Raw genomic sequence first — 63,978 nt, 5'->3', positions numbered from 1 at the left:
CGCGGCGACGGCGGCGTAGGTCAGCGCTTCCGGCTCGGGTTGCGGCGATTCGGGAAGTCCTAGCGATTGCTGGATTCCTCCCTCACGATATCGGCGATGGAAGCAACTTGAGGCTGCGACGACGGTAGCAACTTCTGCAGCTCTTCGCGTACTATCGCCCTGATGGTGTCTCGTAGGTCGTCGGAAAGTCCTTGGACTTCGACGTAGTGTGGCGTCGAACGGCGATTGTATTGCCGGTTGCGCATGTCCAGTGCTTTCTCGATCGTCGTAGCCTCCGAGAGAAAGTCTTGGACTGTTGTTGGTGGATTCCGTACCAGTCCGGCGAATAGCTCCTGCTTAACTCCCCGCATGAGCAAGCGAACTTTCTTGTCTTCGGGCATAGCTGGATCGGCGTGCCGGAACAATCGAGTCATTTCTTCAGTGTACATACTGATGCTCTCATTCGGGAGCTGTACACGGTTTTCCAGCAAGGCTGCAGCTCTTTCTTTACGGACGACGCTCGTGAAGGTGTCCAGGAAGGCGGCTCGGAAGAGGTCCCAGGTTGTTAGTGAACGTTCCCTATTCTCGAACCAGGTTCTGGCGCCGTCTTCAAGAGAGAAGTAAACATGGCGCAGCTTTTCGTCGCAGTCCCACTTGTTGAACGTAGCGACCCGGTCGTATGCCTCCAGCCAGCTTTCGGCGTCTTCACATGGCGAACCGCGGAAAGTCGCGGCTCCCTGGATTGTTGCATCACGACCGCAGATGTTGGCACAGGGGCTGTCATGGTAGCTGCTGCCGAGGTCATGACTTTTGTCCTCTTGGTCTTCTCAGGTAGGGGTTCGTACTCCGGTGGCAGGTTCAGTAGCCTGCGACTAGCTCGCTGGTCGGGGTAGGCGTCGACGTCTTCTAGACGGTGTGGGCTTGGCTCACGGCTGGACGGGGGGGTCCGGTACAAGGACATAAAAGCACCTCCACCAGATGTCACGTAGTAGTGACGATGAAGCAAACAGTCGTGAAACTGGGAATGACGAAACTGATTCTTTATTGGGCGAACCTGTGCCCACAAAAGCAAGTTACACTTGAAGCACAACGATAGCGGCGAACACAGTCGGCGATCGTCGGAATCTGATCAGCGGCGAAACGCGTCGGCTTTTATACCTGAGTCATCGAAGGTTCCAGATTAATCCCTGATGCCCACGTGTCTTCCAGAAAGTTCTAGACAATTCGCATCGGTCACACAATCAGATAACATAAGCGTCTGTGAAAACAGGCAACGGAAAGAAGCATCGATAACGTTCTAGAAACCTCCGACACAGGCGCGTCCTGCGCCGAGCGATAACGTTTAACATTTGTTAGCCGGTGGAAAGCGGCCACCGGTGAAAGATAAAGATGTATACGTGTCAATACTGTGCGTCACTACATTGCTTCAATGCTACTCACAATAATGTCAACTTCCATCCGAATTTGTTTGACAGGGCATTTATCATCAGACGCAGTCATCAGTACTTTAACGAAGACTTATGGCCTTATTTTACAAACGTGTATTTTCTCGGCACGGGCTAGCTCATCTCAATATTTCGTCCTTTTTAGTCTCACGCTTCTCCCAAACGTATCGCTGTCGTTAGCAGGGGAAGCGCTGTGATAACATAATTTTTTTGGGTCCTCTATTTCCATCAACGGCCAGAGTCATTCACGAAGCTTAGTCAACGCCAGCTCGATGCCGCCATGAAGAATGTGAAGATGAGCTACTTGTACGAGCAGGGCGGTAGCTTATGGTTGATAGACAAGACAATGGGATCCCCGTTATCAGGTTTAGAGCACGTCATGCCGCCCACCGACATGAAGTAGCCCGTGTGCATTCATAAATGGAGAGAGGTGAAGAACCGATAACGTCGACGAAAGCGGTTGTCTTTCTTGGAATATTCGGACTTATGACGTGAAAAAAAATGGTCTTGCACGACGCGTATCCCGTAACGTTCGGCCTTTTGCAGCTTCCAAGTCCTAAGCGGCCCTCTTTTACAAGAGTGCGTTCACGACGCATTGTGAACAAACTGCTGTATCCGTGATGTCACTCATAATAGCCGAATAATGTGAGCTGTATTCTTCCGCACACACGATGGCATTCCATAAAGATATGTTTAGGGACCGGCCGACATTGCCTTTTTGAATTGTGACTGAGTGGTTTTGATTTCCTCTATTAAGTCGTCATTCTGCCCTGGTATTAAACGCCAAGAAGAGCCTTGCCATCACACGTCTGACGCAAATACTACTTTAGACGATACACTACGCATTAGTAGATCGGTGTTGTTGTCAGTGCGGCTGCAGTGCAACCACTGAATATTATTGACAAGCCGTAAAATCGCCGTCACACGGTTGTTGAGAAAAGGATGCGGATTACGTGCCTGGTTTGGGGTCCAATGTAAAGCGACAAGAAAGTCAGCCCAGTAAATGATTCGCGGCAGCCTCCAGTAGAGGCACTGTCCTCTCGTTATCAGCCATCTGTGTTTCAATGACGCCGGCGATATGTTTCAACCGGGGATGGCACAGTCGTTACCGGTTTGACACGGCTTCTACTGATGAGCATACCTGTGGCGCACGCACCCAACGTTCTTAGACTTGCACGTACCTGTCGGCAGAACAGGGCCGCAAGTAATATGCACGCACCATAAACCCTAGTACTGGCATCTGTAAATTGCGCAGCTCATCACAAGTGAGCTGCGACCATGTAGCAACATGCATCAGGAAACGCATGCATGCTTCCAAATGTCTTTGAAAATAGGCTTGCCTCTTGGAGCGCACAGTGCACAAGCACATCGCACAACGCAGCTACAAGGCATCTGAGTTGTGCGCAGTCAAAGCAATGGTGCACTCCCGAAACGCGTACTCCTAGGGCACTCCCGAAACCCCGATACTCGTGCTCCTAGGTTTATTACCGAAATCTTAATGAAATTGTTTTTTCGTGCTTCACTCTCGACGGCAACATTGGCTTGAACAAACGGCTGCTTGAGCAAGTCTGAGTGAGATGCCCCCTTATGCAGCTCACGGATCGAATCCCGGCCGCGGCGGCCGCATTTCGATGGAGGCGAAATGCAAAAACGCCCGTGTGCTTGCGTTGTAGTGCACGTTAAAGAACCCCAGGTGGTCGAAATTATTCCGGAGCCCTCCACTACGGCGTGCCTCATAATCAGAACTGGTTTTGGCACGTAAAACCCCATAAAGAAGAAGAAGCTCACGCCTCTCAGATAACCCGCCGCAGTGGCTCAGTGGCTAAGGCGTTCCGCTGCTCAGCACGACATTGCGGGATCGAATCCCGGCCGCAGCGGCCGCATTTCGATGGAGGCGTATTGCAAAAAACGCCAGTATGCTTGCGTTGTAGTGCACATTAAAGAACCCCAGATGGTCAAAATTAATCCGGAGCCCGCCACTACGGCATGCGTCATTATCAGAACTGGTTCTGGCACATAAAACCCCGGAATTCAATTCAATTCCTTTGAGATAATGCCACGCAGTGGCGCACCGACGGGGGGTGATTCGGGGGTTGTAACCCCCCCCCCCCCCTGAGGCCGACTTAACCCCCCCTTTTGTTCAACCCCTTTTCTTTCCTTACGCATTTGAGTGCTGCAACTAAGATGTAAGACGCGAAATCGTCTGCACACTCGCAAAAAGCGAATTTTTTGACAATTTCCCTTGAAGAAATCGAAATTAGTGCTGTTTAGATAGTATTGGCAAACTGTCAACCCCCCCCCCCCTGGCAGAGATCCTGGGTGCGCTACTGATGCCACGTGCTTCCTTGCACGCCGTCATGGCTGATCCTCAGTTCTTACCCCAAAGATAAGGTCGTCTGATTAGAACCCATTTTTCAGTAGCGCCTATATAAGTGGAAATCTCCCCAACAGGAGGCTAAATAATGGCGAAGACTGGCGGTGAGCAGAAAGGGACTTGAGACAGCTCGAAATAGAACACTGGTTATCCGCCAAGCGGCAATAGGTGAACCAGGATCCCTCTCTATTAGCACTTGTTGAACCCATAAAGATAATACAGTAGGTCGCAGTCTCCTGGACGGATGAACATTTCAAGATGGGCATTCTTGACGTCTGCAGGGACTACAATGGGGCGGCAACGGAACGATAGCAAAAAAGACGCAATTTCGCCCGAAAGGCGAAGCATTAATTGCGATAACAAATTAGTAACGAGCTGTACGGAGTAAGCATAGTAGTTTTATCAGCGTATGAACTTGGATATGTAGCGGCACCAGCAACTCGCAGAACTGTTGTCGACGCCGCCGGCGTTTTGCCCGCATTCGCACCGAACGCGCGCGGCATTGGTGACTGTTGCCGGTGCCTCTGGCGGCGGCTCGGAGAGAGAGAAACACTTTATTTTCATGTTGGGTGGGGTGGTGAAAAGGCCCTCAGTCCAGAGCCTCGCTTGCGGCATTCTTCAGTGCAGCACCGATAAACGCCGCAAGGTACCGTTGGTCGTCGGTGCTGGTGGCTTCTGTCAGCCACCCGGCATGGGGTTTAAGGGAAAGATTTGTAGGGGCAGGCAGGGGAGGTGGGGGTGGTCCACAGGACCAGAGGATATGGGATGTGTTCGGGTGTTCGCCACAGTGTCGGCACGGTGGGGGATCCTCAGGTAATAGCCCGCGGAGGAGGTGCATTCGAGCTGGCGTAGGGAGTGTTTCACTCTGGGCCTGACGGATGAGTACACCCTGATCACGGGTGAGCTCTTTGCTAAGCTTAGGAAACTTTCGCCTTGCATCTTGATAAGGCCGCAGAAGCACAGGAGCCCACCTTGTCGTCTGGGCTGGTTGCGGAATGTCGGGCGCCTGGTTCAGAGTCTCGCAGGCTAGCTGATTAGCTCTTTCATTTCCCGGCATCCCGTCGTGACCAGGTATCCAGATGATTTCTAAAGGCTCCTGTAGGTGCTCTTGCATAAGTGTGGAAATGTGCGATGTGCCGGGACATCGTTGTGCAACAGTTTTCTGCAAGCCGCCATGGAGTCGGTAAATATGATTCGTGGGTAGGCTGAGTTGCTAGGGGGCATATGTTTGATCGCGATTGCGATGGCCGTCAGCTCCGCTAAGGTCGTATCTGTCTCTGGAAGTACCGCTGTCTGTATAGTTTGGAGGTTATTATTCACGACTGCTATAGCGGAGCCATGTTCCCCAACGCTAGCATCAGCGTAGAAGTAGATGCCGTCAGTGTATCTTGCCGTATACTTCTTGAAGTAGGCAACTCTCTGGCGTCTCCTCTCCTTGTCTCGTTCGGGATTCATGTAGCGAGGCAGTGGAGCTATGGTAAGGAGTTCAAGTTGTTTTGGTGGTATTGGGCGCGTGTCCACAGTAGGCGAAGCTCGTGGATGGTGACCGATGCTATGGAGGATGTGCCTGCCTTGACTTGTGTGCTGCAAACGGAGTTCTTGGCGACGGCGATGAATACTGATTAGTTCCGCCACCGTGTTATGGGACCCATGTCAAGGAGGAGCTTAGTGCTGGAACTAAACGGTATGCCGATGGCCAGCTTTGTCGCCTTTCGGATGAGAGCATCAAGCCGATTGATATCTTGTTGGCGGAGATTGGTATAGGGCAGATGGTACCGCAGGCGCGACATAATTAGTGCGTTTCGTAGTTGCAGCATATCAGGCTCCTTCACTCCATTGGTTCGGTTGGAGACCCTGCACATCATGTGCAGCACCTGCTCTCCCTGCCTGAGCAAGTGCTGCACCATCGCTCGGAGGTTTTCGACGAGATCAGAACGCGACACTCGTCGAGCAGTGTCGGAAGTCTTTACGAACTTCTCGCCCGGCAACGTTTTTTGGGGCGAAGCTCCTTAGGGTGGGGTCTGTCCCTCCTCTGTAGTATGTAGTAGTAGTAGTAGTAGTATTAGGTACCCACGTCTACTTTTATGGAAAAAAAAATCCGAAAGTTGTGCACGTAGCGCGGAATCGAACCAGGGATCCCTCGCTTCCGAACGCGCGGCGCTAACCACTACGCCACGAAGCGCACATGGACATACGCACCACGATGACAATAAATACCCAACATTAACGAAAGACTGCGCGTTTCTAACGCGTTTGTGCTAGCGCGTTACGGCCCGTGTAAGAAGCTGGTGTAAGACGCTGTGGCCTCTCCGCCTTACCCCCGTATTCATAAACGCTCCTCGACTTGAACTTGACTTGCCACCGCCTTGGGCAGTGCGTTCGAAACGCGTTGAAGGCGGTGGCAAGTCAAGTTCAAGTCGAGGAGCGTTTATGAATACGGGGGTTATACTCTCTCAGCAGTCATGTGATGGCGTCGGCAAACGCGGTGCACGTTCCGGCATGTGTAAACGGCTGCGTAAGACGCTGTGGCCTCTGCCCCTTACTAGAGAGTACTGCACGTTTCTAACGCGTTTGTGCTAGCGTCCCCTAAAGGGGGATATGGTGCAATTATAATGAAGGGCGCTGTTATAAAATAGGAATGACGTCACATATGGCGCGTGTCATTGGTGGAAGTCAATCGTTCGATTGATTGCGGCGAAACTGGGCGAATTACACAGAAGATTCACGGTTTACCGATGAGTCCCTCCGGAGCTTCGCCCACTCATCATCATTCACCCCGTGGATATGCGGTGTTTTTATTGCGATAGCAATTATATGGACACTCAAAAGCATATTTCTGCCGTCGGCGTCGCCGTCGCCGTGAGGTTCCGTATGACGTCATTTGGAGATGAAATCGTCGCCGCGCGCCGAACGCTGTATGTGCGAGTGAAAGGGCGCGAGGGGCGCGTCTTTCACGGGGAGTGAACGCACGGCGGAGAACAAACGCGCGTTCTGCGCCGTGCTCGCGGGCTGCAGAAGTAGGCGTCTCTTTTCTCCTTTACAATCACCATATATGTAGAGCAAACGCGCCTTCTTCTGACGCGCGAGAGGCCATGGGGGAGGGGGAGGGAAGGGAGGCGACGTTTAGCTGCGGCACCAAGTGCCTATTTATATCAGAGGCTCCGGCAACAGTCACCAACGTCGCACGCATTTTGAGCGAACACGGGCAAAACGCCGATGGCGTCGACAACAGTTCTGCGTGTTGCCGATGCTGCTGCACGTCCAAGTTTATACAGCTGATAAAGCTAATATCATTACTCCGTATAGCTCTCTACAAGTTTGCTATCGCAATTGATGCTTCGCCTTTCAGGTGAAACTGCGACAACTTTTTTATATAAATACGCATTTGGTGCCCCGGCTAGACGTCGCGCCCCCCCCCCCCCCCCCCCCCGGTTCCCCCAAGGCCTTTTGTGCGACGGAAGAAGGCGCGTTTGCTGTATATATATGGTGATTGTAAAGGAGGAAAGAGACGCTTAATTCTGCAACCCTTCAGAGAATTGCTGCATGTGCTTCCATAAAAGCTTTCCGCCACTTACTGTACATCTTACAATGCATGACGACAGGAAGCAGTGCGCCATCGATGTGTCAGAGTGCTACACGCATCGGACCGCCTTAAGTATCTTGCACCGTACTTACATGCACTACATAGCACCTGTACAACAGGAGAAGAAGCGTATTCGAGAAACAGCGGAAGACGCACTCATGCGCGTGACCTGACAGTACTTAGGCCTCGTTGTCGAGATGGCGTGAGGACATGTTGCTTGCTGTAAATCGCCATTATCAGAGTGAAGTGACGAAAATGTTTTCGCCTCTTCAGAGACACTGTTGAAAATTGAAAAAAAAATTCAAAGAAAAAGTCAACGTTAACCGCAGCATAAAAAAAGGCTCCGACTTGAAATTGAAACTTAGACATCATCATGGCAATAACAAACATTACCGCAACGCCAGTGCTGAGGCCTTCCAAATAGCCTTTCCAGGTGTTCACCATTGCCTCGATAGTGTTAAGGAATTTTCCGCTATATTTTAGTTGATTGCGGCATCTCCAGGTGTCTCAAGGGGCAGGGGGGGGGGGGGGGGACATGGCTGGTGCACTTTGCGTGCCTTCTACTCTATCCTCTCGTCCTCTAAGAGTATTGAACGCCTAGAGCCGCTTCTAAATGCCTATTTCGTTAGAATAGCAAGCCCTTCGCCACACTAGCTCTGATTGCCGTCAAACTGATCCATTTTGTTTGTGCTGCTTCCTAGCTATGACGTGTGATCGTGGGTAGGTATGCGTGCATAAGTATCTCTGTACTTATTTTAACCACTGTACCCTGAACGTAGTGTGAAGCTTCGCCGAAGGCTTTTGCCGAAGATCGTTCTCCTTGTGGATCCTCAATTCCGCCGTATCTTTAAGGCGACAAACCAGGTTCCCGCGTACGTACCATGTAGCTTTAGATATTTCATTTCAGTAACGACTAGAATATATCCTTGTCCAGCTGGCTGACGTCAGTTTTCTTGCGTTTGAGAAAGTTGGTGTGCCTGTTCAGCCTTCACAGTTCCATGCACATTCGAAAAAGAAGTACTGCATTATGACACTAACGCGCACCGACAGTGAACGCTTCGGTGGTCTCAGCACTACGACGCCTCGATGCCAGCATTCGAAAGGGACGCTGGCATCAAGAAGCACTACCAACGCCACCTAGGTGGCGTTCACCGTACTCAGCACAGCGGAGCGTGGCCTCCGCAATTAGCTCTGAAAATGTTACTGAAGTTGATCGCGGAGGCTGCAATTACGACGCGCTGTACGCGCTGATTTGACTCGGTGACGATTCAGTTACGTGCTTTGTCTTGCGCGTTGTATTAGTGTGTCAGTTACGTGCTTCGTCTTTCGCGTTGTGCTAGCGTGTGCAGCGTAGTGCAGCTTCCATATGCACGACGGTTGCTCATGGTCATCGACGTTGGTAGTCGTGATGGAGGAGACGTGCCACCAGGCGTCAGCGTGGGTGCATCAACGCCTAAGGGCGCTTTAGCCACAAAACACCAATAGACATTATATATCAATGTGCAATAAACATTACACTACTTCTGTGAAGACACGTTTCACTTTCGTGTTCTATACCGATTCCTATATAAGAGGGATCAACCACATTTTTTTTCAACCAGTACGTTCATCACTATAGCGAACCTACCGACGGTTTTTATGCACCCAGCATGACATCATCACTTTGCAAGTGAGGAGAGCGTTTATTCCTAGCGTTGAAGATCTATAAAATATATAGACTTTTTTGTTATTTTGCACGCATTTTTATGATACAAAAGCACACAGAAGAGCATGGCATGGAAACCAACACAAATATACATAATCTTGCACAATTATTCATCACCACCTTAATTATAAAACTTCGCAGAACAGCATGAGAGGCTCCAACAACCCCACCACAGTTGTATTTTCATCCTAACTCCACAAAGTACATGACATCTTTAGAAGTTTTGTTCTAAATACTAGAACAACTATTTAGGCCTACGCGTGGTAACTTAAAACTGACGGGATATAGGACACCTGAAATTTACGAATTTTATTTACACGTTCTATTCGAGCCCCTACTTGGCGGCCATCAAATTTTCTTTCGGGCGATGTAAAGTATCTGCCTGCTTCACGGAGTGCACGAATCACGCTATTAATTTTGCGAACACTGCTGAAATAAAACCATTGTAATCCTTATGTTCCATGCTGTATGAGTAAAGGCTCGATCAAACGGATCACAGCTTCAATATGTGCAAAATATATTCTGTGATGTGCAGGATTGCTTGTTTTTATCTCATTTCTGCAATCAGCATTCTTCGATTGGTCAAAAAATTTGGCGTTTTCCCCACTTCGCCTTCCTGTCCCGTGACGTCACAAAAACCTCGAAAACTCCCACCATCTGATGTGACGGGACCACACTGATTATGCATGATTAGTTCGAACAAAAGAAAAAAAAACGCGTAACCTTGCACTCGGCCGCGTAACGCTTGAAACAGCGATGCTGGGCGATCGTAGCCCAGCATTTTCCGGAAGTGCGCGAACTTTCATCTTAATACTCATGATGATGATAATTTCTTTTCGCGCGTCTCGCATTTACGACCGTCACTCCACGTTGCATAGTGCAGCTTGCAACACCGACAACGCGTTCCAGGAGACGCGCTCCATGAATGTGTCTCTCTCTCGCTCTCATAGCGCGCAAAACCTCTTCGCCTCGCAGACCTGGAGCGCAATAATATCGTTCGCATAAATGCATTCTCTGCAAGCGTGGCTGTATAGCCTAGTGGTTACGACTTTGGTTTGGGATCGGGGGTGCGCGCATTGAAATCCCGCCTCGGCATGAAAGTTTCTTTTCTTTCTAGGTAGTTTCTTGCTACGCACCACAAATTACGGCTGGCTTAAACAGTTTCGCTGTTAAAATAGTCATTTCGAGTTTCACACTTTTTTTTCGCCATCAGCCCTCCGCTATTCGTCAAACGTTTTCAGGCAGCGCCCACTTCACCTTTCTGTCCCACGACGTCACAATACCTTGAAACCTCACCACGTCGAAGTGACATTTTCGCATAAAAGATGGATTCATATGCCTAACAAACCTCTCTTTTTTTTCGGAATAAACACAGGCTGCCCTGTTCCGAAAGGAATAAAATATGGCTGCCCACCGTTCCCTTTGGCACTGGCTACTAGGCGCTGTCGGCGAGAACTAATGTCTGTGCATGGAATAAATATTTTTGCTAAGCAGTGTAACGCTGACGAGCCCCAGTCGGCATGTATACGACATCACTATATGCCTTCCCTCCATCGCTAAGGATGTGTTTTAGCCGTAGAATGAACCGAAACCCTCTCCGTTGGTGTGCGCTCCTGACCTCTTGTCCGCCCATTAGATAAGAAAAACATGCAAATGCAGGCAATGCTATTTAATTTCCAAGCTTTCGAAAGTGGTCCTCCATAAACGAGGAGAGCGTTTGATTGGGTTTCAATCAACGCTGCCCATCGCCGCCCGATGCTTGCGTCGGCGGTTACGGAAATTTGACGTCAGAAAATTGCACTTAAGTCACAATACAATAGCTTCACTTTATGCGGCCCGTGCACTTCGAAATCAGCTACGAATCAGACCCTTGCTAGAAAACGACTTCAGTCAAAAAAAAAGGCATCGGAAGTGCTTGAGACAACACGGGAAAACAGCTTTGCCTGCGAGGAAATAGACATGCGTTAAAACGACACTGAGAGACAAATCATGATACGGTTTCTATAAGAGAAACTTTGTGAATATATGACAATTTCAAAACTTGCGTCTGTTCGCGTACATGTCAAAAAGAATTTTGTGGTTACTATTTCAAAGGACGCACATGAGCCAGTCGGTGTAGATGAGGATTCCGGTATTTTGAAGCGGGATGTCGAAGACAAAGATAAGGTACGTCAAGACCAGCGGCAAGCCTGACGAACCCATGCTTATACTGGTCAGTCCGCTCGATAGCCTGCCGCAAACAAGAAAATTGCAGTATTAAGTAAAGGTTAGCAAGCTGCATAAAAAGAAGAAGAAAACATTAAAAGTTCACTTAAATTTCATTTTTAAACGTGACAGGCAAACCGAAATTCGTTCCCAAATGACATTCTCAAACGAGAATTTTGAGCTAACAATTGATCAGATATTGCCCTCCAAACATCATTTGCAGAACGCCATACATTGGATATCCGGATCCTCTGAGTTCCCTGATGTCATGCCTACTTCGGATATCGCACCTTAGTTTATCTTTACCACATCAATCAATCGATCAATCAATCAACCAATTTAGTATTACAGAATAATGAAATTACAGGGTATATGTAGTACACAAGGGGTCCAAAAATATAAACTTTAAGGAGGACCTCCTGGTATACATCTATAAAAATGTAGAACATACGATTATCAACTAAGGTAATACCAGCGAGAAGATCAACGCAACAGAAATCAACGTAACAGAAGTAAATAAATATGACATCGTATAACCTAAGGCATACAATTAAGGAAAAATGCAAATCAAGGTATTAGAAGTCATTATTCAAAGATCTGGAAAGTTGAAGATTACACAGAAATGCACAAGAATAATTCTGTTTTGAAATACCTATGTAAATACAAAAATAACAGTAATAGAATAGAAATAGTATGGTTATATAACATCAATAGTGCGCAATCCAACACAGCAACAAAATTAATTTATAAACAAGTAAAAATCTAGGAACCTAAACTGAGACCAATGAAACATAGCTACACAGTATTTTATATACGCGTATACATGTATTTATTAAGGTAGTGTATGTTCTTAGTGAAAACTGTTTTATAAGCCGCTGGAAACAGTGTAGTGAAAAGCTACGATTTAATATTTCATCGCAGAGAATTCCAAAATGAAATTGCAGAAAAGAAGGTGGTCCTTTTACCAGAGTTAGTGCTTACTTTTTGAATAAAGAAGTTATAACTTTCCAAAAAGAAGCATGTGTTTTGTATTGTAAAGTTGCGTCGGGGTAAGTAGCTCAGTGGGAATGTCACTGTTTCTACTTCTAAACAATAAAAGACCTAGTTTGATTGAAAGGTGCAAGGTAATGGTAGAATTTGCACAGTGCGAAAAACGGGTGCTGCTGATGTGGTGTACGAACTATGGGACCGAACTATGAACGAACTATTCAGACCGCCTGATTCCTAAGGGGAACGAGGTATGTCCGGTGCGTCGGGTACGTGTTGCCCCACGATGAAACACAGTACGTGATTGTTAATAAAAGCATAGTCAACTTATTTTAGAATGGGGAATGGTAAATTGAACAAATGATAGTTCCTTTGTTAGATAGACGAAAGTAGTGGTCAAATTGCGCCGACAGTGGCGCCACTTCTATCACGTGCTATCTAGTGTGCTTAACTGGCACTGCGCCACCGTAACAGCAGCCTGAGTCTTGGCGCTGTCATGGATAAAAAAGAAAACCAAAGTGTCAAACAATTGAGAATTAATTATGGTAATGGGTGCAAGTATATATGGTTATGATAGTGACGATAATGACAGCAGAATACAATAATTACTCAATATAATGACAATGACTCAAAGAAACAGTTTAACACTCAAAACCCACTCAAATCGGCAAGGACGTCGGCTCTAAGTGAAAGAAACACTAAAGGATGATGGTAAATGTCATAGTCATGAGCATGAGTCAGCAAAAATGCAAACACTCAGCAAAAAATTATTATCACTTAAAGAACACTGGAATGGGTGCGGACGTGGCCACTAAGTGAAGGAAACACTAAAGGCTGATAGTAGAAATCAGTCATGAGCATGAGTCAGCGAAATAAGATTACACTCAAAAACCACTGAAATGGGTTCGGTCATAAATGGTAGGCCATGCAATGAATGAATGTCATGACATGCATGACATGTAGGTCATGAAACAGCCGCCTACGTCTTAGTGTTCTCATGGCCGTTTTGTTAACTGGGTTAACAAAACGGCCATGAGCACTGCTTCGCATAACACTGCTTCGCATAACACTGCTTCGCATAACATCGATTCCCACAGGGCATGGGATCTGCCGGCTTTCTTAAATAAAAACAAGAAATTAGCGTAGCTTGCACTAGTCTTGCAAGGCTAAAGAAACAGCGGAGCTGATTGGCACCTAGCACTACCATGTCATCCCCAGAGTTTTCGGGAATGTATTTATTATTGATCAATTATCGATTACCTATTGATTGGTTATCGACTGGCTATCGCAAGGTATTTGCTACGTATTTGCGTTAGGCTAAGCACTGCCAAGTCATCCCCAGTGTTTCCCGGAATTTATTGATTACTGGTGTATTATCGATTAGCTATTGATTTGCTATCGATAAACTATCGCAAGGTATTGACAAGGTATTTGGGCTAGGCTTAAACACCTTAGCTAGTTCACAGAGGTATGTGCCATTGCGCTGGGACCGTTTCTGCGCAACCGCCATGATCGGCCCACATTTCCTGTTCGCTCTGCACGGACTAATGGTCGGCTTAAACAGCTACGCTGTTAAAATGTAGAAATGAGACGTGGCTCTTCTCTTTGGACTCATCGACATAGCAATCATGAAAACCTCATTGTTGAGAGCAAAATAGTTTGACGTTAAGGCCGCTCATGGTGACGTATTTTTCCAAGCGTGCGTTTGGCGTAACACTGCCAGGAGACGCGAGTGCGCGTCTCCACGTAGCTCCGGCATCGAGCAACGTTGGCGAACGTGTGGAAATAACGCAGATGTCGCATTAGTTTGCTGTCGGCGCCGCTTTTGTCGTTCGTGGGATCTGCGTGATGTTGGGTACTCTGCATTTAAGCGACTGAAATGTTACTCACACCGACTAACGAGAATATTGAAATCAGAAACTGTGGGGTAGAAATAGCGTGATATTTCAGTACTGAGGACACGATCCTGCGTGTGCCGGTCGTTAATGTGATCCCCTATATGCTATGTAATTACCCAAGAGCAAGGAATCGTCACTAAATATTTGGTCTCTGAGCTCCTTCAAGAGCAGCAATAAAGATATTTATTACTTGGCAATTACTGGATTACATGAATTGCTCATGCATTGGAAGCAAGTAAATATTTCAAATTTATCGGTTTAATATATTCACTACTTACCAAGTTACCGGTCGAAGTCACATATTTTCTTACAATTCTACTTAGAAGAATATAAATCACACTGGCAGGAACAGGTAGAGGTAAAATAATGAAATGCTTTTATTTTTGCGACTGGTTAGTGAAATAATCATCATAGAATGCTCCTGGTTCAAATGCGCTAACAAAAGAGTCTAATGAAGCGAATATAATTTATTCCTTCTAATCTCTTCTATTCAATCGAATAATTGATCAACCGATTGAATAAAACCTAACTGATTGCCGTTCCAAGCCTAGAAATGTTAAATGTAAGAAAACTGACGCGCACATTGGTTACTGATGACTATGTTTACGCTAAAGCATGCTCTGAGAAGCATAATGTCGTAAACTAACACGTAGGCAATTCTGAAAAGAAATCGTCTTCCTTACTACACACGACCTGGCCGCCTAAACCCTAACGACTACATCTTTGCTATCATGAAAGTTACCTTGTTCTCCCAATTTTCCGGTTACGTATCATGTTTCTAGCCTCTTCAACGGCCTTTCTAATAAACAGACTTGAAAAACTCAGCAACAGGACGGTTTCGAGCCTAGCGCTCCGAGCAGTAAAACCCTTTTCTGTATTCGCTCGGCCATTATCGTGGGCTCGGGGGATTAATTCTCTGCGTTAGCATGCACCGCCGGAGAGGGACTTCGCGTGCGCGCTGCGAGAGGTCTCAGCGTGTCGAGAGGAAAGCCCCGGAGAGCAACTCAGCTACGGTGGCTAGATAGGTAGGTGTGCCGTCCGCTGGGCACGAAGTCTACTAGTTCAGCGCTTCTCCGCATCATGACGACAAAATTGGCGCTGCGGTCGGGGGTTTGTAGCAGGCGGCGCGCGTCGTCGGCTGCTGCGGCCACATTACATTGCAACTGCGGCATAGTTACCATCGTATTTAAACTAAAACCACATTCACAGTGGCATCGTCGACAGTTACAAATTTCTGAACGCAGAAGAGCTCTGTCACTTGCGAAGGTAACGAACTTGCCTTTTCGCTCACCTGTTTGTTTCCCCGTTTGAGGTTAAAGAATATAAGAGCTATTAATTAGCGCTGTTTAGTTGGTAAACACGTTAAACTTGAGTCTACGACGAGAAGCACAAATTCTGCATGGACGAAATAGTCCTTCATCAGTTCTTCTAAAGCGAGAAAGGCGAAGTTTGCTTTGCAGAATAGATGTATACAGTAGTATGTAGGGGCTGTACGCGAACTTGCAGGGCGTATTCTTATACCACGGAATGCGCAAGAGAAATGATTTGGCTTGAAGGGATGTAAAACACAATGGCTTAAATATTGATATTCGTTCAACTAAAATCCTCTGGTTCAATTTTCTTTACTGTATTGAGGTTATTATGAATTTGTAAAATATATTAGAAATTTGTTCGTGATGATGAAAAAAAGTTCTTACGTTGAGTGATTATGTATGATGAGAGCAGTAGCTTGTATAGCATGAAAAATCATAGTTTGGACTCGTGAAGATCGTATATATTGCTACGGCATGAGCCGGGCAAGGAGAAGAGGAGGAAGACGTTAGCTGGCGCAGCCTCAGGACGCCATCTTTACTTCAGCATCAACCTCGTCCTTTAAATAAAGCCGGTTCAACATTAACCGTAACAGTTTTGTGGTGGAGGTGCTGGGTATTTCGACCAAGACGACGGAGCTGCTGCAGCAAGTGCCACGCCGAAGCCGACGCCTCGCTCGACTGCCTCCGACACCGCTTGAGATCCCGATGTCCCACAGCGGCGACCAACAGCCTTCTCTGGCGGCTCCAGTGCGAACAACCGGCACCTGGATGCATCAGATGGAACCCCGCCCTTTCTCAGGAAAACTCGGAGAGGACGTGGAGGAATGGCTCACCCACTACAAGCGTGTGAGCAAGTACAACGGCTGGAACTCCACGGCTCAGCTCGACAATGTCGGTCTGTTCCTCACAGACACAGCGCTAGTGTGGTTCGAGAACCATGAAGATTCTTTCACAACGTGGGACAGCTTCGTGATTGACCTCACAGAATGCTTCGGAGATTCCACGACGAAAAGGAAGTGGGCGGAGCAGACATTGCTTCAGCGCGCTCAAGTCCCAGGTGAGACCTGTACGACGGACATAGAGGCGATCCTGAAGCTTTGCAAAACGGTCAATCCTAGAATGTCCGAAGAGGACAAAGTTGGACATCTTCTCAAAGGCATAGCCGAGGACGTTTATAATTATTTAATCGGAAAGGAGAGTCTCGCCTCGGTCGCCGACCTCATCAAGCATTGCCGCACATTTGAGGCCTTGAAGCTGCGCCGTATCACGCCAAAGTTCGGCAGGTTAGCGAATGTCACAACGGTGGCAAGCGTTGACGATAACGACAAGTACAATTTTCAATTTGACCTTGTGGCAACTATAAGGCAAATTGTCCGCGAAGAACTTGAACGACACCCCACAGGGGCGAATGTCGAACAGCTTCGTTGCGCTTGCAACCAACCTCAAGAGCATGCATCTGCTGTGTCGGCATTGTCTGCCATGCCAGGCGTTGCAGACTGTCGAGTCGATCAGCTGCGACAGCATCGACGTTCCTCTCCCGACGACATGACGCACGATCAGCGCACTCGTCGAGCTACCACCACGAATCGGCATTCGGCAGATCGCGTTTATTATTCGCAACGTCCCAGGGTTGACCCCCGAGGCTTACAACGTCGGTCGAGCATCGCCTGTGTGTTACAGCTGTGGCGCCTCAGGACACATTGCTCGTTTTTGTCGCCGGCGCCGACAGACCACAACCTATGGCCCACCACCAGCTTGGCCTAATTTTGAACAAGTCAGTTATGACGACCGCTGGCCGACAGACCCTGATACTGCAAACACCACAGGCGCGCCACCCCGGAATACCTTCCGTCAATATAATAGACGTAGTGGCTCGCCAGCTTCAGACCGCAGCCTGACGCCCCCAACCAGTCGCCAACGCCGTTCACCGTCACCACGTCGACGTGCTACGTCACCACCGCCGTCGGGAAACTAGCCGGCGCGGCCGATGGAGGTAAGGTCGCCGGACAGTCTGCGTCTCTGCGAAATCCTCCTCTGCCTATTATGATGGTGAAGAACAAAGTGCGTGTGTTAATTGATAGTATACCTGCAACAGCATTAGTGGATACTGGTGCTACCGTTTCCGTCATGAGTGTGACTTTCAAAGAGAGGCTGGGTCGGAAAGTTATGTTCCCGTGGAGTGATGGTGTGACGTTTCGTGGTGTCAGTGGAGAGTGCCTTATTCCCCTTGGTATTTGTGTTGCAAGTGTTGTATTCGGAGGAGAAGATCTTCAAACCGAATTTCTCGTGCTACCGCGGTGCACTCATGATGTTATTCTCGGGATTGACTTTCTTCAGGATTGTGGTGCTTTCGTTAACTGTGGCACAGGCGAAATTACCTTGAATAGCGCGCTTCTCGCCACCCTTGCCGACACATCTTTACCCGAGAAAAACTATTGTGTTGTTTCGAACGATTTGCTGCTACCCCCTTGGTCGCTGTCACGTGTCCCTGTCAATGTCGCTGCTGCCGACCTTTCATCGTTTGACGCGCAAGTTCAGCCACTTACGTCGAGCTGCGTAAAGAAAGATGTACTTGTGCCACGCTCTGTCGTGAGAGTAGTGAATGGCGCCTCAAATTTGTGGGCTTTCAATTGTTCTTGCGTCCCTGCTGTTCTCCCGCGTGATATGAAGCTCGCTGAATTTGACGAGATTACGTACAGCTCCATTACAGTTCTAAGCGAGGAGGAGCAGTCTCATACTAGCGATCTCCGAAGCACTTCTGAAGAACAGATCCTACGGATGATCAACAAGGCGCTTCCCTCACATGAGCGCCACGCTCTCGCACAAGTTTTGTGGGCACATCTTTCTGTGTTCGATTTCACACAAGGCGACAAGCAGTCTTCACTCCCGCGTTCTCGTGCCCGCCACAGAATTGACACCGGATCTGCGCACCCCATTCGGCAAAAGCCTTACCGCGTTTCTTCCGCAGAGAGGACAGTTATCGCTGAACAGGTGAAAGACATGCTACAGAAAAGTGTGGTTAAAGAGTCCTCTAGTCCGTGGGCAGCACCAGTAATCTTAGTAAAGAAGAAGGATGGATCGTGGCGGTTCTGCGTTGATTACAGGAAACTGAACGCGGTCACCAAAAAGGACGTGTATCCGCTTCCTAGAATTGATGATGTCATTGATTGTTTACATTCCGCTGCCTACTTTTCATCACTGGATTTACGATCAGGGTATTGGCAGATACCCATGCACCCAGACGATAAGGAGAAAACGGCCTTCGTGACACCAGACGGTCTCTATGAATTTAACGTTATGCCGTTCGGCCTTTGCAACGCGCCAGCAACATTCGAACGATTTATGGACACTATCCTCCGAGGACTTAAATGGGAAATTTGTTTGTGCTACCTCGATGATGTGGTGATTTTTGGCAGCACTTTGAGTGAGCATAACAGCCGTCTCAGACTTGTTCTGGATTGTGTCGAAAAAGCTGGCTTGATCCTGAATTCCAAGAAATGTCGTTTCGGGGAAACTGAGACGTTAGTACTTGGGCATCTGGTCGACAAGAACGGCGTGAGGCCAGATCCACGGAAAATTGAGGCTGTCAGCTCCTTCGAAGCACCGAAGTCAGTGCGGGAGTTGAGGAGTTTCTTGGGCCTGTGTTCATATTTTCGTCGCTTCGTCCCAAGATTCGCCGACGTGGTGTACCCCCTAACATGTCTTCTCCAAAAAGCCGTCCCTTTCAACTGGACATCGGCTTGCGACGACGCATTCCGCCAGCTAAAATTTCTACTAACGTCAGGGCCCATCTTGCGTCACTTCGATGCGTCCGCACCTACGGAAGTGCACGCTGATGCCAGTGGCATCGGCATCGGTGCCGTACTCGTGCAACGTCATCAAGAAGCTGAACACGTTGTGGCTTATGCTAGTCGCTCTTTGAATAAGGCGGAACGCAATTACACTGTCACCGAGCAAGAATGCTTGGCAGCTGTTTTCGCTGTCCACAAATTTCGGCCCTATATCTACGGACGCCCGTTCACTATCGTTACCGACCACCACGCGTTATGCTGGTTGGTGAATCTCCGTGACCCGAGTGGACGACTGGCACGTTGGGCTCTTCGAATGCAGGAGTACGACTTCGTTATTTCCTACAAGTCTGGGCGTCGCCACACAGATGCGGATTGTCTCTCCCGTCTTCCTCTGACGACGACGACCGACTGTGACGAAGACAACGTTGATGACTGTTTTGCTCTCATTTCTTGTACATTCCCGGACTCGATGACTTTCACAGCAGAGCAGGAACATGATATTAGTTTGGAACCTCTATTTGTAGCCGCATCGCGTCCTGGAGCCACCGGTCGATTTTGTGTCCGTGACGGCCTGCTTTACAAGACCAATTATTCGGCTAAAGGCGCACGCTTCCTTCTGGTGGTGCCGCAGAGTCTGCGAGCGGACATACTGAGAGCCATGCACGACGATGCGACTTCTGGCCATCTAGGATTCATCAGAACTTTGAACCGGACACAGGAACGTTTTTACTGGCCCAGAATGCGGGACACAGTCAAGCACTATGTCGCCAGTTGCGAACAATGTCAACGCTACAAGCGCCCTACGACCGCTCCGCCAGGTCTTCTCCAACCTCTGCCGCCGCCTCGCCTGCCATTTGAACAAGTGGGTATTGATCTTCTGGGCCCATTTCCCCGATCATCTAACGACAACCGATGGGTGATCGTATGTGTCGACCATCTGACCCGTTACGCGGAAACGGCGGCCGTACCATCTTCAACAGCTGCGTCCGTTGCAACCTTTTTGCTTCGCTTCGTTATTCTTCGGCATGGTGCCCCCCGTGTAATCATTAGCGATCGCGGTCGTCAATTCGTTGCGGACGCCGTAGAAGAACTGCTTCGTCTCTGCAATTCACAGTTCCGCCATTCAACGCCTTATCACCCTCAGACAAATGGGCTTGTAGAACGTACGAACAGAACTCTAACTAACATGCTGGCCATGTACGTATCTTCCGATCACAGAGACTGGGATGACGTACTCCCCTTCATCACCTATGCTTATAATACTGCAAAGCATGAGACGACCGATTACAGTCCTTTTTATCTCCTTTACGCACGTCCACCGCTAAGCTGCATTGACACTATACTACCGTTTGACTTTCACAGCGAGTACTCTGTTGCCAAGACGCTTTGTCTTGCCGAAGAAGCCCGGCGTATTGCTCGTCTTCGTACTGTGGCATCGCAACACCGATCGAAAGAGCGCTATGACAGCCGACACCAGTCTGTCTCGTACGCTAAAGGAGACTTTGTGTGGTTGTGGACCCCGCTACGTAAGCGTGGCTTATGCGAAAAGTTTTTACCCCAGTACACGGGCCCATTCGTCGTTGTAGATCGCTTGAGTGACTTGACGTACGTGGTGGCACGCTTGACGTCAGCTGGTCGTCGGTCTAGCCGGACCCAGTTAGTACATGTTGCTCGTCTTAAGCGGTTTCACCCCACGCTTTCCGAGTGATTTGGACTTGCCCAGCGGGCTTCGTCTGGCAACCGGGGATTGCTACGGCATGAGCCGGGCAAGGAGAAGAGGAGGAAGACGTTAGCTGGCGCAGCCTCAGGACGCCATCTTTACTTCAGCATCAACCTCGTCCTTTAAATAAAGCCGGTTCAACATTAACCGTAACAATATGTATATTTGAATGCAATAATAATTTAGGTAATTCTTCGGTCACACACGCAAACCATGCAGCAACGTACACCAAGCTTTTATTGCAACTATAGCTTTAAATTAAACACTACACTGCATCACAGCGCTCAAAATGCACGTTGCGTAGCCGCAGCGTCAGGTGCTTTTTCTTTTCTGGAGTACGCTCAGGAGCTGAGTTTTGGTCGTCACAAGGAAGTGCAGGCGAGCAATGTATTAGCTTCATGATGCTCTTCGTAATTTCGATTTTGAGCTGCTCACAACCGATGACTCCTGAACGCTTCAGCTGGCGAAAGGGGGGAAAATGCGGCAGGGCATATCTGCCAGTCGTTGCGTTGTAAACCGCGGCCGCTGCACTTGAAGCTGACTTTGTTGCACACACAAACATTTCGTCGGCCGTCTTTCAGCAGGTTCATTTCTTCACTTGTCTACAAATACTCATTCTTCACCTGTAGAACACGCGACATTTTCATTCGCATCCTATTTGCTTGGAGCGCGTGTAAGTATGGCCAATATCTCCAGAGGAGGCATTGGTTTGGCTCGCTGTCCCTTCCGTATTATTTCAACCGCCGACATGCCGTTGGAGCCTCACTTGTTCTTTTTCTAGAAACTTTGTTCAATATGTGAGGCGCAGCGTCGGGTAGCAACGAAGGAAGTGTCACTTTAACATATGTAGGCCATCGGAATCTGCACAATCTTCCGACCGGTCATACGCTCGATGAAATGCTCCTTGAAGTGGCGCTGGCACATGACTAATGCGCTTGAAACATTTTTTCAGCACGGCGAAGGGCAAGCTCACGTCTCTAGGAAAATTCTGGGTCTCAGTGCATAGAAACCAATGATTCTTTCGCGCGTGGCTTGCATGTTTGTAGCCGAACTTACAGTTTGGCACAGAGCAAGTGGTGCCCTTCCGGCTGGTTTTCTTCTGTGCAGGAACACTTTCACTCTGACCCGGAGTCTCACGAGCTTGGTATTCACGTTCATCACCCACAGTCTTCACTTCGCTCCTTAAAAGTCTAAGGAAATTACAAGAACTCGGAGAACTATATCATGACTGTGAGCGCAGCGCTCCGTGAAGTGAGCGTGTTAACAGACGATATAAATGACCGCTTTTGAAAATTACTCATTGCAACAAGAAACATCGCACTGTTAAGCACTCTCTCAACATAATTTAACCATTTTCTTTTAGGTTTTACTGTGAAAAACCTATTATCGTAAATATAACAGGCGCGCATTAACACTCTCAGTAGCAGACGACGCGCGCTTCACGGCAAACCTCTGACCGCAGCGCCACTCCTGCTGTCATGATGCGGAGAAGCAGTGAACTACACCGGTCGGCACACCTACCAATCTAGCCACCGTAACCCAGCGGCAGCACATCACTTACACATAAAGCGTTTCGGTGGTCGCTCTTTGACTCAATCGCTTGCAAATTTGTAGAAATGTTTATAGGTTTCATAATTTGGACACCATAACAGACAGATATTTATAACTGCTTCTATACCATTGTTGCAATCAGCCTTCCACGATTGGTCAAACATTTTTCGGGCCACCTCCACTTTGCCCGTGTGCAAGGCAAATTCACGAAAACAGCGATAACTCCCCGTCTGATATAACGTGAGTTCGGATGATAGAGGTATAGCTTCGCAAAGTGACCTGATAACATGCATGCAGTATATTATAACATTAAAGTTGGTACAACCGAAATGTGATCAGCAACCGATCAGCAATTTTTCATACATTCATCAACAAAGTATTTGAGATACATAAATGGTTTCGCGAATGGCCAATCAACATACCCGATTAAAGCATACTGCAAAGGGCTCAGGGCCATGCCTTCCTTCTGGGCAAGGAAAATGAGCGTAACGGTCAGGTAAATTGTGACGCCGTCCATGTTAACAGTAGAGGCGACAGGCGCAAGGGACCTTGCCAGTCGGGGATCCATCTGCAGCCCTTCTTCTAGTGCAACAATCAGGGTGGGCACTGTCGCTGAGCTGCGAATGCAACAAGGAGAGCACAGCCACTAAGCTAAACGAAGTCCGCGGCTGGTGGACGCACTTTCACTGCAGTTACAAAGGCGGCGATATGCAAAGATAGCGTGTTCTCACGCAACCGAGTCGATAGGTGCGCTCGGCGCCGAAACGCCAACTATTTTATCTATTTGAGACGCATAGGCTGTCGTGCGAGGTTGTTATGGGCCTTAAGGTTTAGATGCTGTGGCGCATCGACCACAGCATCTTCCAACACTGGCGGATGTGTGAGGGAGCTCAAACAGTAGCGGAAGAGGATGGCATTCCTCTTTCACGCTGGCGCTTGCGTTAGTGTTGACAACGCACATATCGCTACATATGTGCTCGTTAACGGCTCTGTCCTCGACTGAATTCCGCAATGAGAAAACAAAAGCTACGCATATACCTATACTTCTGCAATTATGCGCCATCAGCGCCATGATTTCTTGTATTATATGGAATACCTATCTTGAAGCATACATATATTCGCTTTATTGCCAGTTCCTTTCCTTTTGTTTTACAAACTGGTTCGTATATACATAAATCTACGGCAAAAATATCATATTGTCAACACAAACCTTTGGTGTGCTCATGAGAACAATATGTTCAATAGGGTACCACTTCAATAGTGACTGCCCATTGCTGTCAAATGCGTGATTACCAAGCACAGTTAAAGAGCAACCATAATTTTGTAATAATATATGAACTGCCTCGAAGGCCCGCATGCTTCACTTATTGTCCATTTTCCATGGAGGAGAAAGCACGAAACATCTGAACTACCTTAAAGATTGCAAGATATTTACGTAATATGGCTGCGTCCTCGGATACCTGCACTATGCAGGATGAACGTTTAGCAACCATTTGCTGGAGAGAGCGAAAACTTCGTGAATATACAACACAGAATGTTAAAGTGTGACAGCGCATGTGGCTTTAGCGCTTGTTATTGCGGCAACAGAAGTATCTAGACAAGATTTACGTGGATCACGAACGTCAGACCGGTTGCGCTGCTGAGCACCAAGTCGCGCGATCCAATCCCGGCCGCCGCGGCCACATTTCAATGGAGGCGAAACGCAAAAAAGAACGCCCATGTGCTTGCGTTGTAGTGCACGTTAAAGAACCCCGGGTGGTCAAAATTATTCCGGAGCCCTCCACTGCGGCGTACCTCGTAATCAGAACTGGTTTTGGCACGTAAAACCCCTGAAAGAAGAACGTCAGTCCGGGCAGCCTACGTCTTTGACAATGCCAGACACAATGCATATCTTACTGTGAATAAAAGTTATATTTTCACACACTTACAGCCTCTCTTTATTTGGTTACAAAATATGAATTAGTATTGCTTCCTATTTCTCGTAGGTTAGCTAAACGTTAATGAGGTAGCTTACTAAATGATTTAATAAAGTGATTGATATTTGAAGAAACGTATTAGCTCCGATGGGTTGGTTGTGAACGTTACATTCCATACGCTTACGACGCATCGGTAAAAGGTGGTAGATAGTGTATTGTCGATCCCATCTCCCTACTATCAATTCTTGGCATTGTTGCATATGATCAGTGAGATCATCCCATTATAAGCCGAGTCCTAAAATTTTCATTCGTGCGCGTTGTGTCATGACAAATGGTAACCCTGCGAACCATGGCACTGTATGACACGGTGTATGACACTTCATGTGAGACTCCAGATGCTGCTTTTATTACAGTTAAGGCATTATATCTTAAGCGCCGGTTTCACCCTAACTGGGCCATGTACTGACATCTCGCAAGTACTATAACAGCAGCAAGTCACGAAAATCTGATTGATATCCATTTTGTTTATGTGAGAGAGTGAAAGTGTCTAATTCAATTCCTCAGCTTCGCAGATAAGGTTTATCTGGGGAGATCAACGTGGACCAAACAATCAGCCTCAAGCATAATTAGGAATCTGCCTAATTTGCCTAACTCCCAAGCTACCTTTGCATAGGGAGTCAGTCATACAAGCTTTGAAAGCTTCCAGTGATGCTAGCAAAATATAAAAAAGCTACTTCGTTAAAGTACTATATTTGTCTCTGCATCATGAGTCTACGCACACCTGCATTCTAACATGCTCGGTTTTTGGTCTTCCTGGTAAAAATTGAACAATATACAATTACGCAAACCTTACTTGACAAGCTGCAACTTGATACAGTTCAGTTCTATGCTTATGTGATAGCAGCATGGTTCGTTTTGCGCCTTCCGAGAAAGATGTTCCTAAACTGGAAAACGCTCTTTGCAGCAGTTCTTATTGCCAATAAAAAAATCCGTGGTGAGCTGTGTAAAATTTTGGGTCAGGGAATTACAGCGTGCGCGCAATGCTTTCACCGTATCTTTATGATCTGTAAATAATGACTATATGGGTATCGATAGGAAGCGAATTAAGTAAACGACAAAATGCTGTTAGAGCGAACGCGTTCACTTCTACTGTTTTTCTCTATGCTTCCAACATGTTTTACTGCACTTTCGCTAAGGCAATTAGTAATGAGCGTATTCCGAAATACATCCATATATAGATGCTTAAGAGCCTATGCAACACTTACCTGGATGACAGGCCGAGAGCCACAGAGATAGGTTGGACCATGTTTCGAAATAACGGACCCAGTCGTCCCCGCGTGAGAACCAAGTAGAATGCCGGTAGCACCAAAAGGCCATGAAGAACGGTCGCTGCCACGAATGTCAGTATATACATTGAGAGGTCATGCGTGAGGACCTGAATCAAAACATATGCGCTGGATCGTCAGGAAAGCGGGAAGTGCGGCGAGCAAATCTATCATCGGACAAACTGCATATGATTGTCTATTTTCGCCTTTGTTAACATGTGTTCCTGAAATAATATCGTGAGTATTAGTAATCATTGTTTGCTACACGGTACTATGGAGCTACGAGTGTGAGCATTACTCAAAAGAATTAAGAGAATACGTAATCGTGCCAAAGGTAATTTCTCGGCAATCAATAAAACTGAAAATTTTTGATGACTTAATCCGTAAGCTTGAAAAAGCGGAGCTGACGACAACTGGTGCATGTATCAGCATAAACGACGTAAAATAAGAGATACATACATTCTTTGTAGGAATATTGCAACAGATTCACGTTTCCCGTGGTTTGATCAATCTCCTAATTTGTGGCAAATAAAAATTGCCTCCGTTTAACTGAGCTATGTCATGCGCACGCCACTGGTCTTGTCTGAGATTAAAGCTATCGAACACATATAGAATGAAACGGTAAAGAAATCCTGAGAAAACTACTTCAATGTTGCACTGCCCTCTGTACTTAACCATAATCCAAAAATATTCTGGACCATTATTAAGTGCACAAAAGGAAAAAAAAACGATATCTTGTGGATTGCGAGTGAAATGCAGATACCCGTCGCTAGCGCACTGACGCGCTGAACGCAACATTTAGCAGTTGGTTCTTGCAGGCCACTGACACATTAGTTCAGTGTCATAGCACTTACCTTAATTTAATAATAAGTCCGATTACTACTTTTCTTAAAGTTATGTTCTTCTGGCCTGCATTATATTAACCGTAAAATACTAAACTGTACGCAAGCCTACTCTGCTATGATTTTATAGAAATTGTTTCAAATATCAGATTACACTGGCCACCTTCCTAATCACTGTAGGTGTGTGCATGTTTTACGTCCATAAGTTGGGTGAGCTTTCCCCTGCTCACCATCATCACATAATATTATTAAGCGTTTTATGTGAAATTATGGGGCATGTCACCTTATCCAAAGTTGCAAGATCTCAAAGATTCACTTCGTTTCTCAGAAATGTCTACATGGCTTTAGAATGCACTTTTCTTGCGAAACGCCAATCTTACTTTTACAAATGGCATCGACTGTTTTATTGATAACCTTGGCAAATGTTTTCATAAAGCTACATTTGGCTTGGTTTTTTAGAAGTGAGATAAATTTTACATTGAAAACTGTTTTGTGGATTCAGAGCTTCTTGTTTGCAGGACGTGCATGCAAATAGCCGTGACTTTTTTATTTCATTTAACTTGACTGACGTAGTGATTGATTGAAAAATACAGATTGATCTTGACCACATCCTGGATATTGAGGTGATACACGCGCAATGATATGACAATTGGGAATGCTCACAGGGATATAATGGGGAGATAACGAGCCGCATAGCACAGTTGATGCCAGAATAGTGGATTGAGCAAGTGGGGTAATGATAAATTTGTTTCTCTGAGGGAGCTACAACGCAAACAAGACATGCGAGAACCACTTCAGTCGCATCATTACCTAAATAGCTTTAACAGATTGGCAAGCGAAAGCAAATATGGCTGGCAGTATTTTGTAAGCTCCACCATTAGATAACCTGCTCCATGCTCATTCCTAGTTTTCAAAACACTGTGATGTGGTTAGCTCCCCGATTCCTCGGATGAAGTTTCTGTTCGAAGGACGGTACGTGCTGAACAGTTGTCAATCACTGTTTCCTATATCTCGTTTTGTTAGTTAGCGGAGGTAGTTGGCGAGAATAATAGCGGTTTTCCTTTTTTTTCTGCCATACTCACCTTATGCCTTATGCTTTGAGAAAGCGCATCATACATGTAGGTAATGCCCTACAGTTGCAATTTATTCTATCAAAGGGTAAAGCCATCGTTCTTACGCTGCTGTTTTTCACAAACTTTCTTAGCATTCCAATCTCTATTTTCAATTTACGTGAAAAATGTTCACCTGGTCACGTTTTTGGTAGAACATTCTTTAGGCTCAATGTATAAGATAAAACTTGTTCCTGCAATTTAAATTTCAGAAACACAGCAGTAGTAGAGCACCTCTAGTAGGGCCATCGAGGGCGAATGCAGTTGACCGGTTGAGTGTCAAATTCAGATTTGTAGTTATGAAGTCTCGAGCGTTTCTGATCTTCGTCCAATTCAGGCAAGCCGCAGAAGCAGGCTATTTTGTCGTGCTGTTAACATTGGTAGTGAAGTGAAATTCATAAAGTACGACTGATAGAAGCACCTGTGTCGGGAACTGCTAACAAATTAAAAAATACTTCTGAGGTTTTACGTGGCAAAACCACGATATGATTATGAGGCACGCCGTAGTGTGGGACTCCGGAAATTTCGACCACCAGAAATCTTAAGCGTGCCCTCACACGGGACACGGTCGTTTTTGCATTTCGCTTCCATCGAAATGCGGCGGCCGGGGCCGCCATTTGATCCCGTGGCCTCGTGCTTAGCAGCGCAACACCACAGCCGCTAAGCCACCACGGAGGGTGTGTTGGCATCTACTACCGTGAACTACGCCATACTAAATAATGGGGGTCGCATTTTCATAGTTTTGGGCTTGACACTTAAAACAATAACAATTCGCAATATTTTCACTAGTCAAAGTATGACTTTATTATGGCCAGGCAGTTGAAACACGTTCCGAACAGTAAGTGATAAGGCAAAAAGGATAAGGCTGAACAAATGTTTCTTCTTAATGTACTCACGGTATTTAGCAGTAATCTGCTTGGCGAAATGAAACTGTGCAACCTGCCACCAGGTATTCAGTAAATCAATCTCCAAAAGTAAAATAGAGAAAGGTGGCACAGAGTATAGAGACAGAAAGTAATCAACAATTATATGCTGCAAAGCTGTCAGAACGGGTTTTTTTTTTCATTAAGAATTTAGCCGAGCTCGCTCTTTTATAAATCCAGTACAACCCTCATGACCTTGTAAGCAAGATGCTGTGTGCACACTCCAGAGACAGCCGTCAGAAAACTGAGTGCCTTTAGCGGTTTCAAAAAAATGGTCAGTTATACAATGCTCGCAAAAAAAATTGTGTTTGAGCTATGTTAAAAATTTGCCAGTTATGTCCCATGCAAACAGTCATTCTTTGCATTTCTGATAATTGCCACACCCACATAAAAGTGTCCTGATCAACCCACTACAGCCTACTCAATCGTTACCGGCATATACAGCGCAGCCATTGTCAGGGACAAACAAATAATGATAGAAATGAGCGGAAGTACACCAACGTCTGATTGTCTACAAGTATAGCGCATGCGTGGTCTGACACATGAGGACACGAAACAACACGAACAGTGCAACTTCAAACACTCAGGCATGCCATACTTGTTCAAGTTTACCGACGCAGATTCCTTTGCACCTTATCGACTCTGAACACAGATTTAAAAACACTGCTTTCATTATGAAATCAGCATGCCATAAAAGCTAGTCATTCAGGAAAGATTCGAGTTCTTTTAAACAAGGGCACTGATGACTTGGTGACGCACCAAGGTGCGAAACTGGCAACATGTTCTGCTTTTATTAGGGGTGTGCCAGTATTCGAAACTTTTGAATAGCGAATTGAGTAGTGTCCGCTTTTATTGGGTTTTCAAATCGAATAGTCAATATTCATGAATACGAATATTTTTCGGATACTTTTCACATATTTCAAAACATCAACCGCACCCAATTAAACAGAGTTGGAGAATAAGTACGGTAAGGTTTCACCCCCATGGCCATAGTATAGACATAAAACATGAGAACTTGCGTGGTGGATCAAGCTGCGGCACTTAGGTAGCCATACTTTAAAGACCGTACAGCGATCATTCGGAATCCTTAAGAGTTCTGTGCGCGCGGAGAAACGAGTTGCTTGCTCCAATGCTCCATTTGTCCTTTCAATAAACAACGCTTCAAAACGTACTATGTGAAGAAAAGAAAACTCGGAATCTTTTAAGAATACTGGAATGTGAACATCGTTTGATTATATTAGTTGCGATAAGACAATTTAAATTATTGAAAAAGTATTCTATAGTTGATTCGGCTCAACTGTAGCACTATCCCATTCGTATTCGGTTCGGTCTCAAAGAGACCGAACCGAATACTCAAAGTATTCCGAATACTCAAAGTATACCGAATGCTCAAAGTATTCGGTACGGTCTGTAGCTTTAAAATCAACCTGCCGTCTTTTACATATGCTTGCATAAAACGTAGCAATTTCAAATAAGGGGTTGCAGCTAAGCTTGCTACAGTGAAAGGACAACAACCCACAAAAGTCAATTTTATACCTTGTTGATGTGTTACCGTCATTGAATATTGATGTGTCGTCCAATCTGGCCAATAAGTTTTTAATGCACGACACAATATAGCTATGTACAATATCGCATTTAGAGTCAACATAATTTTCTTGATGACTTTTTTTGCATACATTTTTTTGATGACATTGGTCCTTCATAAGAGGCTGCCTGGCTTATTGGTGACTGAATGAACCACAATAACATTTGCTTGCTGAACCATCTTTCTAAACATTATATGATGAACTATGAATATGGGGAATCACCGCTGCTCTCATGTCGACGTTTGCACGTGCAGCAGTTGCACAGTTTGCGTTTTTGAATGTCCCTGTCTGATCACTTCTTGCACTAGTAATACCAGGACATACCCGCAAGATCCTACAACCCTTAAAGGTTAGGCTTGTTTCCTCGAAACTGTCCATCATTATATCTGGACACGGTTTTACTATTCCACTGCTCAAAGTCACTTGTGATGATTGTCGTAGAAGGTTTTGAGTCAGCTGAATGAAATGGCGGAAGTGGCTTTTTTCACGGTGATGATGTAATGGTGAGATATTATGATCAATGAAAACAAACTTTGCGTGAAGGAATCTCATGACCCCGTCCAATGATGTTTGATTAGTCACCTGAAGCGGTTCAACGGACTGCGGGTCAAATTACATCATTGATGTTCAGAAAAAAGGCTTCAGTGCTGTGAAAATGGAATAGGTAATCATGTACATATTTGAAAAGTTACGTATATTAAACTGCCAAAGAGTTTTGATAATGTTCTGCCAACTGAACAACGGACAGCGTTATCAACGCGGATCTCCGCTACAGGCTGCAGGATAAGGCAGACATCTACTGGTATTAGGAGTAGAACAGCTACTCAGGCTGCGTATACTTATCATGATTGGGCAATACAGCTTATGTGCGGGCACGATTCATAATCGCTGCTTCTTATGCACGCAGTGATTCTTCGTTTTCGACCTCCTTGTGATGAGGTTCTTTCAATGAATTACTCGCTACTGAGGAACAGCCTCAGCGCATGAAATGACGAAGCCGTTCGTTGCCACAAGAAGCCATTCAATAAAGAAAATACGGCGAGAAGAGAAAACGAAACTTAGCAAACTAATCACAAAAACAAAATAGGATTCAGTCTAGAAAGAAAACATTAAAGTCAGAAGGGACCTACAGTTTCATCGTTCGCACTGGAGCTGTGGGATGGACTAGAAGCGGCGACAGATGCGGCGCTCGAAGTGGAGTAGTGGTGGTGAAACTAGAAGCCGTCGAAGAAAATCCTGGTCGCCCCCAGGCGAAGACCAGGATCTACTAATGCAGGAGGAAGTTACGCAAGTTTCGTTGTGACGTTGGGAACCTGGAGAGATGGCCTTAGTACGGTAGAGGTCTTGTCACCGACACCACGTCCAAGGGCTTCACCTCTGCGACGGGTACAAGGGCTTCATTTCTTCCAATGTCGGTCGGCACCTTAACATCAGGCAGCCATGATCGACACTGCTGTGAAGACAGGCTTAGTGGAGACGGGTAACGGCTAGAAGCCCTCACGGCGTTCGCCAGCCGGAGCTCGGGAACAGCGCTGGAGACGCTGGGCCACCTGGGTCGAACGCCCTTCGGCGTTCGCCAACTGCAGGCTGCAGTAAGAAGTTGGATGTGGTGTCGATCCCAGGTGGGAGCCTGGAGCGGCCTTGGGCCAGGAACTTGACTGGCCGCTACTCCCGCACCCTGGGCTTCTTCTCCCTCTGCTTCTACGTCTCCCACGATGGCTGTCGCTTGCTTGTTTCCTTGCTTGCTGCTCACTTCTTGCACTTACCCACTACGATCACGGCACTTGCGCACTTCACATATCACACTCCTCTACTGCGATGGCCCACGCGTAGGATCACCATGCCTGTGTCGTCTAATCAGTGTCCATCTCCTCTAGAACATCACATGGTTGCTCGGTAAAACTCAGCAAAGGTATGAAGTGACAGCGCGAAATGAACAAAGACGATAAAGGAACGAAGACCACAGGACAAGCACTTACTGCCAGCTGAATGTTTATTAAGAGAAAACAAGCATTTTTAATACATACTCGGGAAAACATGCGTACATCAAACACTTGCTAATCACAATGCCAATCTTTCTTTCAGGAAGTTTATTTCTTTCTCCGATAGTAAAAGAGAAGGCAAACTGACACGATTGTCACCTTCGTTGCTGACCCAAAAGGCCTCTAAAATTGCTGTTTCCTTTTTATATTTTCGTTTTCCTATAAATTTCGTTTTATTAAACATCAGAGCGCATACGTGTTTCTTACAATGGTCAGCTAAATGGCTAACATACCCGTTCTTTACGTTATTGCAGTGTTGACGAGTACGATCATTGAAACATTGTCCTGTTTGACCAATGTAAACTGGTAACAAGTATATTCATTGTTCATCTTGAATGGTTTATGGTTTCCCTTTGACATGTGAATGCGTGTACATTCAGTTGCGCGAGTTTGCTAGTTCAATAAAGGGAGCTGCATCGCCGCATCTCCCCAGCCACTCTCAAGAATGAGGCTACATACCGTTTTGCTCATGTATCGTCCCTTTACAAAATAGAAACATAAGTAGCCAATACGAGAAATCGCAGAGCTGAACAAGATTATGAAGAATATGCACGTGCGTGTTAGTCAACCTCAGGTTTGTATATTTTACAAAGAGATGGCTTTTAGTGATTGTACTCAAGTGTGCGATCGATGAGTACCACACATTCCTCTTGAATGACTTATTGTATGTTGCTTCATAATGTGATTTTCAGTTGTGAGACGTGCGTTCTCGCATCTTGTTTATCTTGACATCAGTGCGCTGCTCAAAATGAGCTACATTGCTGTTGGTGGTGTGCGCCCGGACTACCCTAGTACCCTACTACCCTAGTGATAGCAATCGCCACTCTCCCAGGTGACCTACTTGGTTGCTTAGTTGCTTGCGGCCGGCATTATATCTACGATTGACAGCCAACCCTCCCTTACGACTGGTCAGTGACATCACCTACTAAAGACATAAAAGCTATGGAAATGTCACTTCTTGTCTACGGGCATGACAGCTGCCGCGCTTGCCCGATGCTTAATCGTTGCTTCTTATATATGCATGTAATAATGTGAGTAGCAGTCTTGGCATTGTCAGACCAGATTTCTTCCGTATATCTAGCTACCTAGCTATACCGACAAACGTGGGCTCGGTCACTAAGTTTGTGAAGTCAAATAACGTGGGCCGATGCGAATGTACTGCAGTCTAATATGTGGTCGTTCACATGGCTATGCGCCACTGGTATACCTCCCGCTCTGCAATGAAACTCCTGGGTATTTGTCACTTTGTATATGTTGCTGGAGACACTGGGAGTGTGCCAATAGGTATGTGTCACTCCTCAGTTTACCTTTTTAACGCCAACTTAGGTCTATGTGTATGTGCCACTACGTAGGCGCGGGATTCATGGCGGCGCCTCCCGAAGGGGCAGTGGGTCCAGAGATAAATGCGACAAAGGAGCCGGGCTGCCGGAAACGCCTTATGCATACCGCGTTTCCCATACAGGGATAGCCATCATAGATTAGCACTGTCCGAACTTGTTTTCTTTGGTGTTGAGCGTTGTCTTATATAAGATGATCGCTTGTGGGTACTTCTGTCTTGTCCAGACTGTTGTTTTTCTTTTTTGTTATCTTGTTCCGTACTGCTACAGCCTTCTGGTTCTAAGTGAAGATGTAGCTCTCAGCCCCGTTTTCACTAGGCCTGATCCTTTAGAATGTTTGAGAGAGAAGCGCTAATACTCGAAAAACAGAGAGAACAATCTCAATAATAAAAACCATTATTTCACTAATACAGGGTCGCAATTGCTCTCCGACTAGAAAAATGTAATGACCCATCACAATAGTGTAATAAATGCGTTAGAACAGTCCGCTAACACCTAGGTAGAATGCCTTCAACCTTGCATTGCTCAACTCTAGTCATCGCCTCCCAACAATGAATATGCACCATGATGAGATAAATTAAGCTGGGAAATAACGGCTCTAAGCTGTTTCGTATCGGAGGTAGCTTCAAAAAATTACGACTTTGAATACCCTCCATGACGACACATTATCATTCGGTGTGGTCCCGGCGAATGGCCTAATGCAAACTGCGTCACATTATTTTTGCTGGCGTTTACTTGCGCCATTTACTTGCACAAAAGCTTAGCATAGAAGCCGCTCTAGTCAAGCGCTATAGTGAAATCTGTAGATCGCGTCTTCTACGTCCTCGCTTTGTCATCTGAACAAGTTCACGCAGAAACTGCTCTGGGAGCTGTCTAAGTATGCGTAAGCATTGTGCCACATGCTCATCTCCACGCAGCCCGGTGTCATTATCAATGTTATGAAACTTTATCCGACCAGTATAAACGACAACGCAGTAAACTACTGCAGTTAGCGGCGCCTGTTGCGTTGATGACGTTCCGATCATTATAAGCCGGTATCGCTCTTTAGTGCCTTAGCCGTCAGCGCCGACCATGACCAGCCTTTATCAGGCGGCGGCTGTGTATGGCGCGGCGGCGGGGCCTCTATCTTGAAAGTGATCAGCGATGACGGTCCCAGTACGGCGCGCGGTGATAGCTTCGTGCGCGCTGTGTTCTTGCCGCTCAGTCTCGCTTAGTTTGCGTTGTGGCGAGATGCGTTGGCCACTATTTTGAATGCGATCTGCGACGGAGGCAGAGTGTGCGGCAAGTGCTGATAGCTTCGTAAGCGCGGTGTTTTCGCCACTTAGTTGGCGCTGAAGCGAGAGGAAGCACGAGGGTGAATTCGCTCGCTGCTGCGAGCGCTATCCCGAAAGCGATCGTCTTAAGGCACGGACGGACGGTTTGAGGGGCTTAGCACCTTAGGGCCGAGCCTTGTCCCCCCCCCCCCCCCCCATCGTCGTCGCCCGTCGTCCGTAGCTCTGGTTCGCATGGAGTCCACTAGGGGCGCTGCAGTGCACAAGGGCGTTCGTTCCCGATGCGCGCTCTTTCTCTCTTCAGCCCTGGATGATAAGGGTCGCTTCTGATAACGGCGCGCCAGCTATGGATGAAAAGGCGAGAGTGGCGGCTCAACTGCAAGCGGAGTCGAGGGCTCGCAAAGCTGCTGCAGCACGGCGACGCCGGCATGCGGACCCGGAGCTGAGGGTCGCAAAGCTGCAGCAGTACGGCAACGCCGGCAAGCGGACCCGGAGCTGACGGCTGGCAAAGCTCGCGCTTAAACCGAGCATCGGCGCCACCAACCTCAGGTAGAGAACGCTTCCGGCGTTTTGCCGCCGCTTCCCGCGCTCTCGCCGCCCCTCGGTCCGCTTGCCGGCGTCGCCGTGCTGCTGCACTGCTCACAAGGCAGTCTTATTGAAGGGAAAACGAAGTCTGCACCTCAATACCATATACGAGCAATAAAACAACATTGTATCTACTGTACACATGTGTTGTCACTCATTTGCATGTTCGAGAGGGCAATGTACGGGAAATACGCGGTTACGCGAATGATCCCCCAGTGCTTCGCCCACTCATCATCATTCACTTCGTGGATAGGCGGTGTTTTTTTTTATCGTTGGGTAAGCATAGAAATGCTCACGCATTTAAGAATGTGCGTTTCTACAAGCAATGTATAATGCTTAAATGGTTCAAAACTGAAACCCTTTCTCTTTTTTAATAAAGAATATTTTTCGACTATACTGTGTGCCATCATAACCATGCTTTGGAATACACGTGCCTCGTCTCGTCAAACGGTTTTGTTTGGAAGTTGGGTTATGATCATGTGTTAAATAAATCTGTGCCTTCGCGCGATATCATCGTCTTTCACTTAAGTAACACTAATGCTGCCTCCTCAATCAGAGACGTAATAATTGGCATTATTCTGTTTACAATACAACGTTATATCTTGACAAAAAAGGTGCAGACCAGACGGTATTACAAACTACTTTATTGTGCGATATTGCAAGGGCACTGGTAGATATGCAGTCAATAAACTGAATAAATGCATATCCTTAAGTACTGTTCCGTCATCTGGGAAATATTCCAAAGTGTTTTCGCTTTACAAGTAAGGCAATAAAAAAATTTTAGCCACAGTGAAATGTCGTTAAACCCGTATTCATAAAATCCTTCAACGTATACTTTTTTGGCATAGTATAGTTTTTAGGATGCAATTACTTGGTATCTCATGCACAATATGTATTCAGGCATGGATTTAGTACACTAATAGAATTTCTGACATTGTGAATTAAGTTGTTTTCAGCATGGAGATTGCAGACCTGTTTTATTTAGTTTCCTAAATGTTTTACACGGTCCATAATCCTAAACTTTTGCAGAAACAAACTGATATTCAGAATAACGCTCGCTTACGTCCCAGATGTCAAGTTTTTTGAGGCACTGCTTGGATTTTGTCATCTTCGGCTCGATCGTAATGTTGTCCATATATGCCGATGATATCCGCCTAATGAAACTATCTCCAGGCAGTCAATGCCTGCGTGCTTCATTGGGTTGAATATGTCAATGGCGCACAACTTGGAAAATGAACATTACCTTTCGCGAAGTAGTTGTAATGGCCTTCACAGAAACTTCATGCTTGTGTTTGATTATTGCTCCAATTTTTTTGTGGAAGTGGTGTTGAAGAATATCAGTGTCTGGGTGTCATTCAATCTAATACGTTGTCTTGTTCTTAGTTTGCCGCTCTTGTTACTAATGCTATTCAAGAATTGCGATATCTTCGTAGCACTCTAAAATGAGCTTCTAACGATACTAAGTTTCTCCTTTAAAAGTCAATCAAATCCCCTATGCTTGAATATGCTGCTGGTGTCTGCTACCTTTATAAGCACTAGGAAATTCACAATACCAACTCTGTTCAAACGAAAGTAGTGAAATTTATTAGCTGCCGCTATGACCGTAATTTTTCACATTCCCCTACTATATGCTAGTTTGATCTCACGTCTCTCTCTTGACTTCGTGAACAAACTTTTGGAGACAAAGCATTATCAGCAGAGACGCACTAGACCAGTGTTTGCACATGATTAGGCATATACATATATTTAACCTCTTTTTTTCGGCATTGTATCTAAGTTAATCGATGTGTGCGTTTCGTGTGGGAACAATTGCGCCAACTTGTTGGCTCTGTGAAGATGTAAACCACTCTTTCTACAGGCCGAAATCGTGCTGCATCATGTGTGAACAAATAAAGAAATTAATAAATAAATAAAATAAGAATCCAAAAGCGCCAAGGCTGTACTTGCTGCGCATGCCAGCATCGACAAGAAGACTGAGATCATTCCATAAATAGACATCTGGCAATTTGAAAAAGATAGCTCTGCGAGAGAATTTTGGAATAAATTTGAAAAAACCTTGCACCTTGTGCAGGGCCTGCGCGGTTGAGGTGGTTCAGAATGATGATGTCCGCCACGGACGCTGACATGGCACGCCGACGCCGGATTTTCTGCGACATGGGGCCTTTAACGCTATGCGTTCATAATCAGCCCCAAAATCATAAGAGAGACCTGAAAGGTTCTTGCAAACAAAAGAGTGGGCGTATGCAACTTTAGCCCCCCTCCCCCTCCCCTGAAAAAAAGAAAATACTCTGGCTACGCGCCTGGTTTCTGATGGGTGGTTGTCGTTGTACTGCAAGATGTGTACCTGATTTTCTTTGTATGAAAGAACTACGCATTTTAGGCAAGCGTACTTCAGAGCAAACGTAAGGTTAGATAGGCAAGTGGTGTGGGAAGATGAAGAAACAGCACATCAGACAAACACAAAGAAGGATTGTTTGTAGGTTCCCGAATAAACTTATTTGCAAAAACAAACATACGTAATAAAAATCGCGCCATCGGACGGTGAACAGATTCATAACAAAAGCAAGATATTTAGCAAATGCAGTATATACCATCAAGGTTGAGGACCACGCAATCGCAAAATATTCTATGTGTCGAGTTTTTTGTGAAATAGACGGTTGGCTTATACAATCCTCTTCAAAGGGATAAATGTGAAACGCATTATTTCACGGCTAATTTGATAAGAACTCGACGCGGTTATGTTTGTGAGAGATAAAAGGAAACAATCAGATGTTTGGCAATGCCGTTGGCATTTTCCCCGATTAAACTTCAGTTGAACATTTGTGCAACGGCATATCGCTGCATTGTATTGGTCTTGTTTAATCAAATTTGGAGGTGAACCCCGGTTGATCATTAACACGACCCACATTTAGAGTTGCATGCGTCAGCAAACCATTAGCGTCCTCGTCTTTTAAGGAACGGGAATATCTGCTCTGGGGCTATCTTGCATGGCAGGTTATTGATTTCTTGCAATCTGTGTGCATAGTTTTTGATGTGCCACAAGAGAGGTGTGCCGATAAGCACGGTATAAGCATAACAGTCCTGAACAAAAAAAAAACATTGCTGAATGTAGCCCTATGTTTACTGTTTCGTGTCTTCGTTTACAGTCCGAGTATCTGCGTGAAATGTACTGCCTTCTGCATTTTAGCTATAGCAACACAGCGTCCATCACGCGTCATTTAGCGCCTTTAAGCGGCGATGACGGCCCTACGCAAAGTGAATGATCGTACACTTCTTAGTTAATATTTTATCTTTATTTAGGTGGCATAAAATACGAGAGACAGATAAACGTGAACGCTCAAAATCCAGTTTTTTTCATCTGCAAAGATGGCTTCCCTTACTTTCGTTTGTGTTTTTTAGCACGAAACAACCCATTCATCGAATAATGATGGCGGCACATTCCAATATTTCTGCGTGGGCACTGATGAAATCCTCTGTAAAGCATTGGGTAACAAGTGCTATTGAACACACGGCCAACGCTTATCGATCATTTGGCAGAAAAGCTTACAAAAAATTTAAATATTTCAATCTAGCCGAGCACGCAAAGGGTATAATACTTTTAGAGTGACCGGTCTCATGCCGCTCATTTGAACATTCACAATAGGCCTTGCTTATCTTGCGTAAAATAAGGGAATGATTTATATAAATGCGGCAGAGCAAGCAGGCAGACACAAAACTGAACACCAAAATACAGACACTTACCTCTAGACCCTTAGCCTCGAGCACAAGCTTCATAGTTATCGAGCAGAGTCCAACCGGCCCGAACCACAAAAGCATGTGCGTTGCAGTGACCAGGGCGTTGCTCAAGCTGACGAATACGTTTAACACCACATTCTGTTCCTGGCGAAACGCTGAGAGCGTCAGTCCCAGAAGAATGCTGAAGCTTAGCAAGCCTAGCTGGTTCGTGTCGTCTGTATCATATCGGTGGAAGGTCACCTCTCCACCTGCGCATGAAGGAACACGGCTAAAATATGTAGAGAAAACTTGATTTTTTATTTTTTACTTGATACGAGTAGTAACAACAACGGTCCAAAAAGTAAGTTACGGGATATGCGTCTGTTAGTACATGCAATTTAAACACTCGAGTACGTATAATATACGTGCTAATAGGCACAGATATTAGCTAAAAAGTACCTACGTTATGATTTCTCCTTTTGTCAGAGCGAACACCCATGCAGTCGGACAACATGTACGTGCTGCACGTGGTATTGAGCAGTTTGTATGAGCGTCGACGTATATCAAATATGAGCTCTAACGTAGCTGTTGATGCATTAGCGTCGATACTTGTTTATACTGTCGCATTTTCTATTACTCTTAGTCAGTAGCAATGTTGTTCATTTCAGAGTCCTTCCGCGTGAAAAAGTTCGCCTCACCACCATACAGCCTGCATTGCGCTGTTTTTGTTTTTGTTTGAGAGGGCTGGTAAACTCCCTCTGTTCTCGCTATTTTTTCAGCCTTAGTGACTTGAAGGACACAGTGATCTGATTGCCAGCGCACGAGCAGGAAGAAAAATTGGATAAGCAGATGAATACAATCGAATAACCAGGTAACGTGAGAGCATCTTGTAGCTTTTTCGCTCTCGCTATCATCTCTTACCTCCCTCGTAAAGTGCATGGGGTGCTCCATTGGAATACTCCAGTGAACTGAGAGCAAGCAGCCTTTATGCTAACCACTGCACGCTCGCCGTTTCAAATTCACAGCTCGTTAATTATTTAGGTCTTAAATATTGAGTTTTTACTAAGCGGATTTTTAAACCAGAAAAACTTTGCAGTACCTTTCTTTACTTTCCGGTACTATCTGAAGCCAATATTCTGAGGAAGCTGTCTTATTCTAGTACCAACCAGAGAGGGGAAGATGATGCGCAAAATGGTGATGATATGTACAAATGAAGAGGAATACAGTTATGAACAGTGCTCACGATATTCCGAGAAGCATTAAACAGCTAGGTAAGAAGGCATGTAGACATAACAATTATGCGACTTTACAGAATAACAGCGCAACTTCCAGTGGAGCAGTTTATTGCAAACCTTTAAACTGGAAATTTCAGTTTCTCCAATTTAACCCGGACAATTCAAAACATGGGCGAGTTGGTTGGTTAACATTTTTACGTATATGTGCAGCGCGACACAGATGAGGGACAAGGAATGGACGACACGAACGCTGACTGACAATTGAAAGTTTATTGCTTGACAAATCATTATAAAGGCTTAGGTCACGTGGTGGGTACCAGATGTAGAAGGGTGTCGATAAATAAGATAATTCAAACACTGTTTCGTTTTGATGCACTCAAATAGACGTTTGGCTAACGCATGACATGGATTCTAGGTGCATGTGATAGGCCTCGGTTATCTGTCGGCCTGTTTGATTTCCATTTTTGAACAGAGCTGTGGTTTGGTGAAAGAGTGGGTCGCACTGACAGCGCCTCCTTTGTGCGGCCAGATTTAAGCTTGCAGAATCCCTGAAAGTAGCGTGTGCTTTCTAAGATGAGCATTTAAGCAGCCATTCAGTCTGTTCGTACAGCACACTTTGCTGCACGATAGCGGTGTGGTTTGTTTGACGCATTCGAGAGTTTCATGAAGAAATTTTACAGCAAACTGTTCATGCGATTATAAGCTCTCAAAAACGTTATATCCGGTTTTTCGATCTTTTACGAAAAATCATGATTACTCCTGAAGTTTATAATTTGAGGGAAGTGAGGAACGTCTACCCTGGGCGGTATGCAGGCAAATTTCGAAGTGTGTTTGTTAATTTGGGGTTATTTAAATATGGGTTAACCGTCGTTTCGTGCAGCTTTAGAGGCGTTATATGAAACACCTACAAAGTTTCACCGCTTTCCTGGAAGAACCAATATTGGCTGAGCGGTAATAATCACAGGGAATAGGGTCCTTTCAATGGTTGATGTGCACATAAATTTTAAAATTTTGGTAAATATGTGGTTCAAAAATAACTTCTGAATACTTTTGATCTCCAGTTTTTCGTGTTTAATACAAGGCGTGTAGTGGCTTTTCCCAGTAGCCTCTGTAAACTATGTGAAGCACGTCGTTTATATTTTTTTGAAGTAGGAATGATGTTGAGAGTGACGAACGAGAAGTGTAGTTAATTACAGGCTATGTACAAGATTAATTATTCAAGCGTCCTTGAGTATCATACAGACATAATCCGCAATATTTCCCAAAGGAGTAAAAAAGAGTGACTTCACTATGTTGGTGGAATGGGGGGCATGGCATGTAAGGCATCATGCCTGGCGACACTTTACTGTTCCTATCATAAATATATTTCGCAATAAAAATGTACCCTCGCTTATTTCCTAATTTCATGCGTTATACCAGTTTCGGCAATAGCTTTCCCCAGTGTTCTTTATATGCTAAATCAAGGGGCACATTAACGGTTACCTCTAGCCAAACTGAAAAGTGCGTGGTTGAATTGTGGCCTTTGCAATAAATTATTTATTAAAGCACTCGGCATCGTTATGAGTGTGTTATTCACTGGCTGAATTTGTACTGGCAAGGCGAAATTTAGCAAAAATAGCAGGGCAATTACAGCAAATTGGTATGTGTGGGTCAAATTAGAGCCCTCGCAATATATTTCCATAGGAAGTGCTCGAAATACGTTACGCTATGTTTCTCAGTTTCACCGAAAAGACTCTTCGTTACACGGAGTTTGCAAGTGCAGGAAACGGTGGAGTCTTATGTGAAATTTTCGCGGAACGTTTAATGTTTCTGGCTTGATTAGAAGTGTTGCAAGAAGTACTGACGCATTGTTTTACATTCTCATGCATTATTTGGGTTTGTATTAGGTTTTTCTGCTGTTATTAGTGGAATAATCAATTCACTTTGGTAATATTTGAATTTGACTATTATTAAAGGTAGGTTACGGGCAATGTGCAGGCGAACTTCAATGTGTCTGGAGTATTACGGCTTTAGCAGCAAATAACAGGGCAAGTTATGTCAATAAGTCAGCCTGGTGCCCTGGGAGAAGTATTACCGCGAAAAGTGTAGCGAAAAAGAAGACTTCTTCAAATCCATAGTTGTAAAAAGTGACCAAAAATGTTAGAGGTGGGCAAGGTTTCCAACTCGTGAGTGATTCACGGACAATGTTGCAAATTAGGTGGTTAATTTAAACGCAAGTGAAATTCTTAACGCAATCACTCGTAAGAAAAGTGTGTTGTGACTCTGCAAGGTTCGGCACAAATCTGCCGTCTTAGTTTTAGCTGACGATCCACTTAAGGTGGTAGTGTTGCAGCAGGTGGGGTTAGCCTGGCACACATAGCCGGCAGACCCCTACATAACACAAACACACACACATCTTCAACTTCGCATGCACATCAAGTTCCACCTTTTCAGCGAATTTAGATGCATCTGGAAGTCATTTTTTCTCAAGAGTCAGATGAAAACTATGCCGCTTCTCAAGATGTACCTAAAGCTAATTCGTGCGGGTGTTTGCGTAATTTACTACAACGGCTGTGAACAAACCGCGTATTTGAATTTTGATTACCCATTCCTAATATCCTGCCCGCTAGTTCCACGAGGTATGAACAAGGCGAGTCGTTCAGTTGGACGAGGGTAACTCTGGTAACGCACGAAAATAAGGAAACAACGAGGGCTAAGTAAATATTTGTTGATGTCACGATTAAGGAAGAAGCGTTAATGTTTAGTCACAAATTAGACATATGATGCCCCCCAATTCGACTCATTGTAAGCTCGCTGTGACGTAAGGTTCTCTTAATACAGTGGGAAATATAGTTAATGACGATCGCGACACCATTTCCAGCACTGGCTCAATACTATTTTAACGCGACAGCGTTTATGGCCCCGTGTCGCAGAAAGGCCGGCGTCGGCGTCGGCATTCGCGCCCGCGGCCGAGAAAATAATCCCCAACCATGTTAAGGTATGTCACACCACTTTATCAATAATGTTGCTCATACCTTGTCTTGCATTCTTGGCAAAGCTATTCCTCGGAATTTAGAGAATGACAATCGACAAACAAATATCATGAAACGAAACGCCCACAGCGCGAAAAAAGATTAGCACTCAGAAGCCACTGGAATGGGTTCGGACGTGGGTATAAAGTGAAGGAAACACTTAGGGATGGTGCTAGAAGTCATAGTCATGAGAATGACTGCGCGAAAATGACAATAACTCGGCGAAAAAAGAATAACACTCAAAAACCACTGGAATATGTTCGGACGTGGGCACTAAGTGAAGGAAACACAAAGGATTGTGGTAGAAGTAATAGTCATGACCATTACTCAGGAAAAATGAGAATGACTCAGCGAAAAAAGATTACCACTCAAAACCAATGGAAGGGGTTCGGATGTGGTACTAAGTGACGGAAAATGCTAAAGGCTCATGGTCGAAGTCATAGTCATGACCATGGCTAAGGTTTTCGCCTCAAGGTCTCCTAGGTGTAGCTAAAGGGACTCCTGATTATTCATGAAATGAATGCCATGACATGCGTGTAATGTAGGTCATGAAAGAGCCGCCTACGTCTTCGTGATCTCATGGTCGTTTCGTTAACTTGGTAGGCTCCCCGCAGACTGATTCGCATAACATCGATCCCCACAGCGATCTGCCGGCGATTTTTTTTAAAGCAAGAAACCTTAAACTTTATCCAATTCCTACCACTAACACCCATAAAGAGAAGTCAGTGTAACGTACAGTTACCCGGGGCCACTTGAAACAATGACATTGTGTTTCACCTCTGTGTAAGGCTTTCCTGCACTTGCTGATGAACTTTTATTGCGATAGCAATTATATGGACACTCCAGGTGCATTTCTGCCGTCGGCGTCGTCATTGCAGTGAGGTTCGGTAGAAATACCAAGAGCGATAAAATCGTCGCAGGGCGCCGTATGCTGTTTGTGCGAGTGAAATCGTGCTAGGGTGAGCCGGCGATCGCGGCTCAATGTCTCAAACGAAGGAGACTAAAGTGGGGACGAAGCAGTCCGTCTTCCGTCGGGCGCAAGGCTCGGGAAGAGGGGAGGGAGGGGGTGAGGGGGCGTTGTACTTCGGGCTGCCCGGGCGCGACTTTAAAATTGCTAGTCTCCGCTGTTAAGCGGAGACTTCCGCTTAACACGTGTGGTCATGGCAATCGTGGAGCTCCCATGTGCCTAGGGACATAATTGCTTAGGGACTTTTGAGGCACTGGTCTTCGCTGAGCGTGGCCCTCTTATCTCCGGGACCGGGCGCAGCGACTTTGCCGAGCGCATATCCTACGCGCGAAGCGAATCATTTAGGGCGCCTCGAATGTCTGGCGGTGTCTGGCCCACGCCGGCCGCGCTTTATTATTGTAGCGTTTGTTCTGGTGGCGGAAATCCTTGTAGTAGTGGTGGTGTGGCATGACGGCTTTTGATCTCGGTGAACTGTGGTGGTGTAAACAAGCGGATACTACTCGCGTTTGCACCCCGGTGCTGCGGCGGAAGCCGCAGTGCCGGGCGCCGACGCGAAGTGGCGGTCGTGGGGTCTGGTGGTGCGCAGCGTAGCACAACCCCAAATAAAAAAATACTGCTCCAGTCAGGTAGACTGCTTCCTCCCTGATAGCGAGATTATATTTGGATCATCAAAACAGTGATGCGTTTATTTAGGAATATCATCGTTTCTCTCTCGCAGCCTGTAAATCCGCTTGTTTACACCACCACAGTTCACCGAGATCAAAAGCCGTCATGCCACACTACCACCACGGCAAAGATTTCCGCCACTAGAACCAACACTTCAATAATAAAGCGCGGCCGGCGTGGCCCAGACACCGCCCGACATTCAACGCGCCCTAAACGATTCGCTCCCTACGCACGTAGGAGCTGCGCTCGGCAAGGTCGCTGCGCGCGGTCCCGGAGAGAGAGCCACGCTCCCTAACTAGCAGCCAGACCAGTGCCTCAAAAGTCCCTAAACGATTATGTCTCTAAGCGCCTTGGGGCTGCACGATTGCCATGACAAGACGTGTTAAGCGGAAGTCACGTGACCCGCAGTGCCACGCCCCCGCTGTATCTACTAGCAATTGGAATGTCGCTGCCCGGGCGGCCGCGTGTGCCCGCCCGTGCCGCTGTATCTTGAAAGCAATCTGAGACGAGGACACAGTCCGCAGTGCGCTATGTTTTCGCGGCTTGTGAAAATGTATACACACATAAAATTGCAAATAAAAATGGCTATATTGGCTACTAAATATTTTGCACTTTTTTTCTGTTTGGCTACATTTGGGCTACAACTTCTCTAGCTTTTGGCTACGCCACCTCGTCGGACCTGGCAACACTGCCAGCCGCTCGTCCCACTCGACCGCATTCTAGTACGCTCTAGCTGGGCTTCGTGGTTAGCAGCATCCGCCCGCCATTGCGCTTGCGTTCCACTAGAAACACAAACATGTAACCAATAATTGAGAAACGCTTTAATACAGCATCGGGATTAACCCACTGCTAAACAGCGGGGCCGCACGTTTCAGCTTCGCTGGTAAACCATCTGTACGGAGTGCTTGGGCGGTGTTTTTTTACAAACACTGTTGTCCATTCAACGACCAAACTTCGCATGCGGTTTCAATGAAATGTTTTCAGTAATTTCAGTAAGGTATCATCAATGGCTATTACACTTATAACAGGACAGAAGGCTGAATTCCGCGAGGTTGTAAAACAGACTTGTAATGCCCTGGAACGCATCAATACGCATCCTACCGCGAGAGCCAAATTAACACATAATTTGAACTTTGCTTATACATTACTATACCATTGTTGCCATCTTCACGGAATATAAACAAGGTTACTTTTTTAGTTCATAGAAGACTATATTCTGAACAATGTCATAACAATACTTAATCTTCGCTTCCCTTAGAGAGATCCATCGGCAGTCTGCTGCTTCACCTTTTTTTTTGCAGAAATGCGGGACTTCTGATCTGATTGGGAGACAATAATTAAAAGACATGGTGGGCTCCATCCTACTGGGCCACATGTCCCTTTGTTCTTCTTCCTTACTGCATAGTGAGGGCTTCGATTTGTGATGAGATAGCATACCTGGGTTATTTGGCCATTTACCTGCTCTCATGCTCATGCACCATGCGGAGCCCGCGCTTAAAAGGGCGATTCACAGCCGGTCTCAGGTAAGAAGCGGTGATAGGTAAAGCTTCCTGGGCTAATTGTGGGCACGCACAGAAGTAGCTAATTAAATGGACTGGAGAATCACCACCGCGGCACCTTAGTAGGCAAATGACCGAACGCGTGATGCAGAACATCAGGGTTCGGCTCCCTGATGTGACGCGTGGACAAACAGTTTGCCTGTTTGTCTACTTTCATTTCTTTTTACCTTCAATGTACTCATTTCAACGAAAGAAGAATTCGTTTCTTCTATCCTTTGTTTCGCTTCATTAAATGTTTACTTCACTTAATACCGAGCGAAGTGCGCTAGCAAGACAAAAGGGTTAAATCGTCGCACACTAATGCATATTACCATACATTTCACATATCTTACCCTGTAATAAGCGTGTAGATGGCATATAAAACTGATTTTATTGCATGAGTTTATGTGTACTGTTGCAGCAAATATCTGTGAGGGTGGTAGACAGTTACGTATCTACGAGGGTGATAAACTGTTTCTGCTAACTTTGGGAAACTAAGTTTTCACAGTAGACACAATAAGCGGCTGATAGTGATTGCATTTCGGTACGTATTAGACGTCGTGGTTCTTCCTTCCCGTAATCTTTGTGCAACAATTTAAGTTATAGATTGCAAATCATTACTGTTGGGCACGTATAGGGCGCGGTCGTTTATCCTTACAAAAGTCTGTATCGTATCAAATTTAGACTAAAATATAGATATGCTGTACTGCGGTGGAAGCCAGAAGTTACTAGGACTTCTTTAAGAAGAATAAAATTGCAACATGCGTTTTATAATGTGCATGCGTGTGAATAGTGAGCAGGAAAAGCAAAAAAAAAACTTTCACTTGAATCTTGAACATCCATGACAACAGTTTCTGCATGCTGTTTAAAAGTCATGCGGAGCAATTCACCCACATGTAACCTCACAGGAGCTTTTGGCTTGATTATACATACAAGCTTAAAATCGGTTTCTTGTGCAATACCAAGGCGCATTTCTCTAGAGCATTATGTCCAGAGGCAGAAAGCATTCGTAAGGCTAGCCTTGCCACAATGAAGGACAAATTGGCTCACAAAGAGCACGCACTCACTTTTTGTACGCATAAAATATCCACTCACCAACGTACTTCCCCTGTGCAGTCTTTACTTTAGCGAGATCGTAGGTGAAGATCTGAAAACGTACCACAGGAACCTGTTAGCATTTAACACCGCAGCTGAACATGTGAATTTGCGATATTATATTCTGGCAAATATTCAACATCTTGTCATTGTTTGCTCGTATGGTGCCTGTTTTATAGTAAGGAAGAACGAAATGTAGGGCTAGTTGGTCTTGCATAGATGGTGAGGGAAATTTAAAAAAAGTCATTCAGTGGATATTTAGCGGTAAATGCGCGAGAAATGCATTAGCATTACGTCGTGCCTCCTTAAGGCCCCGAATTCATTATGTAAATCACATTCGCCACATTACAAAGTGTTGTCCAAGAGCCCACTCGACAAACATCCTTCCTCTTCAAAGAGCCAAATGCCACTGATGGTGGTCAGGAGCAGACCACCGCCAGTAGCGCTATATATATATATATATATATATATATATATATACTTCTGTGTAGCTGTTGTGCCAATGGGTGGCAAGATATAACAGTGAACATTTGAAAGTAACGCTTGAGTTTATGTACCAGTGTGAATACATTTTGCAGCGATACAATTAGCAGTGTCATGTCCAAAACTCTGCATTTGTGAAGAGTGAAAAGTTGGTCACATGGTAGAGAGTAGATTGACTCCATAGAAGGGCGTGTATGTGGGTATATATATATATATATATATATATATATACATCTTTGACTTCGTCGATTCTCCCAACGTCCCCGTAACAATATATATATATATATTGTTACGGGTTACCCGTTACCTGTTACCCGTTATATATATATAACGGGTGTTTCAGGGAACATTTTACAAATTTTTAAAGGTTGCCTGTGGCAGATAGCACAATTCTCATTCATGAGCTGGTCTGCTCGAAGAGGCGGACATTACTTGCACAAAAGATTGCAATGCATAATCGAATAATTTACAGAAATTCACTAATTAAATTTTAACAAATTACCTGATGGCCCATATTGTAATTTACAAATTGTAGCCGTGGAGTTCACAAGGCGGATCCACTTGGAACGAATTCTCGGGATGACACCAGTTTCGAGATAATATTCCCGGAAGTTTGCGCAGAAATGCGTATAAAAATTGTCAGCCCTTCCACTGGGGTGGAGATGGAAGAGCAGCGAAGCTGTACTATGGTGGGAATTATGTATTTCAAATATGACTATTAATTGGTGATGGTGTAATTGGTTATTTTAATAATAAAGAATGAGAAATATATGTGAGACGGTGGTTTATATTTATTTAGTGACCACAGGGACCATGGCCTTATGGCCGCTACGGTACACCGCCATAGGGTGTACGGCAAAGGTTGGCACGTCCTTCATAAACACGTTACCAACGCCGCGCGCGTTCGTTGGGAACGCGGGCAAAACGCCGCCGTCGTCGACAATAGTTGCGCGCGTTTTTTGTGTGACCGCACACATCCGCTTTCAAAACGCTGGCTACGTGACAGACCGGCTAAACGCTGTTGTCGACACTGTTAGGGGAGAGGAGGGCGAGAGCCCAGAGAGAGTCAGCGGCAGAGGCCGACAGGGCTGCGCGCATGCGCCGCAGTGGAGAGCGGGCACGCACGTGCATTGTCTAGGGTGCCTCGATGCCCTCCTCGCCCACCGCTCCCCTTCCATTGGGAAGGCGCGTTTGCTCGCGGCCGTGCGTTCGCTCCCCGTGAAAGTGCGCATCCCTCGGCCTTGCGCGCTTTCACTCGCACATACAGCACACGGCCAATAAAAAATTTTTCTCTATTGGCGGACGTTACCATCGAAGAGTGAGCCCTTAACAGCTTATACACATAACAGTAAAAGTTATGTCATCGCCGTATTAGGACATTTCGTGTCGCCATATCTTACACTGTAAGGGTACTTTCCAGAGGGCACACAGAACCAACAAAAACTTTCCGAGATGATCTCCACAGCACACCTTCACATGGAATAACATAATAACATCAAATGCTGTCATGCCAAAGAGCTATCGTTGACGGTGGGTTTTGAAGTACGCCGGCCCCAACGTAATATACGCTATACGTATAATGAAATGAAAATTTAAAAAAATAAGCGGGACGAATTTTTTATAGAAAGCAAAAATAACTTACTGTTGTCATATGGGCGCTGATTATGTTGGATGGAAATAGGTTCCTGCAATAAAAGTAAAATTATAAATAAATCAATGGCTTTAATGCACTGCTTCTACTTAGCGACCATTTGTAAGTAAAAACCAGATGACCCAGTTGGGCACATTTTTACTGGGAACATAACCTGAGAACATAATTTGATGCACTCAATCATGAACGTGCGAGTTATGACACAGAAAAACTTGCCACAATAGAACGAGCATGACGGAATAAAGATGGCCGTTTAATGACAACACAAGAATGACGACGAAATGACGAAGATCTCATGATGGCACTATAACCACTAGGACAAAATGACCACGACAGAACGACCTAGAACGTCATGGCGATATCGCATGAGGACCGGGTCGCGGTGATCATGCCATGATGGCACTAGTATGCAGGTGATGGTGGGATGATGGCTACATCAGTACTATGGGACGTAGACGCTGAAGTGACAAGGATGGCGCGAGGACGGCCATGTGATGACGACGCTGGAGTAACGAAGGTATGATGACAGTGTGACGCTGACGACTTCATGACAACCATGGGATAGTATGACGTGGATAGTACGGAGATTGAGTGACGAAAATAGTATGACGAAACCGGTGTAATGACGACAGCGTTATGACGATGATATGATGTGTGTGACCGGTGTGATGTGTGTGATAAGATGGTGTGACCGAGAAAATTACGAGCCTGAAATTACGAGCACAGCATGACGACATTGTGCTAAAATTATTATTTATGGTATCACGAAAACGGCACGATGAGATTAGTATGCCGGCGACGTGATCAGGACAAAAACATTACACCCTGGGATGACGACTGCGAAATAACTACGAGAGAATGACGAGGATGGAATAACCAAGGCGCCATGACGGCGACTCTGTGATAACTACGCGATGACGACAATGACATGACGATGATGAAAGATACCGACGATATCTCAACGTCACAGTGATAGAGTGAAAGCGGCGGAAAGATGACGATGACATGTCAACGAAAGTATGGTCTGAATGGTGTGAAGGCGATAAAGGGACGGTGACATCATGACAGTGGCGGCGTGTTAGTGTTGCAGCTCGCGTACGTCACCTGTCGCTGTGGCCTGCCCTAATTCACAGTACATCCGAGGTTTCCTTCACCATGTCAGGCAACGGTCAGTCGGGATCGATTAATTCCAACTCTATTCGTGGTTGGTTTTCACTATGTCCTGCACCGACCAGTCGTGCAAGGATTAGCCAACAGGCATGACATTGGACGACAGCGTGACGACGACACAACCTTCAGTAGAATCCACGCATTCGTCTAGTTATTCGCCGCAACAGCAGCCAGCAGCAGCAGCGGGGAAATGGGAGGAAGAGGTAAGGGAAGTTTCCTTTTAACACATTCATTACAATGTTATTGTGAAAACCGTTTACCTAGAGTCGTTCAGGTCGGCATGGGGACCTCGCCGCTGCCACCAAGAGTTAAGGAGAGCTTATAAACACCTCTCCGAATCTCCCCACATCTCGTTCCTTGTCTATTTCGATTTCGGCGCGGAGCTTTGTTTACACATCGCAGTTCCTTGTTTATCTGTAACACTACTGTCATGTTGTATGGTGGGGGAAGACCACAGGAAAATTACAAACTGGGTCACAAAACTAACTGTTTACTGGGCGGACTTGTGACCTGAAAAGCAAGTGACACTCAAAGCCCAGAGATAGCGGTGGGCACCGTCCGCGATCGTCGAAATCTGATTTGAGGTCAAGCGTATGAACGAGTCATACAAGGCTCGTTGGTTATTACAGCGTATTCGCCGGTGCTCGCGTGTCCTTGAAAATATGCTATTGTGCTCATGATGATCTACAATGCGAAAGCGTGTTGCAAAGTGCAAGCATGTTGTAGTTTATGTTGAGCGCGACAGTGCGACACGATTTGCGTTTCGCATGCAGTCTAACTACAGAAGGTGCGGCGACTACTTAGGCAAGAGATTGAATCGTCTAAAATAAAACAAATGTTCGGGTGCAAGCAGGAGGGCATTGCGCCGAGCGATAAGTTTGAAGACTGTTAGCAGGAGAAATAGCGGTCGCCAGAATAAGAATAAACAATTTGCGCATGTGAATCCCCCCCCCCCCCTCTTATAATATGGCCGCGATGTTACGTACACAACACGAGAGCAAAGTACAAAAAGCAGAAGTAGTAAAGAAAAATACCCAAGCAAAAAGAAGTTAGCGAGCTTGCACTGGAGGCGCAATGCTAAAGAAACAGCGGAGCTGATGGTCACCTTGCTAGTCCTGGCTTTTGGCCTAGGCTAAGCACTACCAAGTCATCCCCACCGTCTTCGGATTTTTTTATTATTTTTCGATTATCGATTAGCTATCCATTAGTTATCGATTGGCTATCGATGACTAATTAAGCCTAAGTAGTCTCAACCATGCTTAGCTATAATTAACCAGGCTCATCTTCGCTAGTTCACAGAGGTATGCGCCATTGAGCTTGGATCCTTTCTGCACTACCGCCAGGATCGGCTCACATTTTCTGTTCGTGAATCACGGACTAACGGCCGGCTTATACATCTCCGCTGTTAAGAGTGAGTCCTAGCGTCTGTTAACGCCGCTAGAGCAGCTTCAGGCTCACACCATGGACAAGTTCAAGTGATATATATTGCCGCTGTTATTGCGTAATGCCTTCATAGTGCAAGGGGCCAATAAGTTGGAGAAACTTCTATGGTCCGAAATTGCGTCGCAAACGTGTTTTCACTATGCCCTCGTCCGCTTCATTATCACCATAATCAACCTATTTTTATGTCCACTGCAGGACGAAAGGCCTCTCCCTGCGATCGACAATTGCCCCAGTCTTGCGCCAGCGGATTCCAACTTGCGCCTGTAAGTTTCCTTATTTCATCATCCCACCTAATTTTGCGGCGTCCTGGGCTGTACTCCCCTTCACTTGTCACCCATTTGGTAATCCTAATGGTCCACCTGGTATGTGCCTTACGCAATACGTGGCCTGGCCAGCTGCATTTTTTTCGCCTAATGTCAACTAGCATATCGGCTATCCCCGTTTGCTCTCTGATCCTCACCGCTCTCTTCCTGTCTCTTAACGTGCAGCTAAAATTTCTTTTCATCGCTCTTCGACTGATCGTTAACTTGTTCTAGAGCTTCTTTGTTAACCTGCAAGTCTTTGCCCCATATGTTAGCGCAGGTAGAACGTAATGTAAACTTGTCTTTTCGACAACAGTGGTAAGCTCCCAGTCAGGATTTTGTAATGACTGCACATACACACTTCAACCGATATATATTGTTCTGTAAATTTCTTTCTCACGATCTGGATAAATGTACTCTTGTACATACTCTGGAGGCTGACTGGTGATCCTGAATTCTTGTTCCCTTGCCAAGGCATTGAACATTACACTTCCCTTCTGCCCATCTTTAACCTTCATCCCCACTCTTACACTATCTCGGTTAAGGTCCTCAATCATTTGTTGAAATCCGTCTCCAATGCTGTTGAATAGGACAATGTCATCTCCAAACCGAAGGTTGCTGTGAGATTCGCTGATGATCCTCACACCTAAGCCTTCTTAGTCTAATAGCTTGAAGAATAGCTTAGTCTAATAGCCAACACAGGGCATGGTGGTCACTTCCGATATTTAAGTGCGTGCCGTTTAGGTAAGGCCCGAATTTCGCCATAACTCCAATTATCACAAGGTTACTCTTCTTCCGTCCCAGAATAATTTGTTTCAGCATTTGAGAGTGAGCGGTTAGCGTAGACTATGACATTTTCAACCCCGTGGAGTCTTGGTATAGGGTCTACACGAAGTAGCCGGGGACACTTAACAGGCTCAGTTGATTTTTAGTGTAAAATAATCTAGTTGAAGTGTACATACGAAGCTGATATTTTCAAGCGTTACTGTGCAAGCAGAACTTAAAGGTCTCCCTCGCACGGTGTTCAAAATGGGACGTCTTTCTGCAGCGTCTTACCTAATCAGGTCCAGTAATCGGTCTGTGGTGGCTGCAGAGAGCTGCACGTTAGGAGTGACATTGGGAACCTCCACACCCGGACGCACTGCGTGTCCCGGGGCTAGGAAGACGGCAATGCCAATGGCTCCAGCCACGGCAAAGCACTTGAAGAGGAGCGACAGAAAGAGTGCGCACAAGCCCACCCTTCCCATGAGCCTTAGCTGGCTGCTTGCCAGTGCGGCCACAACGCTGGAGCTGATTATGGGCATGGACACACCAGTCATCATGCGCTCGAACAGTTCACCTGCACCAAGAAAAAGATGGCCTTTTATCGCCTGTTGTTCCTTCGCAGCAGTGCATACATGCGCATGTGGCGCATAGACAAGCAATGACGAAAACGCATTGCGCACTGCCGTTTTTTCACTTAAGCCCCTTAAAAGAGAGTGCCGACACTATTCAACAGTTATACGCGACATATTCACAGCATCGATATACCGTACACTTATAAGGACGGGGGACGAAGAAGACCTCGTATTTGCGAGCTAGCACTGTCGTCATAGAATAATTGCACAATGTAGTTCGGCTTCCTGATGCACGGGTTTGCGGTTCCTAAAAGTGGACCTACATTCTTGTAGCATAGTTGTAGTCAACTGAACAGCTATTGCCTCTAAAAAGAGTCGCCAGTACTAACGTAATTGCGACTTTATCAGGAGGAAGCGTAACACTTTAACTGCAGATACTTTATGTATCACGATTTTTCACACAGGTGACACCGCTTGTATGCAAGCTCTTTTATCTTACATTGAACACTGTTTTAAAACAATGCGGGGTGGTTAGTTGCCTAAGGTGCAATATTGAACTTTAAATACACTACAACATACAAAGCCAGCGCAGCTAATTAAAAAAATGTATAAATAATTTGACACATGCTTACCTCCGGACACGTTCAAAATGCAAAATAGAACACAATGGTAGTATATTGATGTCAATTTCCAGAAATGAAACTAAAGCATCTCCTTTGAAATATCCGTTCCTAATGTGGGCTGCAAGATTTATTGATGCTGAAGAATGCCGAAAGCATCCTGATGCTTCAGTGCTCTTCAGCAGCTGCCGCCGAAACGAAAGAACATTCTCACTGCCGAAACTTCAAAATATGCCCTAACGTGAATGACTAAAATATTAACCAGCAAATAAATTCAAATATCTACCTGTGTCGATCATGCGAGTTCGTAATGAATCAATCTAATTTCTTTTAAAACATTCACCTAAAACGCGGCGTATCGTTATCTTTACAGACATATTTAGTATGATCGAATAAAAAAAAACAGCTTCGCTGTAAAAGAAACAAAGAAACGCAATGTATATTCACCTGGGAAGCCGACGTACATGATCTGCCGCCTGCTCCAGGGCTTATTTGTCAGTCGAATGATGCAGCCCAGTACTGCGCCAACTGCAATGCCGGCCGCCATTAGGAGAGGCAAGATTCGGCTTGACAAGCCGTCCTGCGTGTGCTGTTGGGTTTCCGGTTCAGCTGGTGGCGGGCAATGAGCATGCAATAAGCACATTACAATAATAAACACCGATAAACAAGCTTCATATAATATAAAGTTGTAGCGTGTGCTGTATTTCGCTAAACGCTTGCCGATCGCAGGGGGGGGGGGGGCGAACATTATTCGCCTCTATTGTGCATCCACAACCAATGGCTGCACTGTGCAGACCGCTCAGGTTTGTTCCCCCTCCCACTCGCTCTTACGCCCGATCTGCCAACGCTTAGCGGAAGAATCGGAATGCTAAAACGCCCTCATAACTTTACCAGGGCTTATAAATCAATCTGAAAGACTAGTTTAATAGAACATTCTGGCTCTCCCGTAATCCAGAGTAGATGTAAGCATGAAATGGCTGCCGGCAAAGCAGATTGTTTGGAGATGATACTAGCCACAATCTTAAAATGGTGAAGTGAATGTTCTCAACGGTACACCCCACCACATCACACCGCACCTCTCCATACTGTGCACTGATCCATATGGACGCAATAGTTTCCTGTCACAGACAGAGCCTCCTTGCAAGTCTCGTCTCGGTCAAAGAGCCATCCGGGGTGCGCCGGACGCTGCCGGTTTGGTCACGCAGCATGGCGCCATCTCTTGAGCCGGCACAAAACACGCGCCGCGGAACTCGTGGACTGCTGGCCTTGAAAAGAGCACAGGCAACCCTGCCTCAGCGCCAAAAGATGAAACTCAAGTGTATGGTGCCCTGTATCTGCCTTTTGAACGTCGCTATTGGAAATGATAAATAAAACTTCAGCGTACTAAAAGTCGAGGCTCCAGTGATATTGTGAACAAACATTAGGAAGTGCTCGGAAACAATATTTTTGTAACTTGTTTGCGCAGTAACTTTCGAATGTAATGTGGTGATCTACAAAGTGTTGGGGGACAGAGACCCCATTTTGTTAACGTTTGACGGGTTGCCTGGATGTTCTCGTTAGTGTGACCGGATAACAGATCTGGCATTTCGCTCAGAGTCACTTGAAGGTCACCGACAACAGGAGCTAAAAGCATTTCACGTTTAACTAAAAGCATTTCATGTTTAATATCCAGTTGAAAAACACAACAGGAAATTTCAGTCTGTCGTGTTTTGGGACGTCCTGTAGTCTAACGTTCTGTTCTCTGACGTGTGCTGTCTGACATCTCTAGTCTGACGTCCTTTAGTCTGATGTCCTGTAGTTCTTGAGCAATTTTCAATTACAAAGATGATAGAGAGCTTATTAGGACTACGTAAATTTCTTAGTGTAAAATAAGCTAGAATTAAAAAAAAGGAAAAGATTCCTGAGGCGCGGATATAAACTTACTACCTAACGCTTCTGAACCGAGTATCTTACCACTGTGCCACGCCGGCCGTGGCTGTTCTCGTCCATTTTGACCATGTCAACAGTAAAAATCTCGGTCTACGTGGGTGCTTACATTTGTACGTTGATAGTTACGGCGCGCTTTCACTCCTCCACGTGAACTGCCGCCTCTCTAGAAGATAGAAAGTGCTGTTACTATCGACAGGTACTCCGTGAAGAGTTAGAACATTGATTTTGATTTATGATATCCGTATCATGAAAGGAAAAAAAATTGTCGTCCACCCGAATGTGGCCCAAAGCTACAAGATGTCTATATCAGTTAAGAGATTCACAAATATAAAATGGTGACCGGGGAAGCTGTAAGGGTTCTTACTGCTAATTTGGACACCTGTCTCTCGCGCTTTACACTTTTGAGTGCGCATATAATTTGTGCGTTCACTGCAAAGTATCTACATAAACATTCGTCGATAAGGGGTCATTTAGATAGAGTACCGTTGTGTCACGGTAACGCCTATGCCAAAATACTTACTGCCGAGAGCGAAACAGATTTTCACGCAGCTTTGTGGAAAAACCTGTAACATCTTTTCCTGTTGGAAATCGCTTATTGTAATATTTCTGAGAAATTAACTAATGTGTGAGAGTAATAAAACGTGCAAGTCCACAGGCATGTGTGTCGCATCTTACAAAATAAAACACAATGAATGCGCCATTGCGGCAGATGCGATGATTTCGACTAGCGGCTGACCTTGAGGAGTGCGGTACGGTGATTGCACGTGTCGTGTCGTCACGGCACAATTACGACAATTGACCACGTCAGTTTTATTTATCGGTGCTATCAGCATTGCCGGAATCAGAGAGTGCACCTTTTAGTACCGCGTAAGAGAAAAGTACAGTGTACTCCACCGACGTGAAGCTAACAAAATTATAAAGCATCGAGAAGGAAAGCATTTTTGTCGCGACGTGAGAACTTATGCTGTTACGATAGAAAGTGGCACTTTCCTAACGCCGCGGCAGAAAGCGCTTGTCGTCGCGAAAGAGAGTTCCTGTCATAACCTCAGAATCATTATCGCGATAGAAAAGGTTCTTTGCGACTTCAGAACTCTTGTAGTCGCCACAGAATGTTTCTGTTGTCACCTCAGAACTCTTGGTCGTCGCGACAGAATGTTTCTCTTGCGACGTCAGAATTTCTGTCTTAAGGTCAGAAATGTCTCACAACTACAGAAATGTCATGAACTTCTGTTATACGAAAGAAATTTTTGTAGTCGCGACAGATATCGCTGTAGTTGCGAGAGAAATTAGCTTTGTTTCAACTCTGTAATTTTGGAATGAGTGCAAGAAATATTAAACAGCAGCCGAACGCATCAGGTTTTGAATATTCAACGCAACGAGGACCATTGCGACTTATGTGTCCAAGACTTCATCACGCTATCACGCAGTGCATTGCTGTATTCCCAAGTTGTGACACATTGATGACCGACGTAAGGCAGCTTATCTAGGGTCTCTGCTGTGAAGTCACACTTGCAATCATTCGCGAACAAATCTAGCATGAACAATCAAGTTGGTCCCCATCTGCTTATAATGTGGTATGTATATTTCGCCTGTGCTTAAACGGAACCATTTATTATTAATAGTAGCAAAGACACACAGCATACTTTATTAAAACAGATTTTTAGAGTAGACGAAACTGGAGCATCACAAGTTACACAGAAAAATTGCTGCACCGGAAGCCTGGAGCTACCATACGTGCATGAAGTTGCTGTACATGAACACGTTCGTCTTCAGCATCGGAGGACACAGCAACGAGGCAAGAGTGTGTGTCCAAGAGTTGTATGTGCGAATAGCTTTCGCAACACATTCCTACTTTTATTGATCAGGCTACCCATTCCTTAGGTTGACTGAGTTCCCTTTCATAAACCAAAAGCGTGCTTCTCGGAAAAAGCGTTGTGAATGATCAATAAAATGCGCCGTTAGTGTGTAATATTATGTTGGTGTTCGTTATTCGTTATAGCTTTTTGTTTGTGCTTCAGCAAACTAATGGTGTGGTGCCCTCCTTCCCTGCTCTCTTCAACTCTTACACGATTGGCGAGAGAAAATGAGAAGTAAAATTGCAGCAATAAATTCATATACTTGGAATGACTGCAACTTATTCGGCCGAACATTGAGCAACTACGTGTGTATAAAGCTTGGTAAAAATTGAAACTTCAACTAAATATTGGCCACCGGCTCGTATTTTTGTTTACAAAGTATGACGCGCTACCAGACAGCTGAAAAACATGCAAGCAAAGCAATGGGAGGGACCACTCCCACTGAACGTTGATGACATCAAGTGTTTCTTGCTCAAATAGTCGTACGCGTAAGATATGGCGGGGCAAAATGTTAACTATACCATTATAGGGGTCGTAGTTTACCGTAGTTGGTTTTGAAGTAAACTTATACATGTGTTGGCATGAAGAAGGAAAGAACACGACATTCAAAAGCTATAACTGTATTCTTCGGTATTATATTTTGCTTCACATCAACAAGTAGTACGCAATTTAGAAACATTTCAGGGCTAGTTCACTCACAAAAACAGATGGTGTTTTCGCCGCGCCTAGTCTTTTGTCGTTCAAGGCCCGGAATGTCCCCTCTGCGGCGGTGCGATCAGCTGTTTTACCGGGCGCCTTCCGATAAGGGGTGAAGTGCAAAAACGCTCCTTTACTTAGGCTTATGTAGATGTAGAGTACATCGAGTGCTCGAAATGAATGCGAGCCAAAGCACTACCGCTTATCTGATAAACAACATTGCAGTTCGAGGATGCCGAACTCCCTTATTGGTAAATTCTGCTAAATATTACGTACGTGTACTCACCTTGAACACGGCTGCTTCTTAGTAAGTGCATGAATTGAAAGCTGTGAATTTTTCACATGTATCTTTGCACTAAAAGCGGACCAGGTCGAAATGTTTTTAGTTCGCAATGGAGAAGCATCTATGAAAGATAAACCACTCGGTAGTGGCGTTCTGCTAATTGTGCTTTACTGTAGCTACTGTCGTGCCAGCTTTTAACAGCACTTGTTTTTCTGTACACCACAGCTCTAGAATAATGTATTGAACTGCCATCTAACTGAAATCGATATTATGCTTTGGCAGAACAATCTTGCGATAATTTTAAATGCGAAGCATTTCTTTTCGAATACTTCCCACTTTGACAGTATCTATCTATCTATCTATCTATCTATCTATCTATCTATCTATCTATCTACCTATTTATCTATCTATCTATCTAGCCGCCTACGTCTTGGTACTCTCATGGTCGTTCCGTTAACTTGCTAGGTAGCTAAATTCGCATATTATGACAAGTGTGTAGGACGAGCATAAATCATAGGTCATGACAAGAATATCATACGTGCGTCATGTAGGTCATGAAACTGTTCCCTACGTCTTGGTACTCTCATAGTCGTTTAGTTAACTTGGCATGTACCAAAATTGGCAAAGTATGACAAGAGTACATGACGAACATAAATGATAGGTCATGACCTATCATGACATTCCTGTCATGTAACTCATGAAACAGCCGCCTATGTCTTGGCGCTCTCATGGTCGTTTCGTTAAATTGGTGTGTACGAAAATCGGCATAGTATGACAAGAGTTTATGACGAACATAATAGATACGTGATCACCTGAATATCATGATTCGGGTGTCATGTAGGTGATGAAACAGCCGCCTTAGGCTTGGCTCTCATGATCGTTTCGTTAACTTGGTATGTAACTGAAATGGGTTCGGACATGGTTAATAAGTGTAGGTAACTAAAGGAAGATGGTAGAAGTGATAATCATGAGCATGACTCAGCAAAAGCGACAATGACTCAGCGAAACATCCATTAACACTCAACAACCACTGAAATGGGTTCGGACATGGGCACTAGGTGAAGGAAATACTAAACGATGATGATAGAAGTCATAGTCTTGAGCATGACTCAGCGAAAAAAGATTAACACTCAAAAACCACTTGGGTTCGTACATATATGATAGGTCATGAGATGAATGCCATGGCCTGCATCTTGGTGCTCTCACGGTCGTTTCGTTAACTTGGTAGGCTGCCCGCACACTGCTTCGCATAACATTGATTCCCACAGGGCCTGGGATCTGCCGGTTTTTTATATCACGTACAGGCGATGTTCCTGGAAAAATGTGATGACCAGGTAGGCCCACCAATTTAAAAGACACTCGGTCGGGCTTGAGTATTATTTTCGTGGTCTCCACTAACGACCAAATCCCATTCATAGCAACACACAGATACTGAATGTCACGTATTAGATATGAGTGCACCCCTAAAGAGTATGCTCACCAATGTGTGGTTTACATATGTTCGAAGCTGAAGGTTTCCTCGGAGCTACAACATAAACAAGTGACAAAAAATAAGTATTTTCTGTAGGCTACAACAGAACTTCAAACCATGGATGTCTTAAGCGCGGATTGCGCAAACCTAGCACAGTTGATACTTTGCCACGTGGTTACGGTGAAAATATTTATTGCAATAATAATATGTATATCGCATAATAATGTACTACTAGCTTTATCAAGGAAAAAGTTACAGAACTAAATGACATAACAGCCTACGACGTCCAATTCATGGGCATATAAAAATAAACCAATGAGTTAATGATAGTAACCCTTACTGGTTATAGGGGCTGCTCGAACGTACCACTGTGTTATGAAAACAATTTGTAGCCCTGCTTTCTATTACGCCCACCATACCACAGTGCTTGCATCACTTGTACAAGGCGTAATGAGCTCGTACGAATGAATACGCGATATTTACCTGTCTTCGGAAGCTTTGGTGAATGTTTCGTGCCGTTAACGTCGTCATTGTCAGTAACAGATGCTAAAACAGCGGATTGCTGCACCACACTGGCATCCTGTGCTGCTATTGTATACCGAGGCAGCATAGGCCGGCTGAGGCAATAAATGGGTGTGTAAACACGTCATAAAGCGTGGCGCCGGCCCATGGTAACTTGGTACAAAAGTTGTATGTAATTATGAGGTCCTATTACATTACATCGAAGTACCGGCGTGAATAAACCTCGTTTTAGGTACGATTATGCCGACGGCTTACCAACACGATTTTTCCGCCCAGCAGGCACGCCCTGGGGTTGTTTCTGTCGGTCGCTGCATCGTCGAAGCTGTTGTGGCTCAAGGTCTTTTAGGGCTGGCGAACCTTTAAGCATAGAGTTCCGACGAAAGCTCTTGCCGCTGAAACCACTGTCTCGGCGAGTTTCAGGAGGTTTGTTGCGCACTTCATTCTGCAGTGTTGGTGCATTAAACAGAAATTGTGGTGAGCACACAAAACGTCTGCAACCAATCAAATGAAGGCAGCTTAGATTACAAGCTCGGGAGAAACAAGTGTCCATATCCAACACACTTTGCTGCAATGAGCTCTATACAAGTGCGGGTATTTCGAAGAAGCGCCATTTTAGGCGATTCATATCACTCATACATATCATAACTGATCATACAGAAATTGTAATACATATCAGGCCTAACCAAATACGCCATCATTTCGAAACTGGTGCCGCAAGCCTGGTCTATCACTAGCAGGTCTTAAGCAAGAACGGGCACTACACACCTAACCTAATGAACTAGCAGAAGGGGAACCGAGGGGCCCAGTTTTTGGTGGTCACATCCATATGAACAACACCGATAATGAAGCCAATGAAAGCATAGCCTATGTTATTTATAGTTCTTAATTCGAGCGCTGAATTGATAAGCTAAAGGGAAATTAAACTGGAGGGAAATGCAACTTGCCACCAGTGGAAGCCAAACGTTCAACTTCCACATCACGCGTGCATTTCGCTACCAATTGTGCTGCGGCAGTGGCTTGCGTCCAAATCTTTCGATATTCATGCATGTGTACAAGATCTAACCATGGGAGTGTTTGCCAGACCTACAGATGGTCCTGCGGTGGAAGACGAAGAACATCTTCTTGACCGATGGCCTTAATGCCATTTATGCCATTATGGAGAAAGCGGTGCGGTGCTACTTCTTTGGTTAAATCCTACAAGTAGTCGTGTACAAACCGTTTCCACATGACTGGCTTATTTAAAAAAAAACAGAATGCCGTGTCTAGAAGAACACGCCTGCCTGAATCATGCAAGCCACCTTGGAGAAATCGCCACATGCCTGGCTTAATAATAAAGCAGTCTTGCCGAAACAGGTTCTACGTGTTTAGCAGTGCAACAGAAGTTATCATGCACGAAACCCGCACTACATGCTTGATTTCAACATGAACATGTAACGCAGAAACTGCTAGTACATGCAAGAGCACTGAGCGGGCCTGATTTCTTGGACTCTGCCCGGCACGTGGTCCTTGTTTGAAGGCCGAGACCAACTCGAGCCCGGCTGGTGGCAGCCAAACTCTGTGTGGACATCCGTTAAAAATTTAATTGCTTACATGGAAAACCAATGACCAGAACAAAATTATACTGCAAATAAACATTGCACGATAGTCCCAGTGAGCAGCTAACTAGAAAAGAACTTTCAGTAGAGACGCTGGCATAAAAATGTCTGGCGAGTAACTTCCATTAAGTATTGGTCTGCGTTTACTTTTGGAAAGAAAATTCGGATGATACACATTTGTAAAAACGGCTCATCGTTATTAAACGTTTCTTGTAGTAACAAAACACTCAAAATTACATTTGGTGAAGAACAAGCAAAATCAGCTGATGTTTACAGAACAGCTACTTAAGCTTAGGTAAGAAAATATTAAGGTGTAGAACGCGCTGCCATCACAATATAACGTATAACGTAGCTTGTGCAGTTTATATGAAAGATTTAAATCTACACTGCAGTGGCCATAAAGCAATTGTCAATGTGGCATGATGAGCAAATCATGCCATAATTTTGCTCGAAAGGCAAAGCAATGCGGCACGGATGTAGAACATCCTTTTTACCAACAGCGTTACCGTGATTACTGTAGTTAAGTAATCACGGTTCAGTTCAGTTCAGTTTATTATTCATTCACACAGTATTTACCAAGATATAATATACAGACAAGGGTCCCATAGTCAGCGACTGCACCGGGACCCTTGATTAATTGTTATATAAAAATAAAGCGGAATACAGAGCAGAGAAACACAAAATGGAATAAGCAAAATACAAATTAGCAATATAACATTATACAAAGTTAATCACAAAGCAAATAATTCTTAAGTTGGTGTTTAAATGAGTACAAGGTAGATGACAATTTAATGGCATATGGTAGACTGTTCCAAAGTTTAATGCGCAAAAAGAGGACGCCATCTTTCCGTAATTAGTATGGCATAAAGGTACATGGAAAATTTCCTCGCTGCAACCTTGTGTTATT

General features: G+C 45.4%; 1 protein-coding gene across 1 annotated transcript; it reads right to left on the bottom strand.

Annotated features, from left to right (window-relative positions):
- Positions 1-11,174: 11,174 nt before the first annotated feature.
- LOC119449017 (excitatory amino acid transporter) lies at positions 11,175-55,356 on the bottom strand. The gene is made up of 8 exons (XM_049666613.1): positions 55,167-55,356; positions 53,819-54,101; positions 49,839-49,881; positions 47,714-47,765; positions 39,229-39,470; positions 25,733-25,902; positions 22,974-23,168; positions 11,175-11,316 (listed from the first exon to the last, which is right to left on the bottom strand). Exons 1-8 carry the CDS (start codon positions 55,264-55,266, stop codon positions 11,175-11,177), a joined length of 1,227 nt encoding a protein of 408 aa, XP_049522570.1. The 5' UTR covers positions 55,267-55,356.
- Positions 55,357-63,978: the final 8,622 nt, after the last annotated feature.

This window comes from Dermacentor silvarum, chromosome 4 (genome assembly GCF_013339745.2).
Source record: "Dermacentor silvarum isolate Dsil-2018 chromosome 4, BIME_Dsil_1.4, whole genome shotgun sequence".
In the NCBI taxonomy this organism is placed as follows: Eukaryota; Metazoa; Arthropoda; class Arachnida; order Ixodida; family Ixodidae; genus Dermacentor; species Dermacentor silvarum.
Note: the sequence above shows the minus strand (reverse complement) of the source record. Positions and strands in the feature narration are given on the sequence as shown.

Bases quoted from the DNA above. Each gene is read 5' to 3' on its own strand.
- LOC119449017 (XM_049666613.1), bottom strand. From the start codon at position 55,266: ATGGCGGCCGGCATTGCAGTTGGCGCAGTACTGGGCTGCATCATTCGA. The intron at 39,471-47,713 runs GTGAGTGGATAT...CTTCATGCGCAG, and splicing joins TGCACAGGGGAAGTACGTTG to GTGGAGAGGTGACCTTCCAC. The intron at 25,903-39,228 runs GTAAGTGTCTGT...GTTTTGATTCAG, and splicing joins TCGAGGCTAAGGGTCTAGAG to GTCCTCACGCATGACCTCTC.